At 37.0% G+C, this 72,089-nt stretch overlaps 3 protein-coding genes and 1 long non-coding RNA gene across 4 annotated transcripts; 1 reads left to right on the forward strand and 3 right to left on the reverse strand.

Annotated features, from left to right (window-relative positions):
- Nucleotides 1-21,951: 21,951 nt before the first annotated feature.
- On the reverse strand, nt 21,952-25,315 carry LOC145161348 (uncharacterized). The gene is made up of 2 exons (XR_013738481.1): nt 25,225-25,315; nt 21,952-25,106 (listed from the first exon to the last, which is right to left on the reverse strand). It is a non-coding gene; the product is annotated as an uncharacterized LOC145161348 (long non-coding RNA).
- Nucleotides 23,103-26,173, forward strand: LOC145161342 (uncharacterized). The gene is made up of 2 exons (XM_079080849.1): nt 23,103-25,774; nt 25,850-26,173. The coding sequence occupies exons 1-2, from the start codon at nt 23,128-23,130 to the stop codon at nt 26,074-26,076; spliced, it is 2,874 nt and encodes a 957-aa protein (XP_078936975.1). The 5' UTR covers nt 23,103-23,127; the 3' UTR covers nt 26,077-26,173.
- A 4,207-nt stretch (nt 26,174-30,380) lies between these two features.
- Nucleotides 30,381-32,005, reverse strand: LOC145161349 (uncharacterized). Its single transcript, XM_079080853.1, has 4 exons — nt 31,669-32,005; nt 31,474-31,569; nt 31,119-31,238; nt 30,381-31,036 (listed from the first exon to the last, which is right to left on the reverse strand). Exons 1-4 carry the CDS (start codon nt 31,693-31,695, stop codon nt 30,539-30,541), a joined length of 741 nt encoding a protein of 246 aa, XP_078936979.1. The 5' UTR covers nt 31,696-32,005; the 3' UTR covers nt 30,381-30,538.
- Nucleotides 32,006-37,231: 5,226 nt separating this feature from the next.
- On the reverse strand, nt 37,232-41,147 carry LOC145161350 (auxin transporter-like protein 2). Its single transcript, XM_079080854.1, has 9 exons — nt 40,931-41,147; nt 40,152-40,386; nt 39,873-40,058; nt 39,413-39,525; nt 39,091-39,274; nt 38,737-38,834; nt 38,446-38,653; nt 38,067-38,324; nt 37,232-37,630 (listed from the first exon to the last, which is right to left on the reverse strand). The coding sequence occupies exons 2-9, from the start codon at nt 40,326-40,328 to the stop codon at nt 37,421-37,423; spliced, it is 1,434 nt and encodes a 477-aa protein (XP_078936980.1). The 5' UTR covers nt 40,329-40,386; nt 40,931-41,147; the 3' UTR covers nt 37,232-37,420.
- Between the last annotated feature and the right edge of the window lie 30,942 nt (nt 41,148-72,089).

Genomic DNA, 72,089 nt, shown 5'->3' on the forward strand with positions numbered 1-72,089 from the left:
ACGGACGTCGGATAAAGAAGTTATGAATTTTTAACGGACTTTTCCTGTCCCGACCTGTTACAAATATAACTTTAAAAATAAATTCAAAATTAGCCGACGGAGTCTAAATGAAAGTTTTAGAGTACGTCTCCACCTACACGTGGATATAAAGAGCGTCAAAAACGGAGTTCGTATGAACAAATTACAAATTATAATAGCATATTTACGTATTAAAATAAAGTATAAATCATATATACGTACATATATATATACATATGTATATATCATTAGAAAGGTATCGACGATGCGGTCATTATAAGACTAGTGTTGAGTACTTTCGACATTAGTTTAGTACAAATATTATTAAATCTATTTAAAGTAGTATTATAAAGGTTGTTTAGTCGTTTATATAACTATAAGGTCATTAAGTAATTATGGAGGGTAGTTTTTGTAAATTCAATTACAATAAATAAGAGGCTTGGGCTCTCATATTTCTTGCACCATTCTCTTGATTCAAGAGTCTTTCTCTTCTTATCCCCCGAGCATTTCGGTCCCTCGTGATTCGACTTCTCTTTCTGTAGTTTTAGTATAGTAAGGTGAGCGCTAAAGCGCTGCACGAATCTTTCTTAGAAAGATTCAGCGATGAAGTTCTGCCCCTGCAGAGCCCGACTCCTAGCTAAAACCCCCTTGTAAGTAAGTTATGCTTACCTATTTTAATATAGCTTATATTTAAAATTAGTATTGTTATTATGAACTTATAATAAATATTTGAGCTATTATTATGACTTATATAAGTGTCGTTATAATATCTTTTTAACTACTCGCGGTACGGGGCATCTGGTTTAAAGGGCCGCATAGGGTTGTTGGGTTTCAGAAGTGCTATATGCCAAAATGGTCCTGCCCTCCGGTGTTTTATGTCTGACCCCTGTATGTACATAGTGGTTGGAAAGTATTGTTTAAACGTTTTTATAATAATAATAATAAGACTAATAATTAGTCACGGTAAATATTAGACTAAAATCTAGTGGTAATAATACTAGGTTTCGTCGAAGGAAATTATTTTAAAGTAAACGAAGCGTTGTCCAAGTACCGAGTCACCACCTTATCAAGTGAGTGCATAGTTACTTTCATCTTACACATAGATATGAAGTATTTTATATAAATTATGTGCTATGTATGCATACTATCTGAATACTTGCTGTCTATGCTGGATGAATGAATTTATACATGTTTTAAAATGATTTAAACTGTATATGTATTTTACATCTAGAAATATGTTGGGTATGACATGGGTAGATGAAATAGTTGGTGTGTAATGAAATAAAATGATGAGAGATAGGTGATGATAGGAAGGTGATGATAATTAGGTGAGGATAGATAGGTGATGATGAATTGGGGATGTAGGATGAAAGATACCATAACCTTGTCCGACAATGTGGAGATGTAGTCATCTACCAGAGTATAGATGGCGACCACGGACTATTCTAGACAACCCCGTGGAAACACCAGCAGGCTCATAACCTGTGGGTGACGAATTACGAGTTCAGGCAATGTTGTAACTACGTATTCATGTGATGATACTCTAACCCTTACTATGAATTACGAGTTCAGGCGATGTTGTAACTACGTATTCATTCGATGATACTCCAACCCTTACTAGACGCGTATTGAGGGGGTAATCCCCGAATCATTACTGATTATGTGATGTAGGCAATGATCCTCAGGAAAAGTCCTTAGGAACGAACATATAAGGAAATGTGATGTAAAGAGATGAGAGGTAAATACGATATAGGAGATGACTCTTAAGATAATTCTTTAGGGAATATTAAATGAAGAAAATGGGGATGGGCAATTGGGTTAATTGTTTGACATGTATTATGTGAAGAAACAAATTAACTATATTATTGTGGGTTGAAAACCCTATGTACTCACCAGGTTTCTCAACCTGACCCACTCAAGCTTATTTGTATCACAGGTGTCGATATAAAGCTACTTTACACTGAGAGATTAAAGGGATGTAGATCACTAGTGTAAATAAATGTAAGTTCTGTTTCTGCTTATGTTTCTGTATTGACGATGACATCCCAAATGTTTTAAAATGAATAAAATACATTTCGTAGGAAATGCTTTGATAACTTATTTATCATGTTTTTCTGGGAACAAATTCCGCAACATTTTTATTAAAAGAAGTACTCTGATTTCTATAAAGCATAAACAAAATCGGTCTTTTCTGGCCGTGAAAATGGGGATGTCACAGTTAGTATCAGAGCATTAGTTTAAGCGAACTAGGAATAAGGATTTATTTCTAGACTTAAACTTAGAATGCTAAGCGATGATTGTGAGGAGTGTGTCTAATATATTTTAGGTAGTACACCTAAATAGACGCAAGCACTAGCTTATTTAGGGAAAATGCCTAACATGCTTTTATGTGCTAAATGAGTTGCAATGCTTTATGCTATCGTTTGATCGGATCTATGGTCTGTTGCCGACCGGATCTGGAAACTTTATGTGTTCTGATTTCTAAACGTTTAATTACGATATTAGAACTGGCATGTACCTTTTTGGAGTAATAAGGAGGAATATGCGTCTAAATCTTCCTCTATCTATATTCTCGTCTCAATACACCGAACGCCTGCTTTGGTGTATAGAATGTCATGATAAGGACTCATAGCAGACTGAGCAAATTGAGGAAATGAGAAGGCTTACGATATTGAATGGTACCTATCGGAAGATATCGTAAGAGTGATATCATGCCTTTAGAATGCGTCTAATAAATAATATGTCTAGTACGGGAGAAGTACATGTTCGATTAGTAGAAAGAAAGATTTTTGGTATAATCCATGAAGTTATCCCATCGTTTGACGTTTCCATCACCAACCGAGTGAAGCATAATTGATGATTGAAGATACGCATGGAAGAAGTCCTAGTAAAGTCTAGGGAAAATTATATGATTGTTTGGACACATTTGTATGTGTTAAATTTGTTTATGTGATAATGACTTGGAGAACTGCGAGGCAATACTTGGGACGAGTATAAGTAGGTGTGAAAGGTAGTAGAGGCCTATACTACCGGAAGCACAGGACTCACACTTGGATCAGGGAAAGTCACAAGGTTACCAAGAAGCTAGTAATTGATACCATTTTATTCAAGTATGTCGTTACCATTGTTTCGGTAATGACTAAGAAGATTGTTGTTATTCCGACCCTAGTGGTCATATAAAATTGAGTCCGACTAAGACGAGTATGTTACATGGTTCAGAGAACCAAGTCCGATGTAGCATCTGACTTAAGCTACAAGATTGAAGTGAAAGACAATTAAAGCGATCAGTAGAGGTATCGCGATAGTTGCTTGTAGCTAGGAATGCTACCTTTTAAGATGTGATTATATCACATTAGAACATGAAGGGAGGTATAGTCTGTTCTGGAAATTTGACTCTAAAAAGACCCGAGTCTAAGCGTTGCAACATACGATGATAGGTCATTCCAATATGACACATCGGTCCATAGTAGTAATCCTAAGATTGTTAAGAAGAAGAAGCAGTCTCCAGTAAGGATCAAGATTGTGACTTGAATGTCATAATTTGGAGTCCAACGTGAGATAGGGAGCAGGTGCAAGATCGAGCACCGCCTGCAGTTATGGAGTCCAAGAGTTAGATACTCGTTTGAAGCAACATAGAAGATACGATTATTACTTGAGATGAAGAGATAATGTATGGATTCATTATACAACCCTGTTTCGTTGATAAGTCCCTGACGTAATCATCCTAAGGGGGAGATAATTGTAACGCCCGTAGATTCGGGCTAGTTAATTTAGAGACGATAAGCGTAAAAAAATGAATTTTTAATAGAATATTATTTAGAATGAATAATCTTAACCAAGTCATAGTATATGTTACAATGGTTCCATACATATAAAGAACGCCAAAATCTGAGTTATAACGAAGAAGTTATGGCCCGTCGAAGTTTTACGGCAAAACCGGCACGGCATCGGGAGACGTAAATAGTGAGTTTACGATAGAAGACTTTTTAGCCTTAGTAATCTAAACAAAAGTTATAGTATACGTTAAACCGAGAACATACAAAAAAGAACGTCAAAATCTGACTTCGTATGAGGAAGTTATGATTTTTCTAAGATTTGGCACAACCCGAAATTCGAATTTTAGATCGATCGATTTTTGGCCAACGCAACCTAAATGAGAATTGAAGATCTCATTAATAGTAGCGCAACGGTAAAAAGATAGACGAAAACGGACGTCGGATAAAGAAGTTATGAATTTTTAACGGACTTTTCCTGTCCCGACCTGTTAAAAATATAACTTTAAAAATAAATTCAAAATTAGCCGACGGAGTCTAAATGAAAGTTGTAGAGTACGTCTCCACCTACGCGTGGATATAAAGAGCGTCAAAAACAGAGTTCGTATGAACAAATTACAAATTATAATAGCATATTTACGGATTAAAATAAAGTATAAATCATATATACGTACACATATATATACATATGTATATATCATTAGAAAGGTATCGACGATGCGGTCATTATAAGACTAGTGTTGAGTACTTTCGACATTAGTTTAGTACAAATATTATTAAATCTATTTAAAATAGTATTATAAAGGGGTGTTTAGTCGTTTATATAACTATAAGGTCATTAAGTAATTATGGAGGGTAGTTTTTGTAAATTAAATTACTATAAATAAGAGGCTTGGGCTCTCATATTTCTTGCACCATTCTCTTGATTCAAGAGTCTTTCTCTTCTTATCCCCCGAGCATTTCGGTCCCTCGTGATTCGACTTCTCTTTCTGTAGTTTTAGTATAGTAAGGTGAGCGCTAAAGCGCTGCACGAATCTTTCTTAGAAAGATTCAGCGACGAAGTTCTGCCCTTGCAGAGCCCGACTCCTAGCTAAAACCCCCTTGTAAGTAAGTTATGCTTACCTATTTTAATATAGCTTATATTTAAAATTAGTATTGTTATTATGAACTTATAATAAATATTTGAGCTATTATTATGACTTATATAAGTGTCGTTATAATATCTTTTTAACTACTCGCGGTACGGGGCATCTGGTTTAAAGGGCCGCATAGGGTTGTTGGGTTTCAGAAGTGTTATATGCCAAAATGGTCCTGCCCTCCGGTGTTTTATGTCTGACCCCTGTCTGTACATAGTGGTTGGAAAGTATTGTTTAAACGCTTTTATAATAATAATAATAAGACTAATAATTAGTCACGGTAAATATTAGACTAAAATCTAGTGGTAATAATACTAGGTTTCGTCGAAGGAAATTATTTTAAAGTAAACGAAGCGTTGTCCAAGTACCGAGTCACCACCTTATCAAGTGAGTGCATAGTTACTTTCATCTTACACATAGATATGAAGTATTTTATATAAATTATGTGCTATGTATGCATACTATCTGAATACTTGCTGTCTATGCTGGATGAATGAATTTATACATGTTTTAAAATGATTTAAACTGTATATGTATTTTATATCTACAAATATGTTGGGTATGACATGGGTAGATGAAATAGTTGGTGTGTAATGAAATAAAATTATGAGAGATAGGTGATGATAGGAAGGTGATGATAATTAGGTGAAGATAGATAGGTGATGATGAATTGGGGATGTAGGATGAAAGATACCATAACCTTGTCCGACAATGTGGAGATGTAGTCATCTACCAGAGTATAGATGGCGACCACGGACTATTCTAAACAACCCCGTGGAAACACCAGCAGGCTCATAACCTGTAGGTGATGAATTACGAGTTCAGGCAATGTTGTAACTACGTATTCATGTGATGATACGCTAACCCTTACTATGAATTACGAGTTCAGGCGATGTTGTAACTACGTATTCATGCGATGATACTCCAACCCTTACTAGGCACGTATTGAGAGGGTAATCCCCGAATCATTACTGATTATGTGATGTAGGCAATGATCCTCAGGAAAAGTCCTTAGGAACGAACATATAAGGAAATGTGATGTAAAGAGATGAGAGGTAAATACGATATAGGAGATGACCCTTAAGATAATTCTTTAGGGAATATTAAATGAAGAAAATGGGGATGGGCAATCGGGTTAATTGTTTGACATGTATTATGTGAAGAAACAAATTAACTATATTATTGTGGGTTGAAAACCTTATGTACTTTCCAGGTTTTCCAACCTGACCCACTCAAGCTTATTTGTATCACATGTGTCGATATGAAGCTACTTTACACTAAGAGATTAAAGGGATGTAGATCACTAGTGTAAATATATGTAAGTATTTATGCTTAAGGGTCATCTCCTAAGTATTTATGCTTATGTTTCTGTATTGACGATGACATCCCAAATGTTTTAAAATGAATAAAATACATTTCTTAGGAAATGCTTTGATAACGTATTTATCATCTTTTTCTGGGAACAAATTCCGCAACATTTTTATTAAAAGAAGTACTCTGATTTCTATAAAGCATAAACAAAATCGGTATTTTCTGGCCGTGAAAATGGGGATGTCACAACACTCTTCGTCAACCTATCCACAATAACCCATATAGCGTCCACACCCCTCGCTGTCCTTGGTAACTTCGTGATGAAGTCCATAGTGATCTCTTCCCACTTCCACATAGGAATGTGTAGCGGCTGAACCTTGCCATGCTGCCGCGGATGTTCGGCCTTGACCTTCCTGCAAGTCAAGCACCGCTCCACGAATAGCTCAGTCTCAGATCTTTATACATTTTTGTAGCTCTCGGATGTATAGAGAACTTGGACTTGTGGGCCTCCTCCAATATCATCTGTCTCACTCCCCCGGTCACCGGTTCCCACACCCGGCCACACAGTGTCAAGAGCCCCCGACCATCCGGTACAAATAAGTGAAACTGTCCCCGAATCCGCTCTATCTTCCATTTCTCTTTCCTCAAACCTTCCACTTAAGTCTTCTTGATCATATCTAGTAGTGGAGAGACCACTATCATCCTCAGACAAACATTCCCGATCGGTGAACCTACCGTCTTGCGGCTCAAAGCATTGGCCACCACGTTGGCCTTCCCTGGATCGTACAAAATATCGTAATCATAGTCCTTCTGTACATCCAACCACCTCCTCTGCCGCATGTTCAGGTTCTGCTGATCCATCAAATACTTCAAACTTTTGTGATCAGTGAAGATGGTGCACCGAACTCCATACAAGTAGTGCCTCTAAATCTTGAGGGCGAACACCACCGCTCCCAATTTCTGGTCGTGAGTGGGGTAATTCGCCTCGTGAGGCTTCAGCTGCCTCGAGGCGTAAGCAATCAATTGCGCCTTTTGCATCAGTACCGCCCCTAACCCTGAAATCGATGCATCACAATACACTACCAAATCATCCAGCCCCTCCGGTAGCACTAGAATCGGGGACTCGTACAACTTCTGCCTCAAGGTCTCGAAAGCCAATTGTTGGTCCGGGCCCCACCGGAAAGTCACATTCTTCTTGGTCAAACGGGTCAAAGGCACATCGATCTTGGAGAAATCCTGGATGAATCTCCGATAATAGCCCACTAAACCCAAGAAGCTACAGATCTCAAATGTGTTCTTCAGTACTTCCCACCGCATCAACGCCTCAACATTGGTTAGATCCACCGAAATACCCTCCTGGTTGATGATGTGCCCCACGAACTGCACCTCTCGCAGCCAGAAATCACACTTTGAGAACTTGGCATAAAGACTTTCCATTCTCAGTGTCTCCAATACCTCCCTCAAATGCTGCTCATGCTGCTCCTTGGTCTTAGAATATACCAGGATATCATCAATAAAAATGATCACCGACCGATCCAGCATCGGTTTACACACCCTGCTCATGAGATCCATGAATGTTGTTGGGGCATTGGTGAGCCCGAATGGCATCACCACAAACTCATAGTGCCCATACCGAGTCCCGAAAGCTGTCTTCGGTATATCTTCATCCCGAATCCTTATCTGTGGCACCCCGAACGAAGATCAATCTTAGAAAACCTAGACGCACCCTGCAGCTGATCGAACAAGTCATCGATCCTTGGTAGCGGATAACAGTTTCTCATCATTAGTTTGTTCAGCTCTCGATAATCGATACACATCCTATGTGACCCGTCCTTCTTTTTCACAAACAGGATCGGTGCTCCCCACGGGGAACTGCTTGGACGGATAAACCCTCGGTCTAGCAGCTCCTGAAGCTCCGTAGATAGCTCCTACATCTCGAGCGGAGCTAGTCGGTACGGTGCCTTGGCTATCGGAGCGGCACCCGACACTAAATCAATGCGAAACTCCACCTACCTCTCCGGAGGCACTCCAGGTAACTCCTCGGGAAAGACATCCCGAAACTCTTGTACCACCGGTACACTGCCCAAATCCGTCGTGGTCTCAACCCTCGTATCTGAGATATATTCCAGAAATCCCGAACAACCCTGCTGAATAACTCTCCCAGCCCTCGCAGCTGAACAGAGGGTTGGCCCCTGCGAGGCCCTCTCTCTATGAATAACCAGTTCTCCCCCACTTGGGGTTCGAACCCTCACCAACTGGCGCTCGCAATCGATCATGGCCCCATTGGCCCCCAACCAGTCCATCCCGACGATCACCTTCAGCCCTCACAGCGGAATCGGGACTAGATCAACCCAAAACCTCTCCCCAAGCACATTCAAGACACAGTCTCGGTACACCCTCGCAACACTCACAGTGCGGTCGTATGCAATCTCAACCTCAAGCGGGGAACCCAAAGTCCCCGGCGCATCTCGGAACTTCTTGCTAAGCGCAAGAGATACAAACGACCGGGTACCACCCGAATCGAATAGAACATGGGCCGACATACCATTGACCAAAAAGGTCCCTATACATAAGGACCATATACACGTAAGCAATGCAAATAAATATAGAGCAGGAAGATAAAATATGTACCATCCACAACATATGGCGCTGCCCGAGCCTCCTCGGTGGTCAACTAGAATGCACGACTCTTCACCGCTGGAGCATCCGCCTTAGCAGGGCGGTCATCTGTAATCCTTAGTGTGACGGGCGCAGGCACCGCCACTACTCTTCCCCCTCCCTGCAACCTCGGACAATCGGCCTTTTTATGGCCAGTCTGGTTGCAGTAGAAACAAATCAAGCCCTTCTTGGAGCAATCCCTGCTTACGTGGCCCAACTGACCACATGTATAACATACCGGACCCGTCCCCCGACAAAATCCACCATGAGATCTCCCATACTTGGCACACCGGCCACGGACCTGCTGGCCCCTACTAGATGAATCCGAGGTCTTAGGCTTTTTAGCCTGACCTACTGCTGTCTGTGCCTGCTCGGGCTTCCGCTTGGTGCGGAACTCCAACTCCATCTCCCGCTCACGATTTTAGGGTTTTGCACCCTGTAAAGCTCACAAACTCACGGATATCATCCTTCAGCATGGAATGATACCTCGTCCTCCTCATCTCCTCATCTGTAGCATATTATGGGATCAATAATGCTCATTCCCGAAACTTGGCGGTGATCTTCGCCACAGTCTTGATGGTCTGTTGGAGCTCCTGAAACTCCCTCACCAACCGTTGCACCTCAATAGATGGTGCAAACTCCAGATCAAAGTGTCTGACAAACTCTGCCCATGTCATCTCAATCACACCGGCTGCTCCCACCTGGCTAGCCACCTCTCCCCACCAGTCTCGGGCTCAATCTCTCAACATACATGAAGCAAAACCCACCTTTGCCGCATCAGGGAAAGAACTCGTGCGTTGGGTGTTCTCTATGTTCGCCACCCAGCGTCGGCTAACTATAGGATCCCTGACCCCAAAGAACTCTGGTGCCCCGCACGCCTTGAACTCCTGGAACGAGGGAGTTCGGGCCCCGACCTGGCCCACAGCAATCTCGACTCTGAATGATCCGAGCCTCTCCTCCATAATCTTCATCATCCCTTCCTTGACCGTCCCAAAAATCACTGGGGTGGCGTCAAGGATACCCCTCGTAACGTCGGCTGCAATGTGCTCGCGCAGCCTCTCATCGATGGGCTCGATACCGTCACCCGACCCATATTCGGATCCTGATCCTGATGCCCCTGCACCAAATCGGGTCACCACCATACTGAACTGCAATGTTACAAATCATAATGATCAAGATGTTCAAAAAGGGGATCCTCCCACACCGGTTCTGCTTAGAGCTTCCAGATCTAACATCAGTTCGAGTACAGGTCATGTGCTTTCAGTAGTACGGGCCCAATACTATCTTCCACACCTACATGTACCTTCCCAAAGGTTCTACCTGATAACTCTAATTTGTTCCAGAACAAAACATATCCCACATGTTACAACATAACTCAAATCCTAGGCTATCCTCAGATTTACTCTACCCACATCAAACCGGAAATCAGACCAATCATAACAGGTTGCCTTTATGCATGCAAATTATACACATAAAAGGATCAAATAGACTTTCGAATAATAGATTATACCCTAGGACCACAACCGGACAAGGAACAGGAAATAAGGCCAAATCAATCATTCTAAGGCTATAAGCTCCTAACCGTATATAATTATAAAAGCATACACATAGCAAGATCCATACGATTATCATAACTCAAATGTCAGTATAACATGGCTAACATACTGGGGAACCACTTACCTGGCTCGGCCGATCACGTGCATTGCACTATCCTCTTTTCCATTTTAAGAAGTTTTTAACTTTTATTTTATTGTTATTATTTTTTTAAAATAATTTTACCATTTCCTTAGTTTGAGTCCTGACACACCCGAGAGTATGCCCGAATCCCTCAAACCAAGGCTCTGATACCAACTTGTAACGACCCAAATTTTTAAATAAATTTTTTATTTTTAATTAACCAATCATCCCCATAAAAATATGAAGTAACATTGACCATTGTTTTCAAAATTCATAACATTAACATCTTATTCAAAACATCAGAGTGTCCCATCAAAACAAATGTCGGAGAATGCATGTCGCACCATCAAACCATGCCCTTGCCCTTAGGCTCAGAAGTACCTGAAACAAATCAACAAACCGTAAGCTAACGCTTAGTGATTTCCCCATAGCATACCCCGTACAATACACATAATCACATAATCCATATTAGCTGTAAAAAGCTACAAAAACCATATAAGCCATGCATACAACATATAAGGATGTCATGGAAACCCTCCAAGGTCTTACACCTAGTGCCACTAGAACCCCCACGTGGTCTTAACTACCTGCCATGGGAACCCCCACATGCTCTTTACTACCAAGAGTATCATACAAGCTAAACATGCGAATATACTAGAATGCCATGGAAACCCTCCAAGGTCTTACACCAATGCCATGGGAACCCCCACATGGTCTCAATCTACTGCCACGGGAACCCCCAGGGTCTTCCATGCAAGAGTCATGCTAACATAATGCATAATCAATCAACAATCCACATATCGTAAAATGGCCCGGCCTTGGTGTAACGCCCACAGATTTGGGCTAGTCAATTTACAGACGATGAACGTCAAAAATGAATTTTTGATAGAGGATTATTTATAATAAATAATCTTAACTAAGTTGTAGTATATGTGACAAGGTTTACATACATATAAAGAACGCTGAAATCCGAGTTAGAACGAAGAAGTTATGACCCGTCGAAGTTTCGCGACAGAACCGACACGACACTAAGTGACGTAAATAGTGAATTTACGATAGAATGATTTTTAGCCTTAGTAATCTAAACGAAAGTCGTAGTGTTCGTTAAACTAAGAGCGTTCATAAAAAGAACGCCCAAATCTGACTTCGTATGAGGAAGTTATGATTTTTCTAAGTTTCAACTTAGCAGTAGACAGCTAAAAACTCGAATTTTAGATCGAGTGATTTTTAGCCGACACAACCTAAACTAGAATCAAATGTCTCGTCAATAGTAGTACAACGGTAAAAAGACAGATGAAAACGGACATCGGATGAAGAAGTTATGAATTTTTAACAGATTTTCCTGTCCCGGTCTGTTAAAAATAATAACATTAAAATTAAAGTCAAAATTAGCCGACGGAGTCTAAACGAAAGTTGTAGATTATATTCCCGCCTACGCGTGGACATAAAGAACGTCAAAAAAGGAGCTCGTATGCGAAAGTTATGAATTTCGGAAGTTTTTGGCTCAAAAATCGAGAAATCCTTGAAAACCGGATAATTTCGCATGAACAGTAACCGCCACGTCACCTCGCACCCGCAACCGCCTAGTGTCCGCCTCGTGTCAGTCGCTGATTCGGCCGAAGCCGCGGTCCAATGCGAAACCGACGCGCCTCGCATCCGTGGCGTCTTCCAAGCTCGTACGCGTGTACAACCTTTGGTCCGACGCGTGCCATCTTTGTGTCCTGTCCGAAGCGCGCCAGCTGCCTCCCCTCCGGATCCGAGCCTCGCATCTGCTGCCACGTGGAGCCCTCTCAGCCGTTGATCTTCGGTCTCGCACCCTATAAAAGGGGGGGGGTGCGAGATCTCCCGGGTAATGTTTGATTTTTGCCCCTTTTTCACCCCTTAAACAATATTTTTATCATTTCGAATTCCCCCGAAGCCCCGGTATCATTTCCAACACCTGAAACACGTTCCGGAGTGCCCGAAGAGCCCGAGAAATTTATCTTTTCGATTTTAAACCCAACCCTCGCAAGGCCTGGTTTTTGGGAAATTATCCCGGTTTTATCGGAAAAGATTATTTTAAGAGACGAGGTGCTGCCCAATTATCGTCTTAACAAGTGAGTGTATAGTCACTTTCACCTTACACATAGATATGAAGTATTTTATATAAAATACGTGCTATGTATATATATGTTGTTTGTTTATTTGAGATAGATGTTGAATGAATGTTTTATACATGTTTAAAATGATTTAAAATGTATATATATTTTATCTTCAAATATGTTGGGTAAAACATGGGTAGATAAAGAATGACGGATGAAAGTACGATATAGATGTAAGTTGGTAGCTATGAATTTAGTACGGTATAGATGTACGTTGGTAGTTATGGATTTAGTACCTTGGTAGCTATGGACTTAGTTCCCGTTGTATAAACCCTGGCGACGATGTGACTTTGTGCCTATTTGACATAAATTGCTGAGGAAAAGCAGTGTTGTCACCCCGATGTTTGCCTTATTTGACATAAATTATTGAGGAAAGCAGTGTTGTCACCCCATTGGTTGCCTTATTTGACATAAATTACAGAGGAACCCCCGAAGCAGTGTTGTCACCCCGATGAAAAATTTTTAGACTAGGTCCCTTATAAATAGATACTTTAGGAACGTAAAGTGAGAAATACGGGAATGGGTAATCAGGGATATTTTTGGTTGATGAAATTAATAAATTTATTGTTGGTTGATGAAATTAATAAATTTATTATTTGTGGGTTGAAAACCCTATATGCTCACCAGGCTCCCAAGCCTGACCCACTCAGTTTCTTGTATTACAGGTAATGGCAAGAGCATAGTTGGATGAATTAACGAGAGATTTTGGATTATAGGCCAGTAGATGTAAATAAATGTTGTAAGGCTTATAATATACTGTTTATGGTTTTGATCTGTATCAGAACATGACATCCCGAGGTTTTGTTATGAAATGGAAAATATATTTCTTTAAGAAATAATTTGATAAAATTTTATTATATTTTGTTTTGGGAACAAATTCGCAACATCTTTGGGAAAATTACTCTGATTTTATTTTAAAAGCATAAACTAAATCGGTCTTTTCTGGCCGAGAAAAATGGGGATGTCACACTTGGTGCCTTAGACCCATTGGTATGGTGAGAAGACTCACCTCTCAAGAATGCTGAACTGATACGACAAGATCAGATAATTCCCAACGCGTAGCTCTAACTCAACTGCCTATAATCATCATGTGATTAACTTGTCGAAATCCCGAAACACCATAAATACCCTCAAAGTCAAACTTGGTCAACCCTGGTCAAAGTCCTAGTCAACAGTCAACAGTCCATGTTGACCCCAACTCGTCGAGTGCATCTAGCAACTCGTCGAGTTCCTTCAGAGTCCAGAAAACCGGGACAAACCCTATCCAACTCGCTGATTTGTCTCATCAACTCGACGAGTTCACTCAATATCCAGAAGATGGGGAAACCCGATCGAACTCGTCGAGTTTCCAGGGAAACTCGTCGAGTCCCCCCTTGATTGCTTAATCTGATGGTACGTCGATTGCAGGGACTCCAGGGCTTAGATTTGAAACCTTAAGGTGTCTAGAAGGATAAAGTTTCCAACTTTATCCTCTAGAACCACTCCGAATGCTCTAAAGCCCTTAACAAATGATGGAAAGCTCAAAAGCTTAGCCATGTGGTTCAAGACTCTAGGGATCTGGAATCCCTTCTTTCCAGAAGAGGTTCTAATCCTCAAAATGTTCCAAAGATGGAGGCTTTATGGACATGCATGTCCAATGCATGTCTTGAAGTCAAAATGGCCGAAAAGGGGAAATATATCCTAAAATCCATGCATGGCATCCATGCTTGACCAAAAGCTTGATCTAGCCCACCATGGGACCATTTTTCCCTGGAGATTCATAAAGTTGCAAACTTTATGAACCCCATGCATGAAATCAACAAGAATGATGGGAAATGAAGAGTAAACTCAAGATCTGGTCATATCTAAGATAAAAATCGAATATTGAAGGCTTATAATAGTCCACAAGATGGTCAAGCTCAATAGTGAAGGCTTTCTTTGTTGGATCTTCTCCTTCTTCTCACTATCTTCTTCTTCTTAAGCTCCACGAGTCACTCTAGCTCACAATATGAGAGAAAATGGGGATTAGGGTTTAGCACAGACGTTCTTAGGGTTTGGAGGCTGATGAAAGGTCAGCCTCAAGGTTTTTAAGGAGATTATATAGGGTGCAAACCCTAAAATTAGGGTTTTTCCTTTACAGCACCTACTCGTCGAGTTGGGCCTTCCAACTCGTCGAGTAGGTCTTAGATCTCGCGTTCCAAAAATGAAATCTACTCGACGAGTTGGAGCTCCCCAACTCGTCGAGTTCCAGTCCAAACCCTAGAATTCTGAAAGGAACTAGATACCTGAAATGAGCGTTACACAAGCATTGGAAGAAAGTATTCGGATTCAAGCGCTTAAAGACAACCCAAATCCGATATTGGGCATTTCTCATCTTTTTCGAGAAGGAATCATTCATGATATACAGTTCATGCCCTTCATGTATTTTTATCTTCCAACTCAAGATGTTGATCAACTGGACTTACCAATCTCTCCACATAGACACTACTACATCAAGTTTGCACCTCTGCATCAAAATGATGATCCTCAAACTATCATCCGAACTGAACGTGAGAGATTGAGCACTTTTTATTCTACCAACGCATGACCCCAAAAGGAAGTGTGGTCTCGAAAAAGAATCACCAAGATAGTTGGTCATGGTAGAAAAGTCCAAAGCTAGTTTGACCTTGATTGTCTCATTTACAGATACTACATTTCTCGAAACAAAGATTCTACCATCACAATCATAGATGCAGACTTTCCTTCAGTAAATCCAAACGATATTCTTACCATTGTTGCTCACCTCCGAGATCGTCAATCAAATTATTCAAGTATCGGAGACTACAAATCAACTATCTGCTTCTTGAAGGACTACATTGTTGAATTATGTGCATCTGATGTAGAGTTTGCTCATCTCTTCATAATGGAAAATGTCTTAGCTCAAATCACCTCTAAGCTACCTGAAGCCCAGATCTTAGTAGAAGGACCAATCGGAGAACTAGAACTTGGTTATGTCTACCTCAAAAAGAAGACCAATAAAAAGGATTTTTTCCAAGTTCTAGACAAACATCTCATTCCTACCAAGATCCTTCAAAAGTTCATCTCTAATGCGGCCAAGAGTGATTCTTCCGAACATGTGAAAAAGAAATTCATTGAGCATCTCAGATGGTACATCAAGGTCCAAAGATGGCTCCAAAATGATTATCTATTTGTGTTTGATGAAACTAAGTGATGAGTCAATTGATTGCTAAGATCACTTAGGGGGAGATTGTTGATACATGAAAAGTGATCTCTTAGCAATCCGAAGTGAAGCCAACTCCGAAGGAAGAAGAGTTTTGAGATGATACCAGTTCCAAAGTATAGATCTGTATTGTGCATTAAATGTTCCTAGTACTAGTTTATACAGTACATGGGACAAGATCAACAGAATCAGCTGTGTCAGCCTGTTGATCTTCAGTTGTCTTCTAGTCCATGTACTTTATGGGTTTTGTCTTTTTATCACTCCTTGTCTATTTAAGGAGTTGTAACTTTTATGTCTTATATGTATGAGTGCAACATTCTCTATCATATTAATACCAAGAATCATTTAGTCAAATCACTCTCTTTTACATTCTTATTGTTCTTAAATTACTTTACATTATTTATACTTATTAATCATTTATATCTTAAATACTTTGTTGAACATCTCTATTCCGAGACAAGACTGGTTTACCAGACTTGACTGGATCTCCATTAGCAGCAAACATTGATTTTAAGTTAACTCAAGGTTTGAGTTTTCAAACCTTGTCCGCACATAGATCATTTCTTGTCTTCTTAAGTTGATTTCTATTTTTATAAAATCCATAACTCTTTCCTTTGGAGTCGGATTTTTACGAATCTCATATCCTTGAGATCATGTTAACGAGTATTATCCAAGTATGTTAACCAGCTTAGAAAACGTTACAACTTTTTGGACGCTAATTTTTGAGCCTAATGGACATTTTTAACAAATAAATGTGATGGCACATTTGATTCTTGTTATCTCAAAAATCAAATATTACAATACTAAGCTATTACATCTATTTTCCTACTCTTTCCTAGTGGCGATCAGTGACGGCAACCTCTCGGTTGTCACATTGGTCATCTACAAATTTAGACCTAAATTCCGAGATGTCACACTTTTAATTAATTAACAAAATAATTTCTAATTAATTTATTAATTCCTTAATAAATTAACAACTTATTTATCTCCTTTCCTTATGCTATTTGGGTCATGAGGCCAACCCAAAAGGATAAAAAAAGACCTTGGACACTATCTCCAACAGTCTCCCACTTAGACAAGTCGTTAAATTTTCAAGATCAGAATATTTCACTAATAATCAACAAAGAGTAGTCCTCCACTGCAACTGCCAAACTCCTATCTGAATCAAAAGTTGGTCCTTAGAAATCTGATCATCTTATTCCTTTGTTCTAGATATCTCTATGAACATGGTCAATCTCAATGTTTAACATTTTGTTTCATGATTAACAAACTCTATCATTACATCTGACTACTAAACCGAACACATCAATTTAGTCAAAGATCGGCCAAGCACTTCAGATGTTAGCACTAAATCATGGAGGGGCTTATGGATATTGCTTCCTAGTTACGAGAAGAAACAAATAAACTTTGACTACATAGTTTTTGTCTACTCATTAAATCATACATGTAAATACCATTTATGACTCCCAGTTACGGATAGCACTGGAGCACACCAATGCATAATAGATTTTGCAAACAAAACCCCAAGTATGTATCTCAGTTTGAAGAATAAAGGATATTGTCATCTTAGAATTATTTGTGATTGAATCCATGAAGTAATCTCTAAGTTTAGGTTGTTCAATACTTAAAATCTCTATTTTTAAGTACTCATGCAGTATTAACACAATCTCTATTGCAATGCCTAAAGCACCTTCATCAATCAACTAATACTCATGACAATCTTAAATCAGTCATCCATTAGAGTGTGATTGACTATGGAAATTTAAACACAATTAAATATTCTGGAATTTGGTTCAAAACATGAAAAAGTGAAACACAATATTTGAGATAACACAACTTTGATAGCAAACTAAAACTCTTTATTAAGACTCTTCGAAATAAACATCAAAACTTTTACAATTCATACTGTTATATGTTTCATAATAATTCAAACTAAAAAATAAACTATTACGTCAAATTATTATCTAGTCTCATGCCTATGGTTCTCGAATGACCATCATGTTTCTCTCTTTATAGTGGCTTCATGAACGGATCAACAGGATTCTCCTCAGGTGGTACCTTATTCACGACAATGTCTCCATCTTCCACTCTATGTTGAACGTAATGATATGTTCTCAGTATGTGTCTCGAATTACCATAATCCTTGGGTTCTTTGGTCAAGGTGACTACACCCTCATTATCACAACAGATCTATATAGCTCTTTGATGCTTCGTACAACTCCAAGATCACCGATGAAGTTATTTAACCATGTAGCCTCCTTTGCTGCTTCACCTGCTACAATATACTCTGACTCGCATGTCGAGTCTACCATCGTCTTCTTTTTGGAACTTTTCCATGTAACAACTCCTCCATTCAGCAAAAACACCCAACATGACTGTGAGCACGGGTTGTCCTTGTCAGTCTGGAAACTTGCATCTAAATATCTTGTAACTCTCAACTATTCTCTGCCATCATGTACCAAGAACATATCCTTAGTTCTTTTCATATACTTAAGGATATTCTTTATGGCTGTCCAATGACTAACGTCGTGATTTTCTTGATACCGACTCACCATGATTAGAGCATATGAGATATCAGGTCTAGTACATGTCATGGCGCAGAAAACTGGACACCAATCATTGTTCCAAGTGAATACTCATCTTGGGTAGATTGCATCAAGTACTACTAGGAAGGTCATGATAGTGATATCTGGACTTACATTTCCATTGGGAAACATAATCCAAATTTTCTCAAAAGCATTACCATTCCTGAAGTAGATGTTTCCCATGAAACTACCAAAAGAACTGACGTTGGCATCGCTACAACCAGTGGCGGACCTTAGTGGAGCATTGGGGGTCCCGGGCCACTGCTCAATTTCCGGCACGTAGTGTATTTTGTTTTTTTTTTGTTTTTTTTTTTTTTTTTTCTATTAGGTGCACCGGCTTGAAGTACGAGGGATCCCCCTACTAAAACAGTCTGCGTCCACCACTGGCTACAACTGCTTTATCTCATGATCGAAGAGTTAAGAAACTAGAATCTAAGGCGATGCCCCTTGACCGTTGTCCAAATGTCACTTTAGCTTATCTGAACGTGCACCCCACACCTCCAGACCCGCTTTATAGTTAAAGTTGAACCCAACTTGTCTCGAGTCGATCCTTATTATTCTAAATTTTATGATGATAATAAAATCACCAACATATTATTCACAAGTGCTTATGGATACACACTAGGGTAGTAGGAAACTTTCATGACTTTTTGAAAGGTTAGCAATACCTTATAAAACCAATGAGTCTTGCAACAGAAAAACATACCAAATACAACATTTTCTTAATATAGGTTAATATCACTAGGTCCAATGTTTGTAAACTCTGAGGGAAATTTTTTTTATAGATGGAGTGTACTCTTTTGCCTTGAAGCAAAATGTTATAGCCCGTGTCATTTTTAATCATTGCATTTGAACCCCATCTACAACCCTAATAACATTTGGATCAACAAAAAACTCTCCCTAAGTTTTTTATGGCGGGCAATTGAAAGCCTATAAAGGTTCATTATTTTCACTTTCTATCCATGTATGGTGACTTGTTACCACTTACTAAAACAAGCTCTATTATCAGTAAATTGTTAGATGAAAACCATAAAGAAGTTATCATATTTTTTAACTATATCACATAGTGTATCCAACTTTTTCATACACGAGAAAAGACATGGCATCATATCACGAATAACATTTGGCTTACGATCCCAAAATCATGACCTTTAATAGTGGCCCATGAAACCAATGTGTTGTTAATCTCACAAAAAAATGGATAGCCATTCACATATTTTGTTCAATTTTCACAACCCTTACCACTTCTTTTTAATAAGTCTGGTATGAGGTCGTGATGTTTATTAGAGAGAGATACATTACAAGGAGACCTAAACAATCACATATAGACAAGCCTAATGTTATAAACTTTTATGGGCTTTTAGAATACTTTCCTTCTCTTTGTATTTCATAAGAAAACATGATTAATTTCTCTATTTTTAAGGACTTTGTGCAATTACGGTGAAATTGGTCTACTTTCGCGTTTGTGGTTTGTTTTGAAGGACATGGAGATCATAGGATAATCTTGGTAGCATACAAGGAGGCATTGGGACCATCCTAAGAAGTTTAAAGTGCGAAACAAAAAAAAAGTTACAAAACACAAAATGAGGATTTAACAGGCTTTTACACGGTCATGTAGGTTTAACAAAAAACAATTACACAGTTGTGTAGAAGTACATAAAAGATTCAAAAAAGCTTTAAATTTACGCAACCGAGTAAATCCAAAGCAAAAAATCCGTATGGTTGTGTGTTCGATTTGATGACAATGGGGGAGGGGAGGTTTTTTAGTACGATTAGTAAGAAATTGAAGGCATTCAAATCAACGAAAAAGCAGAGGAGATTATTCAAGAAAGAATATTGTGGTTTAGTGTCATCAATAATTTTATTTTATTTTGTATGTGTTAAATTTGTAGTTTAACTGACTGGTTGTTTTGTAATCGGTTATTAGTCAACATGATTGGCTAAAATCTCAAAAGTTCGACTTTGAGTTCTTAAGGGGCGTTTTGTTCGTGGAATTTTTTAAAGGGAATGGAAATTATCAAATGAATTTCAATCTCAAGGAATATAAATTTCAAGGAATTTGAATTTGTTATGTGTTTGGTTGACATGGAGTAGAATCTATTTTTTGTTTGGTTTGTAGATTTTCCAAATGAATTGGAAAGTAAATTATGTATTATGACCAAAATACCCTTTCATTGATTTTTTGTAACTTACTATTATTTTTAAAAATGATAAAACTTTCATTTATTAAACACTTACCCACTCAAACCTATGTGATCTTGGTGGCATGGGTGTAAGCATGTGCGTGTGGGTGTGTGTGTGTGTGCGCGCGCGCATGTGGGGATGTGTAGGAGTTGAAATCAAATTCATTGGCATAGGCTTGTTGGCGTAGTCATGTCGGCATGGATGTGGGTATGGGATAGGGTAGTGTGGGGTAACATGGGTGGGTGTGGAGGTGTGGGTGTTAGGGTGAGGTGGATGGGTGGGGCGGGCGGGGGTGCTTGCGTGTAGGGGTGAGGAGTGGGGTCCGGTGGACATGTGGGTGAGATAGGATAGGAGTGGGTGTGTATTGGTGAGGGCGGGGTAGTTGGGTGTAGGTATATGGGGGAATGGGGTGGGTGTGGGGGCGAATGTGTGTGTGTGTGTGTGTGTGCGCGCGCATATGGGTGGGGTGAGACGAGGGTGGGCAAGGTGGGGTGGTGTGGGGATGTGTGGGGTGTAGGTGTTAGGATGGGGTGGATATGGGGGTAGGGAGAGGGTGAGCGTGAGGGTGGTTGTATAGGTGTGGGTAGGTGTGTGGATAGAGAGTTGGGGTGTTAGAGAGATGATGATAATATATTTTAATTTGATAAATCATGATTAAAATAAAGAGTTTGTAAGAGAGTATTTTTGTCTTTTAAATAAAACCAAAGGAATATAATTTAGAATCTGTCTTTACCAAATAATTATCAATTTTTTTGAACATATAATTTAAAGAAATCAAATTTCTTTGATTTTGTCAATTGAACATATAATTTTTACTAATTTACATTTCAATTCCTTCAAACTCCTTTGAAATCCGTGAACCAAACTACCCATTAGTTTCGTAGTGATTGTGTTTGTTTTCCTACATTGGTATTGGATTCGCGTTTGGATTTAGCAATCTAGGTTTTGATTTATTAAAAAACATGTTAATTGCATTGTTTGAGCAGGCCACTTAGATTTAACAAGAAGCAACACTAGGCGTTTATTGTGTTAGGCCAATAGAAGCACGTGGAGATGCACATATCTTTTGTGGGAACAGTTTGGGAGATACGCCCACAAAAGTTTTACATGCCAAGCTACAAATTACTAATTTTACTAGAAAATTTTAGAAGAAAATAGTGACAGACACATACACATAAAGCTAGTATGTGCTATGTTATGAACTAGAAGGGATTGAATTTCTCAACATATTTATATTGTTCTAAAACTATGTTTTTAGGCACACAAGTCTTTCCATATTGTAATTGTAAAGGATGTTTTACATATTAGATTTATAATCAAATAGTTTACAAGTCATTGTTAAATTTTGGAACACAATTCTGATTGCGCCTAATAATGTTTGATTGGTCAACATAATATAAATCATGACAAGAGTTCATAAGTAAAGAGATTACAACTACATATCCTCAGGCATTAAATGACATCTTGATTGGCGTTTTGGACGATATTTTCTCCCACTGGTCAACTCTGATTGACCCGGTTGTGTTGTTGGTGGTGTAACTGGTGGTGAAATTGACCGGTTGAATGATGATGGCAGTGTTATAAAATGCCACTCTTCATCAACATCACTGATCCAACCATGATATGGTTTTCGCCTTCGGGGTTGACTGTTTTCAGGTGGTGGTGGAAGGATGGCATCCATGGTAGGTGGCACTGGCGGCATTTTTAGAACCGTTTCTACAACAGGTGGCAGTGGTGTTAAAGAGGTATCCAGAGGTTGCGGTGGTGGTGGTGGTGGAGGAAGGATGGCATCCATGACAGGTGGCACCGGCGGCAGTGTTAGAACCATTTCTACAACAGATGGCAGTGGTGTTAGAGAGGCAACCAGACATCCCTTGATGTGCCATCATGTTCCTGGTGTGCCACATGCGTTCTTGATTATTTTGTGGGAAAACCTTAGAAAAAAAAAACTGTAGTATTTTTTATGACAATAGTCAAGCCCTTTAGCTATGAACCTTTTAACTTTCTTGTTGGGATTGAGCTGCACATATGACCAAACAACATCCATAATTACCTTTGTTACAATACTGATTACTAATATTATAACTTTAACTGAGCTAAAAAAATAGTTCCCAACACAGACCACTATTTTAGTATTAAATAATTACAATAACGTTGTTTTAACTTTACTTTGAAAAAGCAGAGCAATAGGTCTTTTAACTACTCTTTGAAAAAACTGACGAATTAAAATCCAAATCACAAATGTACTGCAATGATTGATCGATCAGATACACGTACCGGTTCTGGAATCTTGGTTTTATTTGTTTGGATAATATACAATAAAAGATGTATTATTCATATAAATAGATGTGTTAATTTGTAGTTTTCCTATAAATAAAATCTTGGGTTTAATTTAAGCACATTATTTCTCCATCGATCTCCAAATCTCATCACCAACAATTAGTTATGTGCTGCTCATTCTTCCCAAAAGTAGCGGTCTTAGTTCTTACTCTTCTCATAGTACAAATGAATGAAGCTGTCTCTGAAGATAGTCATGCATTGTTGGCATTCAAATCCATGATTACACATGACCCTCAAGGTATCATGAGATCTTGGAATGATTCTCTTCCTTTTTGCCTTTGGGCAGGAGTGACATGCGGTCGTCGCCACCAAAGAGTCACAAGCTTGGATCTACCAAACATGGGCTTAGTGGGTACTTTATCACCTTATCTTGGCAACCTAAGCTTCCTCATGGACATTAGCCTTGAAAACAATCATATTCATGGAAGTATCCCTCCTGAAATAGGTAACTTGTTTCGATTACGAGTACTCTCCCTTCGTAATAACTCGTTCACAAAAAGAATCCCACCCAACATAACAAGTTGCTCAAAACTATCGTATTTTGACTTATCTTACAATATGCTGTCTGGAAAAATTCCAAATATTTTCACTTCTCTGTGGATGATCAAAACGTTAAGGTTGAGTAAAAATAACCTAACGGGTGGAATTCCACCATCCATTGGCAATCTCACATCTCTTGAAGAACTCATTCTTTCTTATTGTCCATTGGGAGGGAGCATTCCAGATTCCTTCAGTCGGTTGAAAAACTTGCAAAGATTAAGCTTGGGAGAAAATGGCCTCGTTGGATCCTTTCCATCGTTTATCTATAACCTTTCCAAGTTACAACTTTTAAATTTTCCAGAAAATCAACTTGTTGGCAGTCTACCCTCCAACTTATGTCTGGGTCAACCCCATTTCCAAAGACTAGAATTGTCGTATAATCACTTCACTGGATTCCTTCCGTCCTCGATATCAAACTGCTCAGAGTTGCAAATCTTTGATGCTTCTAGTAATGATTTCATGGGGGACATAGCTACTGATTTTGGAAAACTCAGACATCTTAAGTGGTTATCTTTTGGTCGAACCGAGGAGGATCTTGGTGTCATAAAAAAGTTTGATTCACTGTCTAATTGCAGCAATTTGGAAGTATTACAACTTGAAGGCGTCCGATTAACGAGGGGGTTACCAAATTCGTTTGGGAACTTAAGCAAACTGACGATCCTAGCACTTCAAAATAGCTACATATCAGGCACCTTGCCTTCATCTATAGGCAATTTGTTTAGCTTAACTGTCCTTTCTTTAGCTGGAAATAACTTCACAGGCATGATTCCCAAAACCAATGGCAAGCTTCAAAAGTTAGGAGTGCTACATCTAGAGGTTAACAGTTTCTCTGGGATCGTTCCTAGATCTATCGGAAACCTGTCATCCTTAAATCAAATGGAATTAAGTAGAAACAAATTGGAAGGTAGTATACCCTCGAGTATCGGGGAATGCAAAAACTTGATACTTCTATCACTTGCTGCAAATAATCTTAGAGGAAGTATACCCAAAGGACTATTCCAATTGTCTTCACTTTCGATCATACTAGATCTGAGTCGAAACAACCTCTCTGGAGTGCTTCCAGAAGAGATTGGCGGCCTGAAAAACTTAGGAACGCTCGATTTGTCCCAGAATCATCTATACGGTGAACTTCCTAGTAGTCTAAGCAGCTGCATCAGCCTTCAATTCTTAAATTTTTCCAGCAATTTCTTACAAGGATCGATGCCGGAAGCATTGAGTTCTTTGAAAGCCCTCGAATATGTTAACCTATCAAGAAATAACTTTTCTGGACATATTCCTAGATATCTGCAACAAATTCCTTTGAAGGATCTAGATCTTTCATATAATGATTTTGAGGGAGATGTATATGTTAAAGGTGTGTTTGCCAACACAAATGCAATATCAATCATAGGGAATCATAGACTTTGTGGGGGAATACCTGAACTTCACCTACCCAAATGCACAAGTAACGACTCCAAAAAAGGCAGAAAGCTTTCTCTTGGTGTTGTTGTAGCGATTTCACTATCTTCCGCTGTTGCAGGTATAGCTCTAATGTCATTTGTCTACTGTTGTATAAAGAAGAAGAAGAAAGAAAAATCATCAGAACCAATGTTGACTGAATCTTTTGAGAAGATTTCATATGAAACGCTTTTCAAGGCGACTGAAGGGTTCTCTTCACAAAACCTGATTGGTACAGGTAGCTTTGCTTCGGTTTACAAAGGAGTTGTCGATGAAAATGGGTCGACTGTGGCGATAAAAGTACTAGACCTCCAAAGACGAGGAGCTTCCAAGAGTTTTATAGCCGAGTGTGAGGCCTTGAGACATATTCGTCATCGCAACTTAGTGAAGGTCATAACTTGTTGCTCAAGCCTCGATTTCCAAGGCAATGATTTCAAAGCTTTAGTGTACGATTTCATGTCAAATCGGAGTCTAGAGAGTTGGTTGCATTCACACACGACGCCTCATGAATACGTCCAGCCTCGTCAACTAGATCTTGTTCAAAGAATAAGCATTGCCTATGATGTGGCTTGTGCTCTTGATTATCTACACTACCGCTGTGGAAACGTTGTTGTTCATTGTGATTTGAAACCAAGTAACATTTTATTGGATGCTGATATGTTTGCTCATGTCGGAGACTTCGGGCTTACAAAAATTATTTCCCCTGAAGAACATTCTAATGAAAACAAGAGTAGTTCAAGTGTTATCAGAGGAACAATCGGGTATGCGCCTCCAGGTAAATTTACAACCGTTTTTTCTTATTCTAATCCCTATTTCACATTTTCACAAATAACTCCCCCTAATTTTGCAGAATATGGTCTTGGAAATGAGGTCTCCACCAGTGGGGACATGTATAGCTATGGGATCCTATTTGTTGAATGTGAAGCCATTGGGTTAGTCAAAAGAAGTGGCAGGAAACAAAGACTCTCATGTGAACATGGAAAAATTGTTACGGCTGCAGAATTTCAACAATGGTGGCCTTATCAATTTCACATGTATGTGAATGGAAGAAAAGGCTTACGACTCAAAATATTATAAATAGGCTTCTTCCTTTCATTTGTAAAACTTGTATCTAGTGTAACAAAGAAAGAGTGCAGATTAGCACCAAGAAATATAAACTCCAAGTTACCCTCGTGTGGACGTAGGTTAGAAATAGACCGAACCACCTTAAATCCTTGTGTTCTTGTTTTTCGTGAGCTGTGTGTGTGTTTAGAGTCGTGTGTTAAGTGTCTCGATCCTAACAAGTGGTATCAGAGCAAGGTTGTAGCTCCAGAAGGTGATTTTAAGTTTTTGGTCGAAATTTTTTTTCGTCAAAAACGATTTTGGTGTATACCGTTGGAAAGGTCTCGTTCCGAAGATTCCGAAAATATTTTTTTCTGAATTTTTCGACCACCGGAAGACGTCCAAATCGCCGGTCAAAGGTTCGCCGGAATAGTGACCGGGAAAACCAGTTCGCCGGAGAAGACGACACTGTAGCGCCGGAGCCTTGCCGGAGAAGACGACACTGTACGCCGGAGACCTGCCGGAGAAGACGACACTGTAGACGACACTGTAGCGCCGGAGCCTTGCCAGAGAAGACGACACTGTACGTCGGAGACCTGCCGGAGAAGACGACACTGTAGCAGAATTTAAAAAACTCAGATTTGGTCCCTGAAGTTCCAGAAAATTGCAAGAAAGGTCCCTGTTCTTTCAGAAAATTGCAAAAATGGCAGAAGATGGTAAAATCAAAATTGACAAGTTTGATGGAACCGATTATGGATTTTGGAAGATGCAAATTGAAGATATGTTGTATCAGAAAAGTTTGCATTTGCCTATGTTGGGCGAACAACCGGATGACATGTATGATGAAGAATGGAAGTTGTTGGATCGACAAGCCTTGGGTGTAGTTAGGCTTTCATTGGCAAAGAGTGTTGCGTATAACATTGTTAATGAAACAACTACTTATGGAGTATTTAAGGCTTTGTCCAACATGTACGAGAAGCCGTCCGCTTCCAACAAAGTGTTCCTCATCAAACAATTGGTTAACACCAAAATGAAGGAAGGCATGTCAGTTACCGCTCACATAAACGAGTTTAACTCGATTATCTCTCGTTTAGCCTCAGTTGCAATAAAGTTTGAAGATGAAGTACAAGCGCTCCTCCTTTTATCATCTTTGCCCGATAGTTGGTCAGGCACCGTCACAGCTGTTAGTAGTGCATCCGACACTATTAAACTCACTTTCAAGAGTATTCGTGACTTGATTGTAAATGAAGATATCAGACGGAGAAGCAATGGTGAGACTTCTAGTTCTAGTTCTAGTTCTTTATTGCATACAGAAAGTAGAGGAAGAAGAAACGAAAGAGGACGTAGTCGAGGCAGATCAAAGTCCAGAAAAAGGGGGCAGTCCAAGAACCGAAAAGATATTGAATGTTGGAATTGCAAAGAAAAGGGTCACTTTAGAAGCCAATGCCCAAAACTACCAGCTGAAAAGAAAGAAGTAAACAATGTATCCTCTGAAGAATCGGGAGATTTTCTCATATGCTGTGTTGAGAATTCAGTGGAATCCTGGATTATGGATTCGGGTGCTTCTTTCCATGCCGTCTCATGCCCAGATATGGTCAAGAACCTACAAACAGGTGATCTTGGCAAAGTTCGTTTGGCCGATGATCAAGTGCTTGATGTTACGGGTATTGGGGACGTAGATTTGAAGACCTCCATGGGAACCAACTGGACATTGAAAGATGTCAGGGTTATCCCAAACTTAAGGAGAAAGTTGATTTCAGTTGGAAAATTGGATGATGAAGGGTTTAATGTTCACTTTGGGGGTGGACAATGGAAAGTGATTAAAGGCAAAGGAAACTTGGTGTGTAAATTGAAGAAGAGTTTGTATGGTCTGAAACAAGCACCCAGACAATGGTATTTGAAGTTCGATAACTTCATGAGAAAAGTTGGTTACAAGAGATGTGACAATGATCATTGTTGTTACATCAAGAAGTTTAAGGGTTCTTATATCATTCTACTACTCTATGTAGATGATATGTTGCTTGCCGGTTCAGACATGTCAGAGATCAAGAAGTTGAAGAAACAGATGTCTGAAGAGTTCGAAATGAAAGACTTGGGAGCTGCAAAGCAAATACTCGGGATGAGTATATTCAGAAACAAAGATGGTTCTTTAACACTATCTCAAGAAAAGTACCTTGAGAAAGTATTAGAGAAATTCAGCCTTAAAGATGCCAAGATCAGAAGCACACCTTTGGGAAGTCACTTTAAGCTTTCTAAAGCTCAGTCACCCAGATCAGATGAAGACAAGAAAGAAATGGCTAAAGTTCCTTATGCATCCGCAGTTGGTAGCCTCATGTATGCAATGGTATGCACGAGACCAGATATAGCTCATGCAGTGGGAGTTGTTAGTAGATTCATGTCCAATCCGGGAAGAGAACATTGGGAAGCAGTTAAATGGTTATTGAGATACTTGAAAGGGACTTCAAAGACGGCATTAAATTTTAAGGGAAAAGACGTAGTTCTGAATGGTTATGCAGATGCAGATCTTGGTGGTTGTAAAGATTCATACAAAAGCACCACAGGGTATGTCTTTACAGTGGGCGGCACTGCAGTAAGTTGGATGTCCAAACTACAGAAAAGTGTTGCCCTTTCAACCACAGAAGCAGAGTATATGGCAGTTGCTGAAGCAAGCAAAGAGCTTATATGGTTGAAGAATTTTCTCAACGAACTTGGCAAAGAACAAGATGATTGTGCATTATTTTGTGACAATCAAAGTGCAATTCATCTTGCAAAGAATCCCGTCTTCCATTCGAAGACAAAGCACATACAGCTGAGATATCACTTCATCAGAGAAAGAATTAATGATGGCACTCTGAAGTTGAATAAGATCAAAGGAACTGGAAATCCAGCTGATATGTTGACTAAGGTTGTCACCTTAGAGAAGTTGAAGCTTTGCATAGCTTCAACTGGCCTTCAGGATAATTGAAGAGAAGGCCGGGTAACTAGGAAGGAGTCAAGATCAAAAGTTTTTACAGAAATACAGATACACAGTTGAAGCAATGGTGAAGATTGTTTCGTGGCTTCAAGTGGGAGATTGTTGAGTGTGAAGCCATTTGGTTAGTCAAAAGAAGTGGCAGGAAACAAGGACTCTCATGTGAACATGGAAAAATTGTTACGGCTGCAGAATTTCAACAATGGTGGCCTTATCAATTTCACATGTATGTGAATGGAAGAAAAGGCTTACGACTCAAAATATTATAAATAGGCTTCTTCCTTTCATTTGTAAAACTTGTATCTAGTGTAACAAAGAAAGAGTGCAGATTAGCACCAAGAAATATAAACTCCAAGTTACCCTCGTGTGGACGTAGGTCAGAAATAGACCGAACCACCTTAAATCCTTGTGTTCTTGTTTTTCGTGAGTTGTGTGTGTGTTTAGAGTCGTGTGTTAAGTGTCTCGATCCTAACACTATTGTTAGAGATGTTGACCGAAAAAAAACCTGTTGACCCAATGTTTCAAGATGGCCTAAGCCTGCATTTGTATGCTAGGAAGGCCATGGCTGATGGTTTTGTGCTTCAAATTGTGGATCCAATGCTACTAAATGATGATGTCAAAGACGCGTGTTTGATTTCATTAGTGAAAATTGGCGTGCAATGTTCTTCTGAATCTCCACAAGATCGAATGAATATTGGGAACGTTATTCACGAGCTCCTCTCAGTAAAGGTTGCAGCTCGTTCTTGACCCATACAATCTCTGGTGCCAAAGTTGGTGCCCCTTAAAAGCTAGTGGGTGATTGTGTTATATTCTAAAGAATTGAATTTGTCAAACACATTAGTATTGTTGTAAATCTATGTTTGTAGATGTACAAGTATTAGATAGTATTGGTTATTAGAATAGTTTCCATATTTATGTTTGACATAGTTTCCATATATCAAGTCTTGAGTGTTAGCATAGGATTATTATTGTAGTGTTAGCATATGATTACTATTGTACTCTGTAGACACTCTTTCCTACGAAAATGACTTTTTCTGTATATACACTATACATCCTAGTGCCTAAATATCAAATCTTATGCTAATGTACATGTAGGAGAGTATCAAACAAAGAAGAATAACTAAAATGGCCAAAAAGCTCTTTTCGCAAGATACCCTGCAAAATGACCATAAAAAACAAACAATGCATGCAAAAATACACAAACAAGTATAACGCTTCAAGCTGAGAACAAAATCCCATTTCCCAGAGAGTGTTACATCCCAAACTACATATTACTAATTTCAATAGAAAATTTTAGAAGCAATAGCGACACACACATACACTGAATCTCTCAACATGTTTATATCGTTCTAAAGGTACACAACTAGTCTTTCCATTTTGTAATTTTAACCGATGCATTAGATTTTATAATCAAATAGTTTACAAGTCTGTTAAATTTTGGAACACAAGTCCAATTGCATCAAGAAACGTTTAATTAGTTAACATAATCTAAATGTTGAGAAGAGTTCAGAAGTAAAGAGATTACAACTACATATCTTCAGGCATTAAATCCCATCTTGATTGGCGTTTTGGACGATATTTTCTCCCATTGGTCAACCCTGATTGACCCGGTTGTGTTGGTGGTGTAACTGGTGGTGAAATTGACCGGTTGAATGATGATGGCAGTGTTATAAAATGCCACTCCTCATCAACATCACTGATCCAACCATGACATGGTTTTCGCCTCCGGGGTTGACCATTTTCAGGTGGTGATGGAAGCATATCATCCATGGCAGGTGGCACTGGCGGCAGTTTTAGAACCGTTTCTACAACAGGTGGCAGAGGTGGTGGTGGAGGAAGGATGGCATCCATGACAGGTGGCACTAGCGGCAGTGTTAGAACCGTTTCTACAACAGGTGGCAGTGGTGTTAGAGAGGCAACCAGAGGTTGCAGTGATGGTGGTGGTGGTGGAAGGACTGTAAGAGGAGTGGAAGGGCAGATCGGAATGTCAATGAAGCCAGACTTTTCAGCTTCAATGATCTCATTCTGCATTAAGACACTAGAACTCTTTAAAACGAAGGTAAACAAATTGGGGAAAAACTAAATCAAATGTAAGCAATTTCACTACCGGATTTGATGTTTCCCCTTGTTCTTGATTTTGCTTATCTTGATCGGCAAGAAGGGCTTCCAAAAGCACGCAATACGCATCAAGTTCAATAAACCCATACCCATCTTGCCCCCCATATTCCTAAATCAACATACATTCGAATCATAATAACAACTAATAAATATTTTTTTTTAAAAAAAAACTGGGTTTTACACCAAGAACAGTCAACTAAGAACACTTGCTACAAACACAATTCGATCTAGAAAGGGGATTGATTGTATAAACCTATAAACCCTAATTGAAAACATGGAAGACACTGAAAAACCCCATCAAAAGTATTAGCAAAATGAAAAGATGTCAGATTTGAGGAGAATACCTTCAGGAGCTGACGCATCTTGGCGATGACGACTTCTTTGGTGAACCCAAATGGCGCCATTGCATCAATGGCTGCATCCATTCGAGACGTACGAGACTGCAAGATGGTTTCACGAAACAGAAATGAGTTATTATTAGTCGATTAATCTATCAGAAATATCCGAGGATGATCATCAAGAAAGTAAGAGAATGAGACCTTGGTGGTTCTCCCCCTTGGTGCCATTTGGTTTCACCCCTGAAGAAACTCTATTTGATTCTGAGTGTTGATGTTACCGGTCTCTAGCAGAAGAGTTTGAAATGGCAACTTAGAGAGATGAAGACAGAGTGGAGTGGTGAACACAGTAACCAAAAACAAGAAACAGAGATGCATGCGCATCGAGGTGCGCATAGAGAGGGCTCGTTTTAGACGATGTACGGAAAGAGCAGGAGGAATCGTTTTTTTTTTTTAGGGAAGAACTTACCCAAACGGGTTATGTACAGATACGCCGTTGATCTCAACCTTTTCCATATATATGTTTCGTTTATCGATGGAACTTTTTATTGATTTTCGAGTTTGAAATAGATTTTGAAGGAGTTTATGAATGGAACTTTTTATTGATTTCCGAGTTAGAAATAGATTTTGACGGAGAAAAAGAATAATTGATTTAAAAACACAGTAAATCGTAAAATTGGTCGTTATTCTTTACTAAAAGTGCGGTTTGAGTCTAACCTAAAATAATTTATCGTATCTTCAGTTTAAAATTAAAAATATTGTGCAAATTTAGTCATTTGAAAGTTGACTAAACTGTACAAATGGTCCTGTGGTTTGCTTAAAATTGTTACTTTGATCCAAAAAGGTTTGGACTAGCACCACAAGTCCAAAGTTTTCATTTTGTTGCTAGTTTTGTCCAATTTACTTTGAACTTTTTCATAATGACGATTTTGCCATTACTTGTTTCTTTTTTAGTTATTTATTTATTTAAATATTTTTCTGTTTAAATGAAAAAAATTGCGTTTTTGTTTATATAATTTTTTTATAAAGGAATAAAAATAAATAAATAAAATATACAATCTCTCTCTCTCTCTCTCTCTCTCTCTCTCTCTCTCTCTCTCTCTCTCTCTCTCTCTCTCTCTCTCTCTCTCTCTCTCTCTCTCTCTCTCTCTCTCTCTGGCATTAGAGAACAATTCATTTTTTCTTTCATCGTAACAAAAATCACTCGTTTAAAGGAAATAGTTAATCACCATAGCATGTTCTGCATCCCACCCTTCTATGCATCGATTCACCGTTCATCATCTACATGTATGCTTTGCTTTTTTGAAACCCCTATGTGTAGTTTCTGTTGGTTTAGACTAAAAGACTTCAAAGATCACCCCCTTTCCCTTTCGATTTTAGGTTTCAGGTCCAAATGAGAAGAGTACATGGAATCGGAGATGGAGAGATGGGGTTTTTGTGCGTCGATCGAAAAAACCCAGAATCGATAGAGAAGAACGAAGATATGAAAGATCTAGGGTTTTCTGAGGAAGATAGAGAAGGAGAGAGAAACAGATTTTCCTTTGAGGGTTTTCACATTTGCGTTAGGGTTTCATGACAGTGGTTGCAACACTTATGGTCGAAGGTTTCTTAGTGGGGAAGATGAAGATGATGCTAGGAACCATTCGATCTAGGCAGATACGTCAGCAATATCGGTTGCCATACGCCGGAGTCGTCGAAGACATTCTCGTGCCAGACGTCAGAGTCGCCGGAGATGGAGACATGGCGTATGAGCGGTCGGAGACGGAGACATGGCGTATCAGTGGGTTTTTTTTTCTCATCTCACCAAAAACTCTCCCTAATCTGATGTATGTTGCAGGTGTGTGATGGTGAATAACAATCGAAGCTCTAATTTTGGTGATGAGAGTGTGAGTTGAAGAATATGGGAATGAGAAGTTGAACTGTTTCTTGAGGTTTTTAAGATCGGCGATGAAGGTACGGTTTTTCTGGTCGGCGGTGAAGGTGAGGTTTTTCAGATCGACAACAAAGTTTTTGGGTTTTCCGATCGACGTCTGTGAAGGTTATTTGGGTAGGTGACGAGACTGGTGAAGGAGAGATGCTTTAGATCTGGCGATGGAGAGGGATGTTCTTGAGTGGCAGAAAAATCTACTTGGAGATGGAGGTGGAGGATGGTGGTGGTGACTAATGGTTGTCAAAATCAATGGTTATGGGGTATGTGTTTTGAAGATCGAACCCAGAAGATGTTCTTCAGTTTAAGTGTTTATCAAACAGAACCCGAGAGAGAGAGAGAGAGAGAGAGAGAGAGAGAGAGATTATTGTAAGAATTTTGTTCTCTGGTGGTTATTTCAAAAAATAAGTGTTTTTGTTTTTTTTTAATTATTGTAATATAAAAGTAATTAAAAAAAAAGTAAATATCAGGGGCATATTCGTCATTATAAAAAAGTTAAAACCAAAATGGACCAAAGTGGCAACAAAATAAAAAGTTTGGACCTATGGTGCTAGCCCAAACCTTTTTGGACCAAAGTGACAATTTTCAGCGAACCACAGAGATCATTTGTGTAGTTTTGTCTTGAAAGTTTGAATGCACTTGAAAAAACTTTTATTGCCTTTTGATTTTTTTTCCATTTTCTTTTTTTCTCCTTTATCATTGGTGTTGTTCCCCTTTTAACATTTTGTAATTTTGTTGTTGTTTTTGCCCTGTCTTGTTTCTTTTACACAGTGGTTTTATAATATCCGTGGTTTCCAAAAAAAAAAGACTAAAAATTAAAAAAAGAAAAAGATAATTTAAACACCCTTTAATAACCTCACGCCATCCACACCCTACTCTTTAACCCTAATCCAACACTTTCAAGTATTGCAGGAACACCACCATCAACCACCGTCGATCACATCTTACCATATCTACTGTCGTCCAGATCCACCACCACTTACCTCCATTCAGATTTGTCTATATATATCGTCGTACACCTCCCTCGACAATCAGATCTATAAAAATCGGTGTCCACCTCCTTTGACGAGCAGATATCCACCTCCGGCAAACACATACACACATTCTCTCTCTCTCTCTCCCCCCCTCTCTCTCTCTTTGACAATATGGCCAAAGTGAAAACATGTTCACCGACAACGTTAGGGTTCTCCTTGAGCAGATGGCGGTGGTTGGATGGATAAACGATTGAGGAGCTTGAATAGTGGGGGGGGAGGGAAGTACAGATCGGCGCTTGGGCGGAGGATCGAAAACCTATGGTTAGGGTTTTTTTAGATCTGAAATGTCATCTACAATAGATAGTCGTCTGAAGATGTAGGTGGCGACTAAGGTTATTGACAAAAAAAGATTTGTCTAAGCCACTTCGTTTCTTTTTGTCCAAGTTGCTTCTTTTTTTTTTGTCTAACTCACTTCCTTTTTTGTTTGTCAGTTTCAGGAATATCCTCATTCATAGGTCCGATATCTACATCTATGAATTGAAATGTCCGAATGATCCACCGTTTTTAGAATCAATAGGTATTCAAATTGTTCATTTGAAAAAACCGAAACCCTTCTTATTGGATGATCATGAGACTTGCCAAAAATCTAAATTCTTGATCAATGGAAGAACAATATCACAATTTTTGTTCAATAAGATACCAAAGTGGATGATTGACTCCTTCCATACCAGAAATAATCGCAGGAAATCCTTTGATAACATGGTTTCCTATTTCTCAATGATATTCCACGATCAATATAATTGGCTGAATCCCGTGAAATCATTTCATAAAAGTTCATTGATATCTTCTTTTTTATAAAGCAAATCAACTTCGATTCTTGAATAACCCACATCACTTCTACTTCTATTGTAACAAAAGATTCCCCTTTTTATGTGGAAAATGCCCGTATCAATAATTATGATTTTACGTATGGACCATTCATCGATATCTTGTTCATTCGCAACAAAATATTTTCTTTGTGCGTCGGTAAAATAAAAAAACATGCTTTTTGGGGGAGAGATACTATTTCAACAATCGAGTCACATGTATCTAACATATTCATACCTAAGGCTTTTCCACAAAGTGGTGAACGTATAACTTATACAAATTTTTCCATTTTCCAAGTCCATCCAATCCATTTGTTCGTAGAGCTATTTACTTGATCGCAAACATTTCTGGAACACCTCTAATAGAGGGACAAATAGTCAATTTTGAAAGAACTTATTGTCAACCTCTTTCATATATGAATCTATCTGATTCAGAAGTGAAGAACTTGTATCAGTATCTCAATTTCAATTCAAACATGGGTTTGATACACACTCCATGTTATGAGAAATATTTACCATCCGAAAAGAGGAAAAAACGGAGTGGGTACAACGATACAGGGGCGGCGACGGTGTTTCTAGAAACCGAAAATGAAGGGAGGTTGAAGAGGACGGAGAGTTACGAAGGTCGGTATCAATGGTGGTATGTTGGTACTCCGACAAGATGTTAGTGCTCCGGCGGTGCTCCTGGAGAGAGAGAGAGAGAGAGAGAGAGAGAGAGAGAGAGAGAGAGAGAGAGAGAGAGAGAGAGAGAGAGAGAGAGAGAGAGAGAGAGAGAGAGAGAGAGAGAGAGAGAGAGAGAGAGAGAGAGAGTTTTGATGAATAAGGGCGACTCTAGCGGTAGCGGTGCTTCGGCGAGATATTTCCGATGGCAGCAGGAGGAAAAAGAAGAGAGAAAGTTTGTATATTAAAGGAGAAAAGGGTGGGCGGGTAGATTTTTTTTTTATTCTTTTAACTAAAAGAAATACTTAAGTAAATAAAAGAAAATGGAAAAAAATCAGAAGGAAAAAAACGATCTTTTTAAGTTCTTTCAAATTTTTGAGGACCGATTTTACATTGAAGTTTTAGTTTTAAATTAACCATGAGACAAAGAAATTGAACTCAAAATGTATTTTTTTGGTAAACCACATAGACTAAATTTGCAATCGACTACCTAGAAACTAACTTTGACTACCTATTAAATAACTAAAAGTTTAAGAAATAACCTATATAGTCATCAAAATTGTAGGTAGGTTTTTACGAGCTAATGATTTCATTATATCAGTTCATTTTTCTTCAAAAGTATTAAACTTTTTTTTTTCTTCTATTTATGACATTACCACCGATCATCTCTAAATCTATCTACATTTCTTCTCATCAATCTAATATGAGATTTCTTCTTCTTCAATAAATTATACAAGTCATATCTTATATATTAAATATTTGTACAATTTTACTTATTCTTACTTTTATACGAGTGGCGAAATCACAGATAGGATAAGAGGAAATCATAGATTTCAAATATCATCTACAATATCTCATATGCGATTTCGATGGCTATATAGATTATTTCCTTGTTTTTCTTTTTGACTATTTCTGAAAAATAAAATTTGAAAATTATGTTCAATTTGTCTTTTTATTATTTTTAAATGAACAAAAAAATGCAAGTTGATTACTATTATAAATAAAAATAAAGTATAGGTCGTATCGTCTATCTTGGCCAAAACTTGCTATTTCATTTGGGACGATAAGCCCAATAATGGATATTGGATAAAAAGGCTTAAGCATATAAGATCAAACAACAAGGGAAACCCAAAGAAAGATGTTAGGTAACTTGCAATGTGCTAGCCTTATATTTTTGGTTTGACAGCCTTAACCAAATAAACACCGATAATATCTTTGATATTTGTATCACGTCCAAATATTCAGGCTTTTACTGGTCATTTGACAAAGTCATACTACTCTAATAAGATACCAAATCCCTCATATTTTTACCATGTGATTAACCAAAACATCAACCAAGGTATCAAAACGACTCCAAGTCGATATATTCATAAAAATGTCACAACAATAAAGTAAAATCAAACCTTTGCTATATTCTAACCATGAGTAAATTCATCAACCATTTTACACACTACATCTTATATATTACCACTAGACTAAAACCAACACCATGTCAACGAAAAACAACCAATGACAAAAACCGTTAAAACTCAATGAGTATGTGGTGGTGGTGGAGGAGGCTTGCATTGATAACACTTTGCAAATAGACCGAATGTATCCACTTGTTTGATGAAGTTTGTCATGCTCGCCCATCCTCCAAATCCAAACCCAACCACAAGAACCCACACCACGATAAATATGTTCACTATGTACATCGCTGTCCAGCTTGGCAAAAAGAATGGAGGCTTCTCTGCCGCATTCTGCAACCAAAAAGATTAATTTAAAAAATCGTTAGAACTTAAATTTTTATATTAAGTTGTTTTTTTTTGTATTAAGTAAAAAAAAAACACTCATACTCGTTAAGTCTATTCAGGAGGGCCCTAGAGGACTAGACACTAAGGTTAGGTTTGGAAGGAAAATGGGTCAGTAAGCCTGCCAGCTAGCCCAATGTTAAGACTGATTGAGTGCAATAATAGTAAAAGTGTGACTACGACATATAAAGTTTAAATCAAAGATAATGAAATGCCACCAAACTTTGTCTTCTTTCGTTTCCTACCCCCTTAACTTTAAAGTTATAAATGCAAGGTACATTTCGTTATCTCAAAACCTAATGTCACGTCAAAACCAAACTGTCGCATTCATTAAAACTGCTGACTAGTTTGCCTAAATTAACAGTGCACATAGGTTTAAGATTACCTGGCGAGCCGAAGCCTTTCTGTAAGTGAGCATGTGAGCAAGAGCCGGGATGATGTAGACAGTGAAGCTAACCAACAGAGCCCCAACAGCCGAATTGATTGGGCCAAAAAACGGGAATATAATCGCTAGGAACCAAATCGGAATCACAACAGGTAACCTTGCCAATGCACGTAAACATATGCTCTTTGTATCATGCATCCCTACCACTTTCTCCCATACAAAATACAACGGCGTGCATGCAAAACCAAATGTTATAAACTGCAACAAAACAAAAACAAATACAATAGAGGTTAGCAACAGAGTTATTGGTAGCTGACAACTTAAGGCTTATAAGTTATAAGGGACCCACAGTTGTCAGTTTTTATCCACGTGTACAGACCTGATGGATGAGCATGAGGATAACGGCAGCATCACGGAAACCGTTTCTTGGGAGAAGAGAAAAGGCGTTGGAGTGGTTTAAAAGTTGGTCACCAAAGGCCCAGTACATCGCGGTGGCTGACGGGAGTGTTAGTGTGAATACATATAATGTAGCAAACAGATATATGTACTTGAATTTTTGTGGCTTCCACATGGCGTGCATTATTTCACTGTTATAACAAAAATGTATCTTATATCGTTATTATTGATTAATGGAAAATGTAATGTTTAAATTTGGAAATAATTTACTAACACTGTGACGGCATGTCCACCGAAAGTGTAGAGTATGTTTGTCGCTCCCGTGAAGTACAAAACCAGCTTCTTAGGACCGGAATGAACCACTTCATCAACCTAATATTGCCGAAAATACACATTGATGAGTTGTACATCATACAATCTTGTAGGCCCCATTTGTTAGACAGGAGACAGTCTTGTACTGTGTTTGACGTGTACTGGACTAAGACTATGACACATCTTAGTGGGACCAAAGATGCAAGTTTTTGTTCACCCAAAAAGGTGAAACATTTGCAAAAGACATGAATGTCCTTTTACATCCGCATCATAGAAGTCTAGTCCAGTAATCCAAATGTTAATAGTGAAAGGGTACCTGGCCATGGATCACGGCTGCAATGGTTAAGTACCAAGCAGTGTAGGTTGTCATGCCAAGCCCTAGAAAAGACCAAATTCTGTAGTTGTGGAAAGAGGGTATGAAGACAGTGGTAGCACAACAAGCTCCAAATATGTAGGTCCATGTCCTCTTATCCAAATGATCATTTATGTAGTATATATTGCTGCATATATATATATATATATATATATATATATATATATATATATATATATATATATATATAACACAAAAAATGTTAAAATCTCATTTGTATAGAAGTGATGGATAAAAATCTTGATGGGAAAGATTGTATGTATACCTTGCGCATGCTATAAGCTGAATGACGGAGCCAAAGAGAAGAAAGGTGCAGTTGAAGGCTAATCCTACAGCTTTCCATTGTGGGCCCAACAGACCATCGAGCACTTCAAACCACTGCATGAAAACAAAGGTGAATATGCATCATGCATGTACATGCCATAAGAAAATGCATCATGTAGGCCATACAAGCATGTATCACATGCATCTAATGATGCTTAGTTAATGCATTTGTCTAGAACCATAATACGACTTAACAAGCACAAGGTACAACATATCGCGGAAACAGTAAGATTTGACCTTTTAACCACACAAAAGAACAAAATTTTAGTTCTTTATGGATGTTTAAATCAAAATCGTTACAAATCCTGTGGAAAGCACTTCACTTTCCAAAGACCCACTATGAGATATTCGACTTTTTACAGTGGTAAATGATAAAGAATCAAAAACGAATGAAGATTAACCTGAATAACATGGTTCTTGAAGCTGACATTCTCTTTCTCCTTTCTGGCTCTATACTCGACATAGAGAACACTGATGAGATAAGCAGTCCAGCTTCCAAGGAGTCCATAAAAGACTTGAAATATGACTCCTGAAAGCATACCCAATTGAGAGAAAGAGTATGGGAGTGTCAACAGCACTTGTGCTACCTGATATCACAAAACAATAGACAAAAAAGACTGAATTTTTTATGAAAAAAGAGAGGATAACTACAAGGTGTAGAGGGTGATAAGGTAAATTACCTGGTTTGAAGCACAACTGAACCAAGCATCATAAACAGAGCCACCATGCCAAAGAAAGTTCTTGAAGCCAGACATTGACTGATCTACCCCTACCTCCCCTTCTCCTTGTTCTTGCTCATTTGAACCCTTCATTTCCCCGGGAACTATCGCTTCTTCAGCTTGCTTATTAGGAACCATTTTTGCTCTGATTTCTTACGTTTACGAAAGTCTTTCCACTTATTAAAGAGATCTGAAACTGAAAACACAACACGCCATAAGAAGCGCTTAAAAATCTCTCTACCTTTGCCTTTATTTCGGTTTGGTGGCAGAAACTATCATGAATCAATGCAAGTAATTAAAATAATAAAGTAACGGAAACTACACATAGGCATATATACTTTCACATGTAACATATCCATCAAATTTCGAAAAAAATACCCGATTATTTGGCAAGTAAAGTCAGAGAAGTGAGAGAGGGTGATGTAAGAAAAAATTACTTCAAATGACTTTTTGTTTATCAAAAACAAAAATAAAAGTTTAAAAAAAAAAAAAAGAGTTGCTCTGAATCCGTGATTCGGTGCTGATGATGGTTGCAGTTTCCCAAGATTGACAAACTTTTAACTACAGTAAAAACCCATTAGCACCCCTAAAAAACAAAAGAAAAATCGATAATTTCATTTAGCATAAACCCATTTGATCCGATATGATTACAAACTTATGGGTGTTTTGAAAAAGTTGGGATTTTTTTGGGTGGGTTAGGGGAAGAAGGTAAAACAGAGAGGTTGATGAAGGAGACATACCAGAGAGAGAGAACTGAGAAGTCTTTGATTCTCTTTACTCTTACTTTCTCTCTCTAGAATTGCTGGTGTTTGTTGAAGAGTGAAGAAATTTTGAGGGAGGAAGGAACAGCCATTGATGAGGCTTTAAAGAGGAAAAAAATGTGAGTGGCTTTTTGCAGGGAGAAAAGTGAGGGCGCGATTTATCTCTCTGCTGATTTGCTCTCTTTTGTGTTTCTTTGTCTCTGTAAAATTTTCTGTTATTATGGCTGCTCATACAAGAGAATCTTGTACAGTTGTTAATGTTATTATAAAATATATTTTCCTTTTTACTTCTTCCTTTTTGGGGTGAATCAAATAAGATATAGCATAAATTTTTTTTATTTTAGAAAAAAATTCATTGTTCTGTTCATTTTTTATTTATTTATTATTAATAATAATCCTTGTTTATCTTTATTAAAAATCTTAAATATTCAATTAAAAAGTTAATCACAAATTACCAAATATGGGATATCTACATTAACCTTGTGAACTTTTTTTTTTCATAATTAATATATAATAATCATTCATTCAACAAATCTGCGTTTTCAATTTGCAAATTTTCAATAAAATTCTGCTAGTTTAGCTTTGAGTATCTTTTGAACTTAAAATTCATTTTGCAAATCTCAACGAAAATCTTTTGATGAAATTTAATCATTTTCATCTTTAACATTTGATTTGGGCATGATTTTAATATTCATTTTGCTTGTATACTTATTTTTATTTGTATCTAAATTTTAGAGATTGAATAAATTTCGCAAGATCCTATTTCGTCTACTTTTATTTTAAAGTCACGTTAAGTGTTGTTTAACAGTTGTTAATTGAATCAAATATGATCAAATGATTGATTGAATCAGATCCAACATCGTATCAGAGTAGTAAAATACATATCAAAGACTATATATAAAACTAAATCAAATGTTTCTAACTATAATATAAACGGTCTGAATCTAACCAAATCAAACTCGTTAAAAAACATATCAAATAACCTCTTTCATTCTTTATAACAACCTAATTATTATATTATCTTACATATTTGGTTAGTATGTAGGTATATCTATTAATATTTGCTACTAATAGACTCTACATTTTACCATATCATGCTTTTCAATTTAGGATGATTTTGAAGAAAGAAAAAAAAATCATGCAAGATCTATTCTTTTGATGTTTCTCTAGTGCTATTCTCGTAAAATTCAAGGGAAATCTTTTTAACCTTGTTTCAAGTTATGCTTAGCATCGTATTATGTATACTTATTCAAACTATTAGTTTACAACATTTATGTAAAAATGTTTCGCAAACTATGAAAAATGTACTATGAAATATCAATTTTCATGTTTTTTCTTCTCCTAAATTGAATGTTTCTAGGGTTTTCCAAGACTTCATAATCTTTTTTTTCTTCTAATAACAATAAATCATGTGTTTCATAGAGACCGGTGTGGCTGAGAACATGTGTGCCATTAGTTGGACGATTTAAATATATGTGTACATCTTATCCCAATTTCGATATTAGTTTGACAATTTAAATTTGTCTAATTAAATCAGTTAAGAGTTTATGCATTTGCTTCAACATGTCAAATATCATATGTCCATGCGCTTTGAAACTACATTGTTTGTAGTAATTCGAGTGGAAGACTTGGCTTTCATGCGAACTATAACATGTCAAGTAGCATATGCCCATGAGCTTTGAAACTAGAATGAGAAAATAATGGCAACCTTTAAAGAGATCGTCCAATTTATTGAGAAACAAATGTACAAATCTTTGATCGATGTTCTTTATGTCTGAATACTGTGAAGATAGGAAACACGTTTAAGAAAAAAAGACGGTGAATCTTATATGCTTCGAAAATACTCAGTTTTCATATTGTATTTAAGATGTGTTCGGAAACTTATGTTATATATAACTTTATTTGTTTGAAAACATTCATTTTCCTTTATTTTTTTGGTGCATTTCTTGTTAGGACACGTTTTAACAAGACTCTTCATCTATTTTTGACTCTCAAAATAGGTCATATTCCTCGTTTATTATTGGGGGATTGTCTCTTCCTAAAAAGGGTGATTATCAACTCCTTTAATTATACTTCAAATGCCCGTAAAATGTTGAAAATTCCAACACTCTTGTTCAAATACAATAAGCAAATAGGTAATTTAACATTTATATATTGTCTTTTATTAGCATTACTTATCAAGCATTGGTAAATACCTAAATATGTCTGGGATATAATATTTTGTTTTTTATTAGACTTGGCGGGATCTAGGGGCAGCGCCCCTAGCGGGGTCCAAGTGGTAGAGTTCTTAGTGGTGTTCAAACACGATGACATCATGACGGTGCAGGTGTCGGTTATGTTCAATAACTACCTGTTTTTGGCGCCAAATCTGCATACAACAACTACTAACTATTTTTCCCTCTTATATAAGAACATTTTCATGTTCCTGAAGACGGGTTACAAAAAGATACACTAAAAATCGGTTCATTAAAATTTGATCTATCTCTCAATAACACATCAAGCAAATGTATTTTGTGTTTCTCAATTCGAATTAAGCATGTAATTCGAATTGGTTTTATTTTTAGATTATCTCACTTTTGAATTCGTATACCCCAAACAAAATGGACGAATTATAGATTTCAGAAAGTGTTCAAAACACGATCCTTAATCTATCCAAGTAATATATACTGTTATTTTGATTCCCTATTTTCTAACGGACTAGCTCTTAGCGATTAGTATCTCATTCCCTCTATGCAATCATCCATGAGTTTTTTTACCAAAAACTTTGAGATAGTATTTGGTAAAACGGAATAAAAGATGAAATTGTTTATTCCATTAAAATGAGAAATAAAAGTTGTTTGTTTTATCTAATTGAATCAAATGAACAATTCCTAAACAAATATATGATTCCTTTTATTTTATTAATTTTCATTCATATAAACCAAATAAACTTTATATCCACCAATGAGTAAACATGACTTGTAACAAGATTCGTAGGCATATCCAAACCTTTTAAATCATTATTTGATATATTGGCCATTAAATCAATTTTAAATTGTTGGATACGGTTATTAAATTCTCTGTGCACATGCTAAGCATGTTATTAAATATGTTCAGAGAGTAGATGTTCTTAATTCTAGACAGTAGACAGTGATTTAATAAGTATGTAAGATACTTTGTATTTATGACTGCCAATTCATGCCTACATTAACTCTTTTAACAATATTTGTTTGGTCAAAAATAGTAATCCATTAATATAATATTTCCTTTATAAATTTACAACGTGTAGACTTAGTGTTACATACAATAAATAAACAAAACTATCACCCATTAAGAGTTTTAACCTAGATTTTTTACTTCATGGTGATTAGAAATTTTACATAATAATCTCTAAGGTGAATTCAGATAACATTTGAAGAATAAACAGTAAATTTTCATAACTATATCAACAATCACATGATAAAAGTTTTGAAATATATTTATAAGGAAAAGACAGTGAATGTGATTTTAGGCATGATGATGCAAGTAATGTTGTGGCAGAGGGGCCTCCATCTCACTTACCACCAAAATTTTGCTCAACTTTTCCATAATTTCATACTCCCCCTCACCCTTTGTCTCTTTGACTATTGACTCCCACCACCACTACTACATAAACTACTATTCCCATCTATACACCAATTTCCTATTTTACCCCTCTTGTATTATATATCCTTGGTTTTATTTCTATTTAATAGCGGATAATGATATACTTCCTTTTTATGGAAACCACTAATATTCTTTATAATGAAAAAGAAAATCATTCCCAATCATAATACTTGATATAATCTCTACCATTCCTTAGTTTGATTAAAGATTGGTATAGGTCACAATTAAGGTAGTCACTTATTCATCTCATAATGTGTTTGAATGCCTTCTTTTCTGTTAAAGTTGCTACTAACCCAATTTTCTTGAACTTTGTGATTAGTGGGAGACCAAATGATTAAATGATAAGAGAGTATTAGTAGGGTTTAGGCATGAATAACCTCTTTACTTCAATGCCATTCTAACATAGAATCCAAGATTACCATCTTCAAACCCTTTTATTATATTTAATATATGCATGCTCCTAGTTTAAAGTTTTGTGGCCCTTACTTGAGACAACTTTCTCCTTTAGATCATATTATTTTAATAAAATATATGTCCCTCCACCCATTTTTTTTTATTTTAAATAAAGTATAAATAAATAAAAAAGAAACCTGAGAAACAAAAAAATTATCAAACAATCGAATAAAATCAACATGTAGACAATAAACAAAGAAAAACACGTTAGGTAGAATTAATACTTAAAAGCCTTAAGATATAATCTTCCCTTTCTTAGTTGTTAATTATATGAACAATATTTCTATAGGTAGAAGTTTCGACACGAAAAATTGGTTTTAAGTTGCCTCGTATTTCTAATTTTTGTCAAGAGCGATAGTTAATTAATATATAAGAAAGAAATTAAATAGAAATTTTAAGAGTTCAAATGTCTTACAATATTAGTTGGAAGCCTAAAAGTTAGTATAACTTTTGTTTTGTAACTTTTATTTATATAAAAGTTTATCATATAAATAAATGATTATAAGTTTTTTAAAATTATATAAAATTGAAGGCTCATAAAACCTAAACTTTTGGATCAAAAGTTTGTTTTATAATAAAAGTTTTTAACATGTATTTATGAATAAAAGTTTTTCTTTAATTAAGAAGAAGGGCCTCTAAAGGGTCATAGTCATCCAAGCCCCTTTCCCTCTTCTCTCCTTTAAAATTTGACTTACTAATACTCAGAAATATATATGTACAAATGTAATTCTATTTTTTCAGAAATCAATGGCTCTAATACTATTGATGGAATATGTGTATAAATTAAAATAAATCACAAACACAACGGAAGAATAAACTCGACATATTCCATAGAGGATCACAAATCCATGAGCGATTTGCAACAAAAATTAAAGAGAGTGACATTGAAAACATACACTTGTAGACTTTAAATTTTGGCTTCTTCTTTGATGTTGTTTAAATGAACTAGAACCCAAACCATAGTTCCTCTAATGAAGTCGTACCCAAGATAATGATCCAAGCAAGGTTGACAACCACACCATCTTGAGTTCGATCCTTGAACATAACCATAGTACCTTAGGGTTCGGACTTTTGATGCTTCAAAACCGAGAGAGGGGATATGAGAAGAATCCAAGAGGGAAAGAGATCCAAGAGAGAAGGAGGCTAGTTTGAGTGATATACATGGTTAGGGTTTCCAACCATAGTTTAACTAGTCTTTATCTTTAATGTAACACCCACTTTCCAGGTACGAGTTAATTATCAAGTTGATTTACTTTAAAGTTGAGAAATGGATTTTTATGATTCACAACGAGAGCCTTGTTTGGTGCGGCGCGAGTCACGTCATTAAGTTGTGGCACAACTTAAGTGATGGTCACGACATGACGACGCTTTGTGCACAAAACCCTAAATCTTGGGCTTTGGTTCATATATAAAGACACTAACATTTAGGGTTCTCTTTGATCATCAACCTCCATCCCCATATCATCACCCTAGCCTCCTTATGCATTATTGAGAGCTTGTATGTGTGTTTGAGATACCATTGGCATAGAAGAAAGCCTGTCGATCATTGAGAGGCCATTTCTAGCTGAAATTTCCACCTTCTAGGCCCATCTCAAGCAATGTAAGTCATAAAGTTCTCTGCTTTTCATTATTTCATTCATATATCTAGGCTTGGGAAGATATTTTTGTCACTTTGGTCCCTTAGACTTGTTGTTATTGGAGTTTAGGAAACTCAAGAACCTTGGTTTGGTTTTGATGTGATTTGTGGTCATTGGAAAACAGAAAAAGGTGTTTGCATGTGCTCTCTTGGAGCCATACACAAGATCATGGCCATTTTAGGACATTTTTGAGTAAGGGTTTGGTATTGGGATTGTTTGGGTCATAAATTTGGATAAATTTGGATACTTTATCCATTAAGACCCTTGGTTGATTCAAATATGTAAGTTAGAGCCTATTTCTGGAAGGATTAATCACTTAATGGAATAAATGCATCTGCCTGAAAAGCACGATGCGCCCATGGAGAGGCCACGATATGAGGTTTGAATGGGAATCACGACTATTCTTTTGCCTTATGTCTGCGATGCGACCAACAACTGGGTCGCAACATGTTGACCGTTGATCTTTGACCTTTTGACTAGTGTGACTTTTGGTCAAACTTTGATGGATTTGAGCTACAAACCGAGGTTTAACCATTGTTTGATTTAGGTGGTCCTTGTAGCTAATTCTTTTAAGGACTGGAGTGAGTATGTGACTTCAACTCTTCAGATTTAGGTGAGTTTTCTAATTATAATATGCGTGACAATATGATAGGATATAGGTATTGTTAGTGTATGATTATACAAGTAGACTAGATTAGTCTTTTGTATATATGTTGATTGTTTGATTATATGCTACTTGTATGTGTCATGTATGAAGGGTTGATAGTGGAACGACGCTACGTTGTGAAGCTAGATACCTACTGTTGATGATGGCATGACGTTAGGCAGTGAGTCAGCTGTTGATGATGGAACGATGCTAGGCTGTGAGTCAATTGTTGATGATAGAGAGACGCTAGGCTACGAATCAATTGTTGATGACGGAGTGACCCTAGGCTACGAGTCAATTGTTGATGACGGAATGGGGTGAGTCGGGTGGAACAACATGATGTCGTGAGCCATTATTTGTATGTATTGTATGTGTAGTGAAGTATGTGGTATTTGGAGAACTCACTAAAATTTATGCTTATTGTTGTTGATTTAAATGTTTTCACGTGGTTTTGCTGATCACGGGAAGGGTAAAGCATGATTCTACCGCATCTGCATCAATGTTGTTTTTTTAGACTTTCGCTCTTTTGAGATGATTTCTGGCACATTTCTATGATATGTTTTGGTGGTGTTAAAACAATTTGTTACCTTAGTATTTTATGAAAATGATTTTTGATGTTTTACTTATGTCGTTTTAAAAGAAAATTTTGATTGAAAATTTAGGACATTATACTTGATTAAATAAGCATTATCCTCCTCCAGTATTTGAAAATCAAATACTTACACTATAAACCCCTTGACATTCATAAGTTTCTAAGACCGGATGGTGTGGGAGGGAAGCTTCCCTCACTTTTTGTGGGACATGCCCTCATTTCCCTCACTTAAAACCCAATGAATGGGTGGGAAGCCCTTCCCTCACTTTTTTTTTATCAACCGTTACAATAAAAAAAAAAAAAAAATAACGGACCAATCATGTGAGGAGTGAGAACGCGGGATCCCTACCCCCCACCCTCTTCTCGTGCTAGCCTGCACCCACGGTGCGGTGTTCCCCATGTGCGGGAAACGTCCCGCATCTCTCCCCGCAGTCCATACCGTCCGGCTAAGTTAATAAACTAGACCCTCGTCATCTTTTTTGTCATATTTATGCTCAAAACATATATTTCGTGTAAACTAAAAAAAATTATTAATTACAAAAACTCACTAATTTATTGTAACCATGAGCGTATTCCCAACAACTACATATCACAATGTATTGTTGGATAAGAAACCATACATAATGTTTGACAATACGTAATATTTGACCTAATGTCTACAATCCAACAAATGCATCAAATAACAATTTTAATATTCAAAGAGTTGAAGCATTTAATAGTTAATAAAAACAATAATAATACTAATACTCTGATAATAATAATAATAAAACAAAAAATAGAAAGACAAAGGATTAAAAAAGAAAACAATAAAAACAATAAAAACAATAAAAATGACAATAAAAACAAACCATGATGCAACAAACAATTAAATGATCATATAGAATCATCTATGGAAAATTAGAACTCTATGAAAAGCATTTCATGGGAATAAGATGCTTTATATGTTAAAGAAAACAATAAATTCCAATATAATAAAAAAAGCTTGAAAATTAATAATAAAACCAATTATGAGAGTAACAGTAAATCACTTTCTTTTTCATTCTATCTTTTGAGAGTTTGCTATTTTATACTCAACGTATATTTTAATTCATTGGTCTAAGTCGTGTATGATCTCCTTCTCCTAACATAAATAAATTAGAATAAAACGACACCTTACTTGAAATAACTAACATTCACTTTATCCCATAATTAGACGATAGTTTTGGTTATCGATTATTATTTTTTTCTGCTAAATTGTCGTCTTTCTTCGGTAAAAATGAATCAACATGCTAAGATTGCTCTAGAAATTGAAAATTTAAAACAAAACTAGTAATTCAATTTGGGTTTCTTGTTTATGAAAAGCTCCAAACATAAGCTTTATATACTTAACATGGTCACAGGATAAGATTGTTTTAAAAAGAATTGGGGGAAAAGCAACAAATCTGTTATTTTCTCAGGATTTTAGATATTTAATTAATCCTGTGTTCTTTATTTTTGTGGGTACTGAGGATTCCTTCTAATCATCATTCCATGGACCCTATTATCATTGTTGAGTGTGGGAAACAAATTCCACTCACCCCACAATTGGAATTCATCATCTCCCAATCCTAATTAGTGTTTGGTATGGTCCATTTTCTTTCATGTTTTAAGGGTCAAATATGTCATTTTTTAATTTTCAAATCGCCATAGCGTAAAAACCGAAAACACTGTTAGTTATGTACAAAGGATACGTTCAGTAGCAAAGTTTTAAGAGCTTTAAAAAACATGGACAGAACACGATGATTAGAACAATGGAGGGAGAAACTAGAACTGTAAATGTTTGCTGACGGATGAAAAAGAAACTTTCAAAAGGGGCAATTCAAAACAATAAAGACATGTTATATTATTGAGAAATTAAATTGCTTCCTACCTTTTATCCCTACAAATATATTCATACCCATTATCATTATTAAATATCTTCCTACATTTTATTCCTAAATATCATCCTACCCAATTAAATGGTGACATGTGTAACATTTAATGTTCATTTAATGATATTTTAGGATACTAATATGACACATGTCATCATTTAAATTGGTAGGAGGATTGGTAGAAACAAAAGATAGGAGAATATTTAATTTCTCTACAAGAGAAGAGAAATTAAATATTCTCCTATCTTTTGTTTCCTAAATATCATCCTACCCAATTAAATGGTGACATGTATAACATTTAATGCTCATTTAATAAAATTTAATGATATTTTAGGATACTAATATAACACATGTTATCATTTAAATGGGTAGGAGGATTGGTAGAAACAAAAGGTAGTAGGATATTTAATTTCTCTTATTACAAATGTTACTATTTCATATTTTTTTAGCTATCTCATTATAAGTATATTATGAATATATCAAATCAAATTAAATTGAATGTTGGAATGATGACACGTGTCATAATGTTAGTGGGTATGAATATTTTGTAGGCATAAAAAGTAGGAAACAATTTAATTTCTCTATATAATTAGTAGTTTAATGCAAAAGTTAAGTACCGAAATAGTTACTTATCGTTTTTTCAGACAATTCATATAGATAAATTTTTGTAGTTACAAGTAGCTTAATTATCAACATTTTAAATCACAGTAGGTGTAATTTGTAAACAATCAATCATCCATTAACTTGCATATTATTATGCGGCATTTATAATTTTAATTACAAACACAATTTAACATAATTAACAGTTAATTTATTATTTCATATATATATATATATATATATATATATATATATATATATATATATATATATATATATATATTATCATCATGTATTATAGATTTTTATAACTTAGTTATCACCGTACAACGAATGAGAATGCAAACGAGTGACAAATTGTGCACCTAAACTTTTTGTATGATAAAATAAATTGTTTTGAAAACTACATATAAAATTATATATGTATAATAATTTTATATGTAGTTCTTAGTTGCTAATTGCAACTTATAATATTATTTATCTTTTAACCTATTTTATTATTATTATTTTGTTTTTCAAATTTTTATTTTTTTGTATTATTATTATTATTAGAACGTTTAAATTATTATTATTATATTATTATTATTATTATTATTATTATTTATTATTAGTAGGATTGTATTTTTCTATAGTGACGGATATAAAATAAAAAACTAAGTGGTTTATTAGTTAAATGAAGCCAATAAAAATGAACCACTTGCAACAACCATTTTCTACCATAAAGAATGTGGGAAAAGTTTTGTTGCTTTTCAAGTTCCTTATAACCTTTACCTTTTTTTTTTTTTATCTTTTTTTCTTGTAACATCAAACAATTACATCTAAATCTATCTAAATCTATTTTATCAATGATGTGTGATAGATATTGATAAACTAAACATTTGTTTTGGAAATTTAAGTATAAACTTCCCACTATTTCTTTTATTTATTTGTTACTTCTTTTATTCAATATTGTAAAATAAGTCCTAAAAAAATTAAAATAGATCCTAAATTTTTCCGACATAAACACTAAATAATATTTTAAAAAAAATTAGATGGGTCCTGGGACTCACCTTGTTATATGCTAAATTCATATTTGATTATTATTCGAAAGACACTAATAATAATAATAATAATAATAATAATAATAATAATAATAGTATGAAAATATAAATTTAATTTTATTATCTAACATATACTATAACTTTTTGAATATTATAATTATTGATTCTTGCATTTTGTGGAATGCAGGCTTTCAGTCGAGCATTTTACATAATTTTCTATCTAACAGAACATTGCGATTTGTAGAGATGTCATAATGGTAAAAACAGTAGATATTAGATATGTTAGTTGTAAATCAACATTCATATAATGGCATCTTTGAACATGGAAGATAGCAAATAACTACATGATTTAGGGCATCTTGTGGGCCTATCTTACCAAAAAAAATTGTTGTCAAACCTTATTTGCATAGATAACGAACGACTACACTATAGTGTTTTTGTTGTAAAATACGACGGATCCAAATTGACTTAAATAATATTAGCTCAATGCGGAATGGGATCAAAAATTATCAAAGCGAAATAATCACAACGTAATACGAATAAAATAAATAGAATAGAGACACATGAATTTACGTGGAAACCCAAATCGGGAAAAAACCACGGGCGGAGGAAGCCGAGAAACAATTCACTATAATTTGCAGTGTTTACAGGGATTATGAAAGAGATTACAAAATAGAGTGGGAGAGCTAAAATACACGGTGGTGTATCAGTATATATATGTAATACTTTTCTATATATACTTGGATAATTTTTTTGGTTGTTATGAAACTTCTCTGGCTCAGGCTATTTATAGCCAAAGAGAATACCAATTGCAAAATAAAATGCCGTCCAAATTGTAGGCGTCCAATTGTAGGCGCCTATTAATTATATATGCGCCTTCAAATTATTCAATTTCACATATACTATTCATAGTTAAATTTTGAATGCGCCTAACAAAAGAGTTCACCGTCCATTCTTTCATTCACATATATATTACTATTCATAGTCAAACTATGAATAGTAAATGATAAGTTACTGAAATAACCCCTGAACTATTTGTCACTTGCTAATTTTGGAGGCAACTTTTCCACAATCTCCACCTTGACATCAAAATTAAGCAAGTCATGCTTTACGATTAGTCAAAACCTATAGCTCATCAAACTCTAAAACTTCCATAAGAACCTGCAAATTTTATATAGAGAATAAATTGTTTCCGAAAAATAAATAATACTTCCTCCACCACGAGCCTTCAGGCTCAACTGCGATCAGAAACACCCACCATGTCCAAACATAATTTGAACTTGGCTATAGGAAGACTTTTAGTGAACATACCAGCGGGATTATAATCTGTATGAATCTTGTCCACAACACAATCACCTTTTTCAATGATATCCCGCACAAAATGATAACGAATATCAATATGCTTTGTTCGGTCATGAAACATTTGATCTTTACTCAAGAAGATAGCACTCTGGTTGTCACAGAAAACTGTGGTCACCTTTATTCTATCATCGAGTTCTCCAAATAACCCCTTCAACCAGATATCTTCCTTAACTGCTTCTGTAATCGCCATGTACTCTGCCTCGGTAGAAGACAGGGCAACTGTAGACTGTAACTGGGCTTTCCAACTAATAGCACAACCATTTAGAGTAAACACATACCCTGTAATTGATCTTCGTTTATCCAAATCTTTGCCATAATCTGAATCAACATATCCGAACACCCCAGTGTTAGATTTACCAAAACGTAAACACATAGAAGACGTACCACGTAAATAACGAAAAATCCACTGTACTGCTTTCCAGTGTTCTTTCCCCGGGTTCGCCATGTATCTACTAACCATACTAACAGCATAAGCCAAATCAGGGCGCGTGCAGATCATAGCATACATCAAAGATCCAACAGCACTAGAGTATGGAACACGTGCCATGTAAGCCATATCAATCTCATTAGTAGGACTCAAAGCGGATGATAGCTTGAAATGAGCTGCAAAAGGTGTGTTGACAGACTTTGCTTCGTGCATACTGAAGCGTCTTAGGACTTTCTCAATATAACTTTTCTGAGAAAGATGCAAGATCCTAGACTTCCTGTCACAAATAATTTCCATACCTAAAATCTTTTTGGCAGCTCCTAAGTCCTTCATTTCAAATTCAGCTTTCAGCTGGTCTTTTAACTTCTGAATCTCCTTCATATCTTTCGCTGCAATCAACATGTCATCCACGTACAAGAGTAAGTAGATCTTTGAACCATTGTCACCTTTCTTAAAATAAACGCAGCTATCATAGGTGCACCTGCTGAATTTGTGACTGGTCATGAAAGAATCGAACCTCTTGTACCATTGTCTAGGAGACTGCTTGAGGCCATAAAGGGATTTGTTCAATTTGCATACGTAGTTCTCCTTTCCAGGAACTGCAAAACCTTCAGGTTGTTGCATAAAAATCTCTTCCTCAAGCTCACCATTTAGGAAAGCTGTAGTGACATCAAGTTGTTCTAACTCAAAATCATTAGAAGCAACCAACCCCAACAATACACGAATGGAAGTATGTTTGACAACTGGGGAATAAATGTCAGTGTAATCAATACCAGGAATCTGACTGTAGCCTTTAGCTACTAACCGAGCTTTGTATCTTGGTTTATCATTTGGGTTGACAGGTTCCTTGAGCTTGTAGACCCACTTGCATTTAACTGGTCTCTTCCCTTTCGGAATAGGAACTAAATTCCAAGTACTGTTTCGCTGCAAGGATTCCATCTCATTTTGCATAGCGAGCATCCAATCATTTGAGTCTTCAGATTTGATAGCCTCGTCATAATTTGCAGGCTCCGTTGCAGACTCAATATTATCAGCAACAATAAAAGCATAGGCAACCAAATCAGATTCAGCATACCTCTTCGGAGGAATAATCTGTCTTCTCGGTCTATCTCTTGCAATGCTTGGAGTAGTAGCTTGTGGTTGTGAAGGTGTTGAATCTTCACCAACAACATGCTCATCCGACGAAGAAGAATCTTGATGCTGATTTGTACTCTGATTAGTGGTAGGTGAAGTAGGAAGCTCCACCTCCATTTGAGCATTCTCTTTATTTGCTTAGAATGATACATCTGATGCATCTGTTCTTTTAGAAGAGTCAGCAACTGGTTGAAATATAGCAGACTCATCAAAAGTAACATCTCTTGAGATGATAATTTTCTTCAAATCAAAGCTCCATAACTTGTAACCCTTTACACCTTGATTGTACCCAAGAAAAACGCATTTGATTGCTCTTGGTTCTAGCTTCCCATTGTCAACTCGTGCATACGCTGGACATCCGAATGGTTTTAAATCTGAATAATTTGCAGGTTTACCGGACCATAATTCAAACGGAGTTTTCTTATCGATTGCTCGTGACGGTGATCGGTTGATAACATAGCAAGCAGTCGAAGCAGCCTCCGCCCAAAAAGACTTTGGCAATTTGGAATTAGAAAGCATACACCGGACCTTCTCCATAATGGTGCGATTCATCCTTTCAGCTACACCATTTTGTTGAGGTGAATGGACTACTGTGCGATGTCGAGTAATGCCTTCCTTTTGACAATAGACATTAAACTCTTCTGAGCAAAACTCAAGTCCATTATCCGTACGAAGATACTTTACCACCAGACCTGATTGCTTTTCAACCTGAACTTTCGAATTTCTGAAGGTAGAGAAAACGTCTCCTTTATTTTTTAAGAAGAAAGACCACACCTTCCTGGAGAAATCATCAATAATAGTGAACATATAAATAGCTCCACCTTTTGAAGCAACTCGAGCCGGTCCCCACAAATCCGAGTGAACATAATCAAGTGGTCCTTTCGTTGTATGGATACCACTTGCAAACCTTACTCGTTTTGCCTTGCCATATACACAGTCTTCACAGAAATCCAAATCAACAATCTTTTGTTGACCAAGTAAACCTCTTCGACTCAATTCTGACATGCCTTGAAAACTCATATGGCCGAGTCGAAGGTGCCAAAGACGGGACTGATCTGGATCAGAAAGAGACTTTGACACAATAGCAGCATCACTCGAAATTGTTTTCCCGTCAAGAAAGTAAAGATCTGAGGTTTTTCGTTCGGCTCTCAGTTTGTCGGAACCGTCTTTGAATACCCTGAGAACTCCACCTTTACCAGCAAACTCGTATCCCTTTTTGTCAAAGGAACTGAGAGATAACAAGTTTCTTCTGAGGTCAGGAACATATCTAACATCCCCCATGGTTCGAATAACTCCGTCAAACATACGGATCCTGACTGAACCATGTCCAAGAACTGGACATGTAGTATTGTTACCCATCAACACATAGCCCTGGTTAACGTTTTCAAATGTGTAAAACCAACTTTTGTTGTGACACATATGAAAAGTACAACCAGAGTCGAGTATCCAATCACCAGTGGAATCCAGTTTATCTGAATAAACTGTCAAAAGTTCTCCAATACCTTCGACCTCAGCTAGATCGGCTTCACCCGAAGTGCTAGCTTGTTTACCATTTGCTGCCGTCTTCTCTTTTTCTTTGTTCTTCAACTTGAAGCATTCTTCAAGCACATGTCCCTTCTTGTGACAATAGTTGCAAAACTTTCGTTTGCCTTTTGACTTGGATCTGGTTCTGTTGGAAGATTGAGAAGTTCTACTTCTCTCTGTTGTTCTTCCTCTGGCATTCAAACCTTCGGCTTTAGCATCACTTGAACCACCACCAGTAATATGCTTCATCTTCTCTTTTGAATCCAAAGCTGTATAGACTTCATCTAAAACTAGAGTGTCACGGCTATAGATAATAGTATCACGAAAATGGCTATAGGATTCTGGCAACGACGATAGTAAGAATAGAGCCAAGTCTTCATCTTCATACTGAACATCCATATTCTCTAAGTTATTTACTAACTCTTTAAATGTGGATATATGTTCAGTTAAAGAGCCTCCTTCAATCATCTTGAGATTGAACAACCGTTTCTTCAAATGCAACTTGTTTGGTAAGCTCTTGGTCATCAACAGTTGTTCCAACTTTAGCCATAAAGAAGCCGCTGACGTTTCTTTTAGAACATCTTGCAAAACATCGTTTGAAAAGTGCAAACGAATTTGGGATAAAGCCTTCAGATCTTTCATCTCCTTTTCTTCTTCGGTCCATGTATCGGGCATCTTATTGAAACCCAAGAGCGCCTTGTGTAAATCCATCTGAATGAGAATGTCTCTCATCTTTACTTGCCACAACGGAAATCGGGTGTTACGATCCAGTAGTGGAATATCGTATTTTACCGAAGACATGATTAATTACTTGATAAAATGATCCCAACGAGCTAATATCACAACCCGGATGCTCTGATACCAATTGTTGTAAAATACGACGGATCCAAATTGACTTAAATAATATTAGCTCAATGCGGAATGGGATCAAAAATTATCAAAGCGTAATAATCACAACGTAATACGAATAAAATAAATAGAATAGAGACACAGGAATTTACGTGGAAACCCAAATCGGGAAAAAACCACGGGCGGAGGAAGCCGAGAAACAATTCACTATAATTTGCAGTGTTTACAGGGATTATGAAAGAGATTACAAAATAGAGCGGGAGAGCTAAAATACACGGTGGTGTATCAGTATATATATGTAATACTTTTCTATATATACTTGGATAATTTTTTTGGTTGTTATGAAACTTCTCTGGCTCAGGCTATTTATAGCCAAAGAGAATACCAATTGCAAAATAAAATGCCGTCCAAATTGTAGGCGTCCAATTGTAGGCGCCTATTAATTATATCTGCGCCTTCAAATTATTCAATTTCACATATACTATTCATAGTCAAATTTTGAATGCGCCTAACAAAAGAGTTCACCGTCCATTCTTTCATTCACATATATATTACTATTCATAGTCAAACTATGAATAGTAAATGATAAGTTACTGAAATAACCCCTGAACTATTTGCCACTTGCTAATTTTGGAGGCAACTTTTCCACAGTTTTCAATGAGAAAACTAGTGGCTGACATAATAATTCAATGTTCTGTTTCTGTAAAATCCACTCCAAAAATCACAATAAATTTAAAAATTTCAAAATCAATCATTCATCAACATTGTTTACAAAATAGTCATTGTTTCAAAAGCATTATTTCAAATCAGAGTTATCCCCAGGACCCAAATACATAACACCGGAAGTTGTTTACGATCACGCATTCACCTTCCCATGATCCTCAGAAATACCTGAAACCATAAACTAAAACTTTAAGTCAACGCTTAGTGAGTTCCCCCAAAGTGTAACATCCCAAAAATTTCAACAAATTTAAACCTTTCAAAACAACTCATTTACTAATAAAAGTGTTTACAAAACCATTGTTTCCAAAACATGATTTAAAATCAGAGTCTCCCTAGATCCAATCAGTTGTAAAACCAAGGATGTGTACGGTCACGCATTCGCCTTGCCACAACCATCTAAAGTACTTGAAACAATAAACTGGAACTTTAACCACAAAGCTTAGCGAGTTCCCCTAAAGTACCACCATATACACATAACAAACAAATCACATGCACAAATACTCATGTCTGGCCCAATCAACCTCGGGCTGGAATACCAGGCATGTCTACGATGGGCCCAGTCATCCACGAGATGGAATACCCTCGTATCATAAGCATGTTTGGTCCAATCAACCATCGGGTTGGAATACCAAACATGTCGGGTCCAATTAACCATCGGGTTGGAATGCCCCCGACCTATTGACCGACGCACAAAGCAGTCCAATCTCACGATATACCATAACAATCATGTCGGGTCCAATCAACCATCGGGTTGGAATACCCCATGCCCAATCAATCATATGGTCCAGTCATCCTCGGGATGGAATACCTTAGATTGGAATGCCAATATATACATAACTCGAGTCCAATCAACCATCGGGTTGAAATACCCTTGGTTTGTTGGCTCACGCACAAAGCAGTAAAGCCTCAACCACCAACCAAATATGTACACATATACAGATAAACATATAATTACTCAGCAGACAATTAGGTAGATCTACAGACCACTAAGCATAGCATCATACTATCGCATATCATGATATCTAATCCAATGGACCAGCCTTGGTGCCTTCGACCCGTAAGTACAGTGAGGAAGACTCACATCAATCCGCTGATAATCAAATAACTGTTTGGACCGCCGAACCGGATAACCTCGCGCCAACTAACAATAAATACAATCTTAATCAATAATTAACCCGATAACCCAAAATACCCTTAGGTCAAACTTGGTCAACCCTGGTCAAAGTCAAAGTCAACGGTCAAGGTCCAAAAGTCAATATTTCTTCCCATCGGAGTACGCCCTGCGTACCAAGAGAGTACGCCCAACGTACTCTGATGTTGACCAATAGCAGGGCACTGACCGCGTATGCGCAATGTACCACCAGGTACGCCCATCGTACTCAACCCAGTCCCAAAACTCCATTAAGAGCTTATTCTATTATGTTCTTACATCCAAAAAATCATATATAAGACCAAAATGATGTCCTAAGTCATAAAGTTTCCAACTTTATGATTGTGCATGGCTATAAAGTGCGTAATGTCCAAAACCCTAAGTTCTTAACCCAATAAGACATCACAACTCTTGCATAGAAGGGATAGGAGGGCCAATATCACATTTTTATAGTTCATAATAGCTTTATAATGGACAAAGTTTCCAACTTTATCCATTAGAATGGTCCTAAAAAATAAGATCTAGTCTTTAAGTCTCAAAGGGACCCAAAAGTTCATCTTTTTCAACTTAATACATTAAGTACAAGTCTCCAACTTTCAGATCTGAATCAAAATGTTGTTTAGATGGATAAAGTTCCAACTTTATCCATAACAAGTTCAAAAACTTTCAAGATCTAAACTTTATGCACTAAAATGACCAAAAACTCATAACATCCAAAACTAGTAAGATCTAACAAATGCATCATCAAGATTCAAACTTTATACCTATAGAAGATAGATCAAGGTGAACAAAGTCCAGATCTACAAGCTCCAATGAAACCAACACTTCTCCAAGAAGTTCCTTCTTCTCCAAGGTGCACCATGCATACTCCAAAGCACTCAAAGACACCTTCTTTTAGCATACAAGGCTCAACTAGGGTTAGGGTTTCATGGAAGGGGTTTTGGAGGGCTGGAGGTGTTGGGTTTTAGTATACTACAACATCCTATGGTGCACATACAACCCTAAATACCTTGGATCTATGTTTTCTCTATTATACATGCAAATATGAAGTTTCCAAGATATTACCCTATACTAGCATACAAATATCATATACTTGGGTAATAAAATAGATAGAATACATACCTTTTTTTATGTAACTTGTCTTCATGAAGCTTGAGTGCCTAGTGCCCCAAGTGTGACACCTCAAATGGTTCACACAACACCATGAACACTTGGAATAACCTTGAGAATAAGGATACTTTGGTTCTCTCTAGTGAAATCGGCCTTGCCCTTTTGTGTACACACACTAGTGCCAATTTCACCAACGAAGGAATTCTTTATATAGTGTGGAGATTAGGGTTAAACCCTAATACCCATGACCTTTCATTTCATATGATCCATGGGTTAAACACTCCATGGACTATCCATGAAAGCTTAGCCCAACCTAAATGAACTTGGTCCATCACACATATATATCTAAGAGTCCATATTTAATTAGTCCTTTTTTGATCACTTAATTAATTATAAATTAATTCTTGATCAATACTAATTAAATAATATGATTATATATTAATATATTAGAACTTATAATATATTAATATAAATCACTAGTATCCTTTTTCCTCATCTTGTCAATCCAAATGTCCCGATGCCATGCAACCCAAATGGACCATGCCGGGTCGGGTCAAGTCTTACCAATTATAGTTATGGACTTAGACATTAATCCAACAGTCTCCCACTTGGATAAGTCTAAAACTATTATTGAGTATGACTTCAAACCCCGACTAGCAATCGTAGCTCTCAAAAGCTTTTGTCGAACTCTGACCTTGCCGATGAACTCTGACCTTTGTCAATGACTTGTCCATTAGATAAGGGATCATATATTCCTCCATTCTAGATATCATATGGACTGAGACATGGATTATCAATCATTCTCTCTGTCCATTTGTTGTTTCCCGATTTCCGATTTATGATGACTGACTGATTGAACAAATCAAATCAGTCCTGGCTTGGCCAAACACTCACATGTGTCATCGCTAAATCATCGAGGGGCCCACATATATCGCTTTTATCCCGAAGGTAAAAGGAATGGATAAACTTCGACTCATATGGCTTGTTCTACTACTTGTTGAATCATACACAAAGGCACGTTTTATAACATCGAGTTACCAATGCGTTTTCGTGCAATCAATGTATAACCAACTCATAGTAACAACTCATATCTCTAGGTTTTAAGAATATAAGATATTATCGTCTCATGATCACTCGTGATAAAATCCATGAAGTGATTCAAATGAGCGTGGGTTGAATCCAATACTCAGAACTTATGAGCACTCATGAGTGTTGTAGCACCGCTTTGTCCAACATCTTAGACCTCTACAAGCCAACCCATGACAGTCTTGATTCATATCTACTTCCAACATATGACCGACTGTGGATAGTTTGAATAACTTAGTCATTCAGGAAGAATGACCTAGTTTATTCTGGAAGTCAAAACATGCAAAATGAAACACACGAATAAATGAATCAAATATGGTATCAAACCCTATGAATATAAATAGACCACTTTTATTTATCACCATACTGATTACTCATTATTTCATTGTTTCGGTTTTATCAACTTTATACCTGAATTAAAAACACTAGTTGTCCCATTCTCCAAGCATGTACACTATGTTTTTCTAAACAATAGCTTTGCCATACACCAAGTATGCACTCTATGTTTGTCTATGATCCTTACTTTGTGAAATAAACCAATTGAACATAATTTCAATGATTCTAATTTCACACTCCCAAATCCTTATCGAAAAATGTGAGAATTTCAAATTCCTATCATTTATCAAAATCTGTTTAGATTTTAAACTTATATGCACTGACCCTCCTGTAATGAATATGTACAAAGTCACAAAGACTTGTCAATAGTCATTATAAGGTATTCCAATGGAGATCAACTCCATGGAAACTAAGTCTCATATTCAAAGTATATTGCTTTGGACATGCTTCTTGCATTAAGTTTTCTAATCTTACACAGATAACTTCCACCTATGGAGACAACTCCATATTCTCATTTTGACTATCAATTCTGAACAAGAGATGCCTCTTTTCAGAATATGTCAATATGGTCCTTCCAAAATTAGCACTATACTTCCAACTGTCCCTGAGCAACCAATCTTTGGTAAACCTCAGATTGTCCTCGACAATTGCTTAATCATTTTAGTCATATCTAATTCTAGACCTTTTCCCTTCTTAATGCCTCTGGGCATTTGGAAAAATTTAGAAATGACAAATATTATAGCACACACAATCGATCCTGTACCCAAAGCAAATGGTACACGATTCATGATGTCTCACATAAAGACATGATTCTAGACCAGTCTTTTGCTACAATATTTTTATTTGCCATGTTTTCAAAATTTGACTATGAAGAGGGATGCCGTAATCATAATCGAATTTTGAGAACACAATATATAGAATTTCCTTAAGTTGAACCAATCCAACATGAAATTCATATATATATATATATATATTCTTGACTAAAGATGATTAAGGTCTCAATCTAAGCCTTTAGAACTGAAATGAAGTATATCCTCTCCCTTAATTATAGCAAAACAACTTTTTCAATCCCCGCAGCCTCACGAATTGAAACTTTTATTTTCTATAATTAACATTGCTAACTTGCAACACTAACAATAATTATCATGCTCCCACTAACATGATGATTATTAGCATAACACTTATGCTCCCACTAGCTTTGACATGTACTCAAAAATCAGCTAGACTTCTAGAAATCAATACTTTATTGACTTTCTTACCAAAGTTTAGATTTCTGATACGAGATGCTTTGATAAAACTTTATCAAAATCATACACCTTTCCTTAGATAGCATGCATGTGTGTCTAAACAATTTCAGAACTATGAAAAGGGATGACGTAATCATAGTCTCAATTGTTTAGACCTTTTGCCATCTGCTTCAAATCTACTTGGTGGAAGTGTTTCCTCACCATCATTTTCATGAATCGGAGAGAAACCTTATGACCCTTAGATTTTATGGTGTATGTGTTCTTATCCATGTGAATCTGTCAAAACCATAATCACAAGACAAGGTTAGTGACAAATCAAAACTCATATGGACTGAACTAAATCTTAATTTCTTGCCACCTGGCAGTACAAGAGCCTGCCATTGCTTCCAAGTTGTTATGCAACCAATTGAGAACTCTAAGAACTCATATGCAAAACCAACTTTAACTGGAATGGGCACAGAAATAGAAGTATGTCAACAGGATATGTTATAAACCTCAAGTCGTGTGCTAGTGAAGAACCTCATGTTTTACTCTTGATTAGTTCTTGAGACTTTCAAGACCTTTAAGACTCCCACTGTCCTCTTGACATATAAGAATCTCTTGTCAAATATTCAAGGGATAGTGCGGATTCTTTATCACGACAAACACTTCACACAATTGGCCTTAGTTGGTCTTTGTTTAATCCAAAACATCACAACTTACCAACATCAAATGTACAAGAGTAGGACACTTTTACTCTTACATTTGACAAGTGTTATAAACCTTTCTTTAAGATATGTCACTCAACTTATAGTCTTGGAGTATGACTCTAAGACTTGTTTTGAAACGAAGTATGACTCATCTTCTTGATTTAACCATTTCAACAATTCATGACTCCTCTTCTTAGTCATAAGAATGCACTAAGATGTCCTTAGAAGACCAATTGTGATGTGGTTCTTAAATCATTAAGATGATCACAAAACATGATACTAAAGTACTCTCCCATCTTTTCAGATTTGAGAAACTTTTATCTTTCTGCCTAATTTGATTCTTCTCATTCGTTCTGCCATACATCGAGACTTTTCCAATGCTTCAGAATTACACTTAAGCCTATAAGTATAACCATATTTACTAAACTTTAGTAAATCATGACGAATAGTCTTATCGATCTTTGTGGTGGACTTGACCAGTGCACAAGAATGTGTACTCGATCCCTTTAGTCATTTACTTGACTCACATATACATGTGAACAACGAATTAGTCTTAATTTTCAAAAGCTGAAAGTTCTCATTCATCATACTATACAACTTGCATGATTCCAAGTTTCGGTTCAATTGAAACTTGGGTGATGAGAAACTTTCCTTATTTGGTAAATTTAGACACTACCACAAATGAAAGAATCAAATCCATTTTCCAATATTGCTATCAATGGAAACATATAAACAACAATTTTTCACAAATGACATTGTAAGGATACTTAAAATAAATAAATCAAAACTGTTTTTTTTTATTTTAAAACTTCCGGAAAAACTTATCCTTAAAATGCAAATGCATATGAAAAACTTGTTGTTATCTATTCCTAAGCAATATATCATAACTCCTAAGCAACAGCTCAAAATTATGATCACCAAACCATGCGATCAAAAACCATCTTCGCGATCAGAATCAGCATATACTTCCTTTAAGTTTCTTCACTTTTCTTTAATTCTTAAAACATCAACATGTGACCAAGTCACATCTGATGGGTTTTGAGCATTCTAACACTTCCTAAGTGTACATGCAACCCTAATAACCTTGAATCTATGTTTTCTCTATATACATGCAAATTACTTTTTCAAGGTTATTTCCTAACTAGCATGGCATGAGGATTACATAAAACATAAAACTAGTAGAAATACATACCTTGTTGTTGCTTGGATTCCTTCAAGACTTTGTGAGCCTAGCACCCCAAATGTTGTGCCTCAAATGCTTCACACAACACCACAAGACTTGGAATAACTTGAGAGAATACTTCTAGCACTCAAAATTGGTTATGCCCTCTCTAGTAACACTATGTCCACTAGCTCCACTTTTTGCTAGCTATAGGGTTCCTTTTATAGTGTTGTCACAATTAGGGTTTACACATGAATGCCCTTAATTGTCATGACTCTTGATTTCCCATGACCCATGGATTTGTAACTCCCATGGACCATCCATGGAGCTCCATTTGGTTACATCCATAACCCATAAACTATGGATCATTAATCCACCATAAAAGAATTGATGATTGTCATAATCAACCCTATATATTTAATTAGTCTCACTTTGATCACCAAATTAATCCTAGATTAATACTTGATCAATACTAATTAAATAATACTATTATTAATATATTAGAACTTATAATATATTAATAATCATAAGTGCCTTATTCTCTCATTTAGTCTATCCAAGTATTGCAATGCCATGCAACCCAAATGGACCATGCCGGGTCGGGTCAAGTACATACCAAATAAAGTTATGGACTTAGACACTATATCCAACAGTCTCCCACTTGGATAAGTCTAATAACTATATTTGCGAATATGACTTCAAAATCCGACTAGCAATCGTAGCTCTTTCAAAGTCTCTCGGAACTGAGATGATGATGATACGCCATTTAAGATAAGTGATCATATAATCCTCTGTTCTCATGATATCAGCCGGACAAACACATGGAACATGGTCTTACTTATTGTCCAGCATTTGTTTCTCGATCTCTGATTTGTTTCGACATAGAACTAAATTGAACACATCAATTAGGTTCTGACCGGGCCCGGTACATAGGTCAAAACCAAATCATCGAGGGGCCCAGATATCGCTTCTATTTCTAGAAGGAACAGATAAACTTCGACTGATATGCTTGTACTAACTACTTGTTGAATTACTCACAAAGGCACGTTTTATGACATCGAGTTACCAATGCGTTTTCGTGCAATCAATGAATAACCAACTCATAGTCAACAACTCATATCTCTAGGTTTGAAGATTTATATGATATTACCGTCTCACGATCACTCGAGATAAATTCCATGAAGTGATGCAAGTGAGCGTGGGTTGGATCCAATACTCAGCCCTTATGAGTACTCATGAATGTTGTAGCAACCATTGCATTGTCCAAAGCACTTTTAGACAAATCATACAAGCCAAATTCATGACAGTCTTAAATCAATACTTACTTCCAAAGTTTGACTGACTGTGGATGGTTTGAATAATAACATAATTATTCTGGAAGTAAAAACATGCAAAATTGAAACATAGTAAACAATCAACATAAGATAGTAACACCTTACTCATAAATAAATAACAACTTTTATTTATCATCAAATGTCAATTACATTTTACAAGTTTCAGGAATCTAATTATTGAAACTAATATCATCCTTTAGCCCAATGCGCCTCGCATGCTGTAAATGCTTAACCCTGCTCAGTCCCTTCGTGAGGGGATCTGCCGGGTTCTCATCTGATGATACCCTCTTAGCCACGAGGAGTCCTTCTTCTATTCGATGTCTTATGAAATGGTATTTTCTGTCAATGTGCCTAGATCTCCCGTGATCTCTTGGTTCCTTAGCCAAAGCAACCGCACTTTCGCTGTCACAGAAAATTTCCATTGGCTCTTTTATAGCTGGTACAACTCCAAGGTCTCCGATGAAGTTCTTTAGCCATATCGCCTCCTTAGCTGCTTCACTTGCTGCTATGTACTCTGATTCACAAGTAGAATCAGCTACTGTCTCCTGCTTGGAACTTTTCCAAGTAATTGCCCCTCCATTTAGGATAAAGACCCAACCTGACTGAGAGCGGAAATTATCCCTATCAGTCTGAAAGCTAGCATCGCTATATCCTTCCACTCTCAAGTCATCACTGCCCCCGAGGGTAAGGACCCAATCCTTAGTCCTCCGCAGATACTTGAGAATGTTCTTTACCGCTGTCCAGTGTGCCTTGCCAGGGTTCCCTTGATATCTACTGACCATGCTCAAAGCAAAGGCCACATCAGGGCGAGTACAAGTCATAGCATACATGATCGAGCCCACAGCGGAAGCATATGGTATATGACTCATTTCAGCTATCTCAGCCTCTGTACTCGGACTCTGAGTCTTACTCAGCTTGGCATTACTCTGGATTGGTAATTCTCCTTTCTTGGAATCTTGCATACTGAACCTCTTCAGTACCTTATCCACATAAGTACTTTGACTAAGTCCAATTAGTCTCTTACTCCTATCTCTCAATATCCTTATCCCTAGGATATAGACAGCTTCCCCAAGGTCCTTCATAGCGAAACACTTCCCAAGCCAGGACTTAACCTCCTGCAAGGTTGGGACGTCGTTTCCTATGAGAAGTATGTCACCCACATACAACACCAAGAAGCTAACTATGCTCCCACTAGCCCTGACATACACACAAGACTCATCCTCACTCCTAGAAAAGCCAAACTCTATGACTTTCTCATCAAAGCAAAGATTCCATCTGCGAGATGCTTGTTTCAATCCATAAATGGATTTATCAAGCTTACACACTCTATTAGGGTATCTTGTATCGACAAAACCCTCTGGTTGAGCCATGTAAACATCCTCAGCCAACTTTCCATTAAGGAAAGCGGTTTTGACATCCATTTGCCATATTTCATAATCATGAAATGCAGCTATGGCTAACAATACTCTAATAGAATTAATTTTAGCTACTGGTGAGAAGGTCTCATCATAGTCAACTCCCGGAGTTTGAGTAAAGCCCTTCGCAACCAGTCGCGCTTTATAAGTGTGTACCTTCCCATCCATGTCGGTCTTCTTCTTGAAGATCCATTTGCACCCAACTGTCTTACGACCTGGTACATTGTTAACCAAGTTCCAAACTTGATTGTCATACATGGACTGAATCTCGCTGTCCATAGCCTCCTTCCATTTAGCAGACTCAGGGCCTGCCATGGCTTCCCTGTAATTATTAGGTTCATCCAAATCTATTAGTGTACTATCACTAATAAATGTATCACCTTCAGTGGTGATGTGATAACCATAATAAAAATCAGGTGTGTTCCTCACCCTAGTGGAACGTCTTGGAGGTACAGACTCATCTATCGGATCAACAGGAGTTTCCTCCTCAGGTTGGTCGATAGCATTAGAGGTTCCTTCACCACTTGACTCTTGAAGCTCTTCAAGGTCAATTTGCCTCCCACTGTCCCCTTGGCTTATGAATTCTCTCTCACGAAAGACTCCTCTTCTTGCTACAAAAACCACATTATCACTAGGTCTGTAGAAGAGGTAACCAAAGGATCTCTGTGGGTAGCCGATGAAAAAACACCTCTCACTTCGAGGTTCAAGCTTATCATGAGTCTCACGCCTCACGAAAGCTTCACAACCCCAAATCTTGATGTGGTCCAAATTGGGAACTTTCCCAGTCCACATCTCGTGAGGTGTTTTGGCAACCTTTTTAGTAGGGACTAGATTAAGGATATGGGCGGCAGTCTCTAAGGCATACCCCCAGAAAGAGATTGGTAATGAAGCTCGACTCATCATGGAACGAACCATATCCAACAAGGTTCGATTGCGCCTCTCAGCTACACCATTCAACTGTGGTGTTCTGGGAGGTGTCAATTGTGAGACAATCCCACATTCCTTAAGATAGTCAAGGAACTCAATGCTAAGATACTCTCCTCCTCGATCGGATCGGAGCATCTTGATGTTCCTGCCCAATTGATTCTCAACTTCCTGCTTAAACTCTTTGAACTTTTCAAAGGTTTCTGACTTATGCTTGATTAAGTAAATATATCCATATCTACTGTAATCATCAGTAAAAGTCACATAATAGCGATTAGCATCCCTTGTAGCAACTCTGAAGGGCCCACACACATCCGTGTGTACAAGGTCCAACAAACCTTCACCCCTATCACAAGTACCTGTGAAGGGTGACTTTGTCATTTTTCCAAGTAAACAAGACTCGCAACTATCATCTGACTTGAGGTCAAATGATTCCAAGACTCCAACCTTTTGGATTTGGCCTATGCGCTTCTTGTTAACATGTCCAAGACGACAATGCCACAAGGATGCTTTATCCAAGCTATCTGAAGAATCAATATACAACACATTATTTCCTAGATTGTCTACAACATTCACGGCTTCATATACACCATCACAAGGTAATGCTTTAAAGTAAAATACATCATTGTAATAAACATTAATAGCACCATTTTTATTATCAAATGAAAATGTAAAACCTTGTTTGTACAAGCCATGAAAGGAAATAATATTTCTCGCCATTTCGGGCGAGTAACAACACTTATTCAAATCTAACATTAACCCATTATTAAGCAATAAAGAATAAACTCCTATCTTGGTAACAGGTGATGCTTTCCTGTTGCCCATGACTAAGTTTATCTTCCTGTGCTCCACTTGCTCACTTCTTCTTAGTGCCTGCAAATCAGTACAAATGTGAATACCACACCCTGTATCAAGCACCCAAGAATTAGCATTAGATGAGTTGTTAGACAATATTGTGTAAATACCTGCATGGGTGGGTTTAACCTTCCCATCCTTTAGATCTTGCAGATATTTGGGGCAGCTTCGCTTGAAGTGTCCCTTATCCTGGCAATAGAAGCATTGTGCTTCCTTTGGGTTTGAAGAAGGAGTAATGGGATCTTTCTTTGTCCCACTTGAAGAGAAACCATCAAGAGTCTTACCCTTGGTACCCTTCGAAGGGTTTTTCCTTTTCTTACCCTTTCCCTGCCCAATAGCCAGAACAGGGGCTGTTGAAGGAGTAGAAGTAGCAACCGCTTTACCCTTAAGGCCATTTTCAGCTGTCCTTAAGAGTCCTTGAAGTTTGCTAAGTGTGACTTCCTCCTTGTTCATATGATAAGTCATACGAAACTGATCATAACTTGGAGGTAAGGAATGGAGAATGATGTCAATCGCCATTTCCTCAGGAAAGTCAACATTTAGCTTCAGCAACCGGTCAACGAAGCTTTGCATCTTCTGCAAGTGACCGGTGATGGGTTCACCATCCTTCATCCTTGCGGTTATCATGGAGGAGATGATTTCATACCTCTCCTGACGCGCGCTCTGATGGTACCTTTCCATCAGATCCAGGTGCATCTCATAGGGGTAGAAATCTTCATAGGATTTTTGAAGTTCAGGAGTCATGGTGGCCATCATGATGCATGCTACTTTAGTAGCATCCTTTTCATGTGCAACAAACTCCGCAAACTCTTCAGGAGTAGCAGTGGCTTCATTCACAACCTTAAGCTCCCTATCGAGGACATATTCTTTGTCCTCGTAGCGGGTAATCATTCTGATGTTTCTGATCCACTCATTGAAATTGGATCCATCAAAGATGACCTTACCACACAAGTTCATAAGGGAAAAAGAGCCTGTTGGGTTTGAGCCAGAAGCATTGTTGGAAGACATCTGAAAGGAAAGAAAGACAAGTTTCATTAGATTAGGAATCCTTAATAATTCACCCAAATGAAATATTAAGGCTAGGATCCAACAAACTATTTATAGTTGGAAGAGGGATGCCGTAATCCATACTATAAAATATTTGAAGGTAGGTAAATGACGATTTACCAATTTCCACCATAAGAACGAAATATTTTATTATTAGGTTTTATTGGTTTTGAAACTCCTAGATCTTTTGAGATACATTGAACTTTTCAATGGCATGTTTGAATCTCGATTGTGCCCTCTCAAGTTTGTGACTGGGATGCCGAGGATCACAAACAAGGTGTGAATAACCATACAAATTGACTTGGTACCCTCAACAATATTACCTAATCGATGTGCCGGTTAACCACACACGCTCCACCGATCTATAATAAAGTCAAGTTACCCTTTGCCACTCTTACTAGTCCATGTTAGTGTGCCGGTTAACCACACACGCTCCACTAACGACTTGATAAGGTACAAAGTGTAATTTTATGGGCTAGCACCAATTTCACATTTTCCTAAAGTAACTAAGATTGAGAATTTATAATGTATAGTTACTTTATAATTCATTATACTTTTAACAAGTATTTAAAGTCGTATCCTATCCGTTCGGCTAACGACCCTCCACCGATCAAGGAAGCGGTGGGTGAGAGTGGACACCCATTAAGTCACCATTTTATAGGCAACAACCTTATACCCCCCTTATAGACCGGCTTCGTGAATGAGGCCTACTAACGGTAAGAATGACATATTCTTATACATATCTATATAATAAAATTATAATAATAGTATAAGTGTTGATTTTTAAACCTTTTTAAAAATCTAAGGTTTAATTTGGAATTAAAGTATTAAAGTATAAGACTTTTCAAATTCCAAAACTTGAGGGCAAGATTTGAAACTATTCCAAGTCTCTTCAATTTGTAACTTATGAGTTTTAATGGTTCATAAAAATGAAGACTCTTCATTTTATGAAACCTCTTTAGTTCTTTAATCATAATTAAAAGAAGTGACTTTTGGTTATCCATAACTTGAGGACAAGTTATGGACACCATCATAGCCATTAAGATCATGAATTAAACACACATGGTGGTTACACATAATTCCTATGATCTTCTAAAAACTCATAAGAACACAAATTCATATTAAGCAATTTCAAGAAATCATATAACTATATACAATACTTGAAAATTGATAAAAGCCATGTAAAATGGGTTAACATAATCATTATCATTTTGAAAAACAGATTTTACAAGTCCAAAACAGATTGGGATAATGATCTTAATCCATTTCCAGCAACAAAACTCGAAAAAAAACTGCCCAGCACGCTCCTACTCGCCGAGTGCATTATTTTCGATTTTTAAGCAGTTTTGCATCAAGTATACAGAAAACAACCTGGCTCTGATACCACTGATGGGTTTTGAGCATTCTAACACTTCCTAAGTGTACATGCAACCCTAATAACCTTGAATCTATGTTTTCTCTATATACATGCAAATTACTTTTTCAAGGTTATTTCCTAACTAGCATGGCATGAGGATTACATAAAACATAAAACTAGTAGAAATACATACCTTGTTGTTGCTTGGATTCCTTCAAGACTTTGTGAGCCTAGCACCCCAAATGTTGTGCCTCAAATGCTTCACACAACACCACAAGACTTGGAATAACTTGAGAGAATACTTCTAGCACTCAAAATTGGTTATGCCCTCTCTAGTAACACTATGTCCACTAGCTCCACTTTTTGCTAGCTATAGGGTTCCTTTTATAGTGTTGTCACAATTAGGGTTTACACATGAATGCCCTTAATTGTCATGACTCTTGATTTCCCATGACCCATGGATTTGTAACTCCCATGGACCATCCATGGAGCTCCATTTGGTTACATCCATAACCCATAAACTATGGATCATTAATCCACCATAAAAGAATTGATGATTGTCATAATCAACCCTATATATTTAATTAGTCTCACTTTGATCACCAAATTAATCCTAGATTAATACTTGATCAATACTAATTAAATAATACTATTATTAATATATTAGAACTTATAATATATTAATAATCATAAGTGCCTTATTCTCTCATTTAGTCTATCCAAGTATTGCAATGCCATGCAACCCAAATGGACCATGCCGGGTCGGGTCAAGTACATACCAAATAAAGTTATGGACTTAGACACTATATCCAACAACATCATGTAATAAGAATCTCAGAATAGAAACTTAACAGAGTTAGACAGTGAACTTTACCTGAAGCAGAGTCAAACTTCTTGACTTGATCAACCTTATGATCTTTCAGGTA

This window comes from Lactuca virosa, chromosome 2 (genome assembly GCF_052849685.1).
Source record: "Lactuca virosa cultivar CGN04683 chromosome 2, Lactuca_virosa_CGN04683_v6, whole genome shotgun sequence".
NCBI classification, from domain to species: domain Eukaryota; kingdom Viridiplantae; phylum Streptophyta; class Magnoliopsida; order Asterales; family Asteraceae; genus Lactuca; species Lactuca virosa.

Excerpts from the sequence above, each read along its gene's own strand:
- LOC145161342 (XM_079080849.1), top strand. The coding sequence starts at position 23,128 with ATGTGCTGCTCATTCTTCCCAAAAGTAGCGGTCTTAGTTCTTACTCTT. Across the intron at positions 25,775-25,849 it reads AATCGGGTATGCGCCTCCAG|AATATGGTCTTGGAAATGAG; the intron begins GTAAATTTACAA and ends CTAATTTTGCAG.
- LOC145161349 (XM_079080853.1), bottom strand. The coding sequence starts at position 31,695 with ATGGCACCAAGGGGGAGAACCACCAAG. Across the intron at positions 31,570-31,668 it reads CAAGGGGGAGAACCACCAAG|TCTCGTACGTCTCGAATGGA; the intron begins GTCTCATTCTCT and ends ACCATCTTGCAG. Across the intron at positions 31,239-31,473 it reads AGATGCGTCAGCTCCTGAAG|GAATATGGGGGGCAAGATGG; the intron begins GTATTCTCCTCA and ends ATGTTGATTTAG.
- LOC145161350 (XM_079080854.1), bottom strand. The coding sequence starts at position 40,328 with ATGGTTCCTAATAAGCAAGCTGAAGAAGCGATAGTTCCCGGGGAAATG. Across the intron at positions 39,275-39,412 it reads CAGCTTATAGCATGCGCAAG|CAATATATACTACATAAATG; the intron begins GTATACATACAA and ends ATATATATGCAG. Across the intron at positions 38,835-39,090 it reads CAGCCGTGATCCATGGCCAG|GTTGATGAAGTGGTTCATTC; the intron begins GTACCCTTTCAC and ends CGGCAATATTAG.